This window comes from Gymnodraco acuticeps, unplaced genomic scaffold (genome assembly GCF_902827175.1).
Source record: "Gymnodraco acuticeps unplaced genomic scaffold, fGymAcu1.1, whole genome shotgun sequence".
NCBI classification, from domain to species: Eukaryota; Metazoa; Chordata; class Actinopteri; order Perciformes; family Bathydraconidae; genus Gymnodraco; species Gymnodraco acuticeps.
The window spans coordinates 640,318-710,945 of NW_022992152.1; the positions used below are offsets into that span (position 1 = coordinate 640,318).

General features: G+C 40.2%; 6 protein-coding genes and 1 long non-coding RNA gene across 12 annotated transcripts in view; 4 read left to right on the plus strand and 3 right to left on the minus strand.

Moving 5' to 3' along the window:
• Positions 1 to 1,773: 1,773 nt before the first annotated feature.
• Positions 1,774 to 8,165, plus strand: LOC117538570 (elongation of very long chain fatty acids protein 4-like). Its single transcript, XM_034204408.1, has 7 exons — positions 1,774 to 2,048; positions 3,717 to 3,808; positions 4,394 to 4,581; positions 5,190 to 5,270; positions 6,352 to 6,523; positions 6,640 to 6,767; positions 7,119 to 8,165. The coding sequence occupies exons 2-7, from the start codon at positions 3,742 to 3,744 to the stop codon at positions 7,395 to 7,397; spliced, it is 915 nt and encodes a 304-aa protein (XP_034060299.1). The 5' UTR covers positions 1,774 to 2,048; positions 3,717 to 3,741; the 3' UTR covers positions 7,398 to 8,165.
• Positions 8,166 to 16,215: 8,050 nt separating this feature from the next.
• LOC117538562 (protein SOGA3-like) lies at positions 16,216 to 28,405 on the plus strand. 2 transcript variants are annotated; one of them, XM_034204394.1, is made up of 10 exons: positions 16,216 to 17,165; positions 17,799 to 18,023; positions 18,246 to 18,404; positions 18,643 to 18,705; positions 19,164 to 19,433; positions 19,517 to 19,879; positions 21,790 to 22,449; positions 22,570 to 22,895; positions 26,113 to 26,151; positions 28,171 to 28,280. In XM_034204394.1, the coding sequence occupies exons 1-8, from the start codon at positions 16,401 to 16,403 to the stop codon at positions 22,678 to 22,680; spliced, it is 2,616 nt and encodes an 871-aa protein (XP_034060285.1). In that variant the 5' UTR covers positions 16,216 to 16,400; the 3' UTR covers positions 22,681 to 22,895; positions 26,113 to 26,151; positions 28,171 to 28,280. The 2 variants fall into 2 exon arrangements, with proteins under 2 accessions (XP_034060285.1, XP_034060287.1); XM_034204396.1 differs by having other exon boundaries at positions 16,401 to 17,165; positions 22,765 to 22,895; positions 28,171 to 28,405.
• Positions 28,406 to 37,369: 8,964 nt separating this feature from the next.
• Positions 37,370 to 39,761, plus strand: LOC117538569. The gene is made up of 3 exons (XR_004567876.1): positions 37,370 to 37,855; positions 38,757 to 38,903; positions 39,561 to 39,761. It is a non-coding gene; the product is annotated as an uncharacterized LOC117538569 (long non-coding RNA).
• A 7,060-nt stretch (positions 39,762 to 46,821) lies between these two features.
• Positions 46,822 to 53,036, minus strand: LOC117538548 (E3 ubiquitin-protein ligase rnf146-like). Of its 3 annotated transcripts, XM_034204356.1 has the most exons (6): positions 52,673 to 53,036; positions 52,145 to 52,336; positions 51,506 to 51,646; positions 51,272 to 51,424; positions 50,861 to 51,049; positions 49,223 to 49,543 (listed from the first exon to the last, which is right to left on the minus strand). In XM_034204356.1, the coding sequence occupies exons 1-6, from the start codon at positions 52,749 to 52,751 to the stop codon at positions 49,485 to 49,487; spliced, it is 813 nt and encodes a 270-aa protein (XP_034060247.1). In that variant the 5' UTR covers positions 52,752 to 53,036; the 3' UTR covers positions 49,223 to 49,484. The 3 variants fall into 3 exon arrangements, with proteins under 3 accessions (XP_034060246.1, XP_034060245.1, XP_034060247.1); XM_034204355.1 differs by lacking the exons at positions 51,272 to 51,424; positions 51,506 to 51,646; positions 52,145 to 52,336; positions 52,673 to 53,036 and having other exon boundaries at positions 46,822 to 49,543; positions 50,861 to 51,014; XM_034204354.1 differs by lacking the exons at positions 50,861 to 51,049; positions 51,272 to 51,424; positions 51,506 to 51,646; positions 52,145 to 52,336; positions 52,673 to 53,036 and adding an exon at positions 50,136 to 50,813 and having other exon boundaries at positions 46,822 to 49,543.
• A 2,216-nt stretch (positions 53,037 to 55,252) lies between these two features.
• Positions 55,253 to 57,880, minus strand: cenpw (centromere protein W). The gene is made up of 3 exons (XM_034204357.1): positions 57,665 to 57,880; positions 57,436 to 57,549; positions 55,253 to 56,128 (listed from the first exon to the last, which is right to left on the minus strand). Exons 1-3 carry the CDS (start codon positions 57,749 to 57,751, stop codon positions 56,102 to 56,104), a joined length of 228 nt encoding a protein of 75 aa, XP_034060248.1. The 5' UTR covers positions 57,752 to 57,880; the 3' UTR covers positions 55,253 to 56,101.
• Positions 57,881 to 58,084: 204 nt separating this feature from the next.
• hddc2 (HD domain containing 2) lies at positions 58,085 to 61,248 on the plus strand. Its single transcript, XM_034204345.1, has 6 exons — positions 58,085 to 58,211; positions 58,838 to 58,959; positions 59,118 to 59,220; positions 59,379 to 59,447; positions 59,559 to 59,697; positions 60,095 to 61,248. Exons 1-6 carry the CDS (start codon positions 58,137 to 58,139, stop codon positions 60,232 to 60,234), a joined length of 648 nt encoding a protein of 215 aa, XP_034060236.1. The 5' UTR covers positions 58,085 to 58,136; the 3' UTR covers positions 60,235 to 61,248.
• Positions 60,899 to 70,628, minus strand: part of tpd52l1 (tpd52 like 1) — an 18,276-nt gene continuing 8,546 nt past the window's right edge. Inside the window, exons 4-8 of one of the 3 annotated variants that reach the window (XM_034204346.1) lie at positions 70,520 to 70,621; positions 68,391 to 68,405; positions 64,293 to 64,331; positions 63,821 to 63,881; positions 60,899 to 62,797 (exon numbers count right to left, since the gene is read on the minus strand). In XM_034204346.1, coding sequence (XP_034060237.1) covers positions 62,678 to 62,797; positions 63,821 to 63,881; positions 64,293 to 64,331; positions 68,391 to 68,405; positions 70,520 to 70,621 — 337 coding nt within the window. In that variant the 3' untranslated portion in view covers positions 60,899 to 62,677. Of the gene's footprint in view, positions 62,798 to 63,820; positions 63,882 to 64,292; positions 64,332 to 68,390; positions 68,406 to 68,971; positions 69,005 to 70,519; positions 70,622 to 70,628 lie in introns of all 3 variants that reach the window. The other 2 variants (XM_034204347.1, XM_034204349.1) reach the window with 2 other exon arrangements.

The following is a 70,628-nucleotide window of genomic DNA, read 5'->3' on the forward strand; positions in this document are numbered from 1 at the left end:
AAAAGGAAACCACCAGTTAAAATCTGAGATATTGCACAAGGTGTTTGTAGAAGTTCCCATGTAATTGGTCTCCTCACACGTTGTACCCATACCAATAGTATGTTAATTTGTGAAAATGTATTGATTTTCATTAGGGATCCATACTTATCATGTAAGTAAGGTGCCAAAGTATATATAAAAGCATGAATAATAAAGCTTGTGTATCAAAAAAAAGTGCAAGAGGATCGCCTGGACCCCCCTGACAGAAGTCAGGGCTAATCCCTTAAATTATATGAAGTGGGCCTTGGCCTGCTGTTAATGCAAACGTGTCCTACGGGCAAAGCAAGTTGATTTTCTCCGCCCTTACTTTAAAAAAAAGAATCAATATCATAGTAGAAAATACATTGATGGGGATGCCCTTGAAGCTCACCTGGTGGAGCAGTTGCCCCATGGCTGGCAGCGGCCCAAGTTTGAAGCTGACCCAGGCCCTTCCCTATATATTCATCAAAAGGCCAACACCTATGTTCTAAATACAAAGATGACAGAGGAAATTACTTCCTGAGTGCACCTGATGCTCAAAGAGGGCATCGTCTACACACCATGCTGAAACATTTAGTGCCAAAAGCCCCTGCTGTTACTGGAGGCAATCCCTTTCCCGTCACAACTGAATTTCACTTAGACACTTGCTATTCACTTCCGACTGTGTCCGTTGACTGCAGTTTATGGCAACAAACTAAATAACCCCTGTCAGTGACAAAGGCTTATTACAATATGAATTACAATTTTTTTTTTAAAAGTGCATTAGCCTATACTTGCAGAATGTTTGGTGGAATGTTGTTGACTCATGTAGAGCTGGTGTGTTAAGAGGGCAGGTGAACTGAACATTCAATGACAGGTTGACAGCACCATCTAGTGGGAAAAATCAAATATAGACGAAAGGGCATTCTCAGCTACCTGCAGAGCCAAAGTACATGGATTTAGATAATTATTTTTAGCATGTCCAAACAGTTAGCTTTGTATAACCTACATAAAAACCTATTGTAGCCTATGGATTTATTTACATGTATTAAGTCATTTAATCAGCAAAGAAGTGTGTGATGTGTGTTGGTAAAGTTGGTACATTGGTATCATCAGGTTTGGGGAGTAACAGATTACATGTAACGGGATTACGGAATCAGGATACAAAAAAAGGCAACCTATTTTTGTAGGTAACTGTAAAAATAGGTTATAAGGTATTCCTTTACAGTTACATTAAAAAAGACTAAAATCGGATTACAGTAAAAAAAAAAAAGGGGGATTACTAGCAGGATTGCAATGTTACAAAAAACAAAAAAAGAGCATATTGTTTGTTGTGAAAGGAAAATATTGTATTTCTTCTTTGCAAGCTGCACTGTTCTGTAGGCTTATCATAAATGTGAATATACGCCAACTTCTTGATACTAAATGTCTTGGTTTCTTCTCTTTTCTGTTTTCTTTCTAAGGTCAAAAAAAAAACATCTTGTTGATATTTCCTTTTATGTGTGTGCATTGCATTTTGATATTGATGTAATCCTAAAGTAACGGAAGTAATCAGATTACATTACTTTTATAGTTTGATACTCAGATTAGGTTTCTGATTACATTTGTTCACAGGTACAGTAATCGTAACGTACATTTCTAAAGCAACTCTCCCAACCCTGATAGTGATACAGTACCAGTTAAAACCGAGGAAGAACAGTAAGTATCTCACACAGATCCATGAGCTCCCAAAAGGCTGCCGCACGCGCACACACACACACGAGCCTCGAGAGTGAATGCACGCATGCGCAATGCCATCTGGCTTCTCGGTGTCTGGGAGATTGCAAGAAGATGATGCGGCTGAGCGGCCGGCACGGACTGAATGCATAATTGGGCTTTCTTAGTCATATATTTTCACTTGCCTTGTCTAGTTTCTTGCCAAATTGCTGTTTCATGTCGAACTGTAACCGGAGCGGCGTAGAAACTGACTAGCAGTGACGGCAGAAGAAGAAGAAAGGAGTTGGGCATCACATTGCACCGGATGTCATTACACGCTCTTAAATATCGAGGACGTAAGTAGCGTTTTTAACCTTTTTTCTCTGTTCTGCGTTGTATTTATTAGGTTCCAGTCATGCCAAATGTTACTCCTGCATTCAAAGTATAAACCGGCTAACTCCCAGTTCTTAGCGTTATTTTTGGGCTTAATTAAGAAGCCTTGCTGGAAAAGAGCCCAGCCCTTTGTCCAAGTCAAATCAATTATTTCTACCTGGGTCGATACTTTTCACAGTTTTGTACTATGTTAGCTAAATTATTCTTGCATTTATTAGCTGTCAGCACCTTTCACCCAGACACCTGTTAAGCCTATGAAACGGATAATTACATTTGAATTAACCTACAAATAAAACACGTGTGAGTAGTTTAAATGGCTATGGGTGAGCCAGACTATTATTAACAAAGTGAAACAATTTATAATGGCAAAATTACAATACTTTTTTTTCAGTTTAAAGTTTAATTCACTATTTTTTTCACATTTGTTCAAGTGTTCTCATAGCACATGCAGGCAGATAACCATCAAACAGGCGTGTGGTTCGTTGGGCATTTGTATTTAGGGTTACATCTAAGCTCGTTGATCAATTGAATTTAAGCCTCTTGAGCGGCCCGAGCGAAACCTGCTGACACATGCGCCCCTGTCTTTTTGTGTGCGCACAAACCGGGTTAACCCTCTCTATCTGATTCCCTTCCGTGGCCCACTCCAACCAAACTAAACCCTGGCTATGGCTATGTTGTTATAAACCATAAAGTGTTGAACAAATAGTCCATTCTGCAGATTAACTGTTCCCACCCTTCCATGTGTAGCCTTACATACTCAGAACTCTCCTGTAAGTGAACACTCATTGGTGGGCAGTAGTCACACTGCAATTCATTATTAAAAGGTCACCTGATCTCACTCATTGGATTAATAATAGATTCATATGGAGAAGCCTGCTCTCAGCTCGAAGTGTTTGTTGCTTAATCACAGTCAATGGGTTCCACATGTCTCTTTTAATATAGAACATATATTGCTAACATGTATTGTGCTTGAATTGTATGTCAAACGTGTCCTGCTAGTGAGCAAGTTACATTAACTATTAGGTCCAACAGAGATGGAGAAACAGGTCAAAAACGAATTACTCGGTATCCTCCAGCCTATTTCCTACAATTATCTCAATATGTTGAGACTTTCCAGCAATCACAGGAATCAATGGAAAGCTCATTAGCATCTTGGGGACGTTAATATTGCCATCCTGTTTCTAATGAAGGCAAGATAATATGTCTATTCTCATCAGTATGTTTGCAACAATGCACAATGAATAAGTGTTGTAGCATATAATATACCACAGCATAATGTACCCCTATTAAAAACTCTTGTTTGTTCATGTTTTAGAGATATTATCGCAGAAGGACTCCACACGCTGAAAAGTCAGTTTGACAAGATGCTGAAAAGTGTGTCTACATATACTTGGCCTGATAAAGGTGCACATGAATAATTGCTAGCTGATCATTGCAGGGATATGTTGCAGCCATTTCCAAGAGTATTTGCAGAGAGTGACACATACTAAAATTGGATAGAGGAGCTCCTCATGCTACTAGTTACACTGATAGGAAACGTATGGCCTGTGATTTAATTTGGGTGGCTCTCACTGACGCTGGGTCTCTCCCCTCTGTCTCTCTCTCTCGCTCGCTTTCTCTTCCTGCCACAGTATAATCAGGACCAACGGCAGAGCCATGGAGGCTGTAACACATTTTGTGAATGACACTGTAGAATTTTACAAATGGGGCCTTACTATATCAGGTAAGATCTTTACAATCACTCAATTGTAATTCAATCAAGATCAGTGTGCCACTTTAGGTTATTCAGGAACGTCTAGCGTTATCATTGTAAGTCTTTAGGGGACGTTTTAGTCACCAGCGTACTTTACAGATAGGGGAATGTACAGGAAAGTACACAGAAGAAATGTGTCTTACTTAATATTACATGTATATAACTAAAAAGCAAACTTAGGCAGGTCAAAGTTGAACCAAGATGTAGCCACAGGTAGTTTGTGCAATATTTTGATGATATCTTATGCAATAAACCTAGTAGTATGCGTTAGTAGTATGCAGTGTGACTAGTGTCAAAAGAATGACAAAATGCTGATGAAGCATGTCATAAATGACCTGGATAGTAGTTAAACTTTTCATTTATCTATTCATCAGAATGCTAACGGTAATCCAAATAGATAGAAATAAAAAACTAAAGGTTGTGTGACATGGTGTAAATGTTAACTGTAGCACATTGGCTTGATACTAAACGCACTACCTATGTGTTAACAACAGCTGTTCTGTTGTTTAATCACCATACCTTACATTTCCCCATAATTCAATTTTTCTCCTGCAGACAAGAGGGTGGGGAGCTGGCCGATGATGTCATCTCCCCTCCCCACTCTGGCCATCAGCTGCCTGTACTTGCTCTTCCTGTGGGCGGGGCCTAGATACATGCAGGACCGCCAGCCCTATATACTCAGGAAGACCCTCATAGTCTACAACTTCAGCATGGTGGTTCTCAACTTCTACATCGCCAAAGAGGTGAAGACACGTAGATGTATTACTCTAGTACATGTGACATATAGCTGGTTTGTCATGATAAAGGGATGACGTGGAAAAAGCGTGATAAGATACTAAGGACTGTTCCCGAAAAGCATTCCCTCAGAAAGACTGTCAATCATGCCAGATATAATTGTTACTGCATATATAAACTCTAGGTCTTATTGGTTAAGAAAGTTAAGTTAGAAGTTCAAAAAGTAACTTGATACACTATACAAACATATTTGTTTATAGAGGGAAGATGTCTAAACTCCAAAATGGCACAGAATGCATGAAAAGGCAAGAAAATACACCAAGGGCGGAGGAGTTAAGTAGTGGGTTTATCCACTGTGATAAACCCACTACTTAACCTAAAGAAACAAGACAATTACTTGCAGTTGAACCGCCTTGAAGTGCCTTCAAATGGTCGAACAGTAAGTCTTATACGGGTGTTCTCTCACAGTAATATCTCAACCAGGCTGTTATGCATCTTGATTACTTGATCACTAGAAAAGTGTCAACAGGAAGTTCACTGCAGAAGTTGTTGCAAGGTTGATATCTTAGGAATTGTCAACCATTTTCTGAGTTTGTGGTTTGTTTCTTCCCACCAGCTCCTAATAGCATCTCGAAGGGCCGGCTATAGCTACCTCTGTCAGCCCGTCAGCTACTCCAATGATGAGAATGAAGTCAGGGTGAGCTTCCTCCAACACACACACACACTTCACCTAAGATAAAAAAGCACCAGACTTATCTCAGGAAAACGTTGACCTGAAGGAGATCAGTGCTTTTAGTTTTGTCTGGGGTTAAAGGAGTACAGAAATAGAGAGGAGTAAAAGTGAGTGTGTGAGTGACTTAGGGTGTGGCCTGCTCTCAGATAGGCAGGAGTAATTGGTCTCACCACCATGACATTCCACCCAAATCTCCACCCTCAGGCCTTTGCTCTTTCATGAGGGCACCACCGCAGCTTACAGATCAGCCATATGTACTATCTGCATGTCAGGCTGACAAAGAGTTAGATAGGAGAACACACTTTGATTTGAGTGACAAATAGTAGAAATATACTATATAAAACAGACTTACTCTTCATGTGATATCTGAAGTATTTGGATGTTCTTTCCCTGATGGCAAAAACAAAGATTTAGTTTCCCATTTAGTTTTTTTTATACCTTGTTCACAAATATACTCATACAAACGCTTGGTGCAGTAGTTATTTTTAGTAATACTTCACTCAACTGCCCTACGTAAGTGGATTCAGGTAAGTGTTTTAGAGGTCTGATTTACTAGGACCTCAAAGCCTCACATTCACCGCAGGGCTGTATTTACTTTGCTCCTTTTTTGTTTTCCATTAGAAAAGGTTGTGGATGGTACCTGGAACCTTTTTTGGTACCATCTAAGCTGTGTTCCACGAGGTCTGAGCCTATACTAGAAGGTGGGGTTAAAACACTTCAGACCACTGATTGGTCAAAAAGAAATGTGAAGGATTTCATAGGACATCCTGCACAAACCACTAATGTTGAAATAGCCAGGCTACTGTCAATAGCAAACACATTTTTTTAGTATTAATTAAACTCATTAATTTAGCTTTGAAGGGATTCAGTGGATGTCCCGTTAAAGAAAACACAGCATAAGAAGCCATATTGAATACTACGCCAATGTCTTCCCACTGTATTTCGCAGTCCATCAAAGATGCTATTGTGTGCAGCGGTGTTAGACTCAAGGATCCTCCTCATCAAGCCGCAATAATGACCTCGGTCCTGTTTTTAACGTCTTCAGATAGCGTCTGCTCTCTGGTGGTACTACATCTCCAAAGGAGTAGAATTCCTGGACACAGTGTTTTTCATCCTGAGGAAGAAGTTCACCCAGGTCAGCTTCCTCCACGTCTACCATCACTGCACCATGTTCATCCTCTGGTGGATCGGCATGAAATGGGTCCCAGGTGGACAATGTGAGTAAAGGGATCTTATGGAGTCTTCAGTTGCACTCGCATTCAGTTTGAACGCTATCACCTTTCAAATCCGCTGAACTCTGATACAAGTTGACGCCTATATATTTTTTTCACAGCATTTTTTGGTGCAACCATCAACTCTTCCATCCACGTCCTCATGTACGGGTACTACGGCCTGGCTGCTCTGGGACCTCATATGCAGAAGTACCTCTGGTGGAAGAAATACCTCACCATTATTCAGATCGTGAGTGTGACTTTAAAGATAACCTGTTTTGTGGGTTGGGGTTATTTCTTTGGTGGTTTTTCCTCCTTCAAAATATGATCTGACTGATTATACTTTTGTCAAAGCATTACAGCTAGATAACATAAAGAACTAGAAAAGACAAATTAGATACACTGAACAATACTGATTTCTGTCCATCAATGATAGTACTGAGAAAGATATGTTCAGTGCATAATAACTAATGTCTTACATTAATCCATGGTTATAGAAATCCTTGTTTTCCAATTACATTCTGCAGGTTTATTGTGTTTTTACCACGATGTGGGCTCTTTTGTGGCCTAATTTTGTTTATACAATTTGTCTGTTGAACAGATCCAGTTCCACGTGACCATCGGCCACGCCGGCTACTCCCTCTACACAGGCTGTCAATTCCCCGCCTGGATGCAGTGGGCTCTGATTGGCTACGCCGTAACCTTCATCATCCTCTTCGCCAACTTCTACTACCACGCGTACCGACGCAAACCCTCCTCGCAGAAGGGAGTCAAGTCCGCGGCGAACGGCACCTCCATGGTAACTAACGGTCATAGCAAAGTGGAGCAAGTGGAAGATAACGGGAAGAGGCAAAAGAAAGGAAGAGCGAAAAGGGAGTAAAGAAGGAAGAGGGCGTGCTCGGCGATTTAAAGAGAGAGGACAGTTGTTGGAAGGGCCAGAGAAGGAGGGAAGGGTTAGGTAAGGAATACACAGAAAGCTTCCTCCTCCCTGCAAATAATGTAGAAGGATGTGATTTGTGACCAACTTGGAAAGCTGAAAGCATAGAAGTGTGTTTGTGTCTATAAGGGGTTTCGAGAAGGAAGAGAGGGGTGATGGTTGTCTCCATAAAAGTTGTTTTTGTTAAAAAGCAAGATGCTGATCACGTATGTTCCGAGCTCTTCTGTCCAACTGTGTTCTGGACCGTCATAGGACCAACATATCAAAAAAGGACCTACAAACTCAGCATCGTTGATCTTATCAACCAAGATTCACCTCCAACTTTTGTACTCTGGATTCCAGTATTGTTTTAACTGAAAGCTTAAATAGTCTTTAATATGCTTATTTATTTTCTAGTGCTCTAAAAGAGTTTTAATTAATTTAATTATTACCAACAAGAGAACATGCATATGTTTATACCAAAGGGTTTTTTTCTGGGTTCGTGGGGAGATATTTGTTTACGAATACTTAGAGTTGAACAAAGTTAGGAAACAATCACAATGAGACATTCTCATAACTGCCATCTATTGTATTTAACTTTACAATTATCTACACCATCCACCAATCATATATGTCATGGACTTTCTCTGCTGTCTCAAGCTGATACAACTGTACGACATGATATTTACATTTTATTTCATGTTCATTGTGATTAAAACCTGGTTTAAAACACTTTGGGACAGTGGCATTGTTAGTTTCTTTGAGTATTTATGCAAATGTATGGGTATCTTTGTTATAATATTTGTATGTGGGTCCTCATCATTTATTTCTGTTTGCTGTGCGATGTAGCCGAGGTGCAAGAATAAGACATTTGAAATTCAGCTCAAAATCGTCTCACTGCCATGTTGGACTGAAGGGAAACTCCTCCTGAAAAGAGCTTTTTTTTTTTTTTTTTTTTTTTTAAAGAAAACAAATGGTAATTTCATTGTCTTATTAAGAATGAAGGCAACACAGCTTCTGGCTGCACATATAACTGAAATAAAGACAATGTCAGCACCCAATAGTTTACGTTTGTGTTTCTTTGAGTTAGTTTAAGTATGTTGTAAATCAGTTACTTTTAGGAAGTCAACGTATAGGATCAAGTTGTCACCCATTAAGGAACCTAATCTGGAGCCGAAGCCCTCCCATCCCCCGTCTTACCATCTCACCTCATTCCTCTACTTCCTTCCTCCCAGGAACTCTTCTAGATGTGTGTGAGAGGCAGAGGTAGGTGGCCTGTCCAGACAGATCCACCCTAATCTTTGGGGGTAAATTGGCTTTAGCTCCAAAAGAGCTTATTTCCACGTCACATGAGTTACCCTTTAAATCAGGTCACTGGAAGGGAAGCCTTTGCTAATCTGCCACCAGGTTGCTCCTGCGACTCTCAAACTGTATGGATTAGTTAACATTTAGCTTTGATACCAAGTCGATATCAGGGGCAGAGCAAAAAGAGGTGCATAATTGAACTAAGTGTGTTTTTTCCTACAAACAACCAAGTGCTTTGCTGTGAGTTTAATATCAGGGTTAATTTAAGGAATTCCAGCAGATTCTTCAAACACACTGTATCCATTTCTTGACTACCCTGTGACAAACACACTCTATCCTTTGCTCTTTCACCGCATTCTGGATCCAGTAATGGCATCTATTAAATGATTCTTCCACTATTTTTTTCCTATACTCCAACATTTTTTTAAATCACAACCATTCTGTTATTCCTGATACCACTGAGGTTTTTTTTTGTAAGCCACTTTTCCCACATCCTTCAAACTACTCTACAGAAGGCTACATGCACTACTTAGCAGCCTTCCTTCTTATCCTAGTACACCACCACCTGTCTCTTTGAACCCATCGCATCAGGGTGGAGGCAGAAAACCCAAGGTGCAAGGGTGTAGATGTGAATGATAAACTGGATGAGGAGTACATGTCCTCCACGGGGACACAGAGGGATCTAAGCCAGGGACTAAGAGGATTGCAGAAGAGCCAAGGCTTTAGTACAGGTCACTATAACCAGCATTTCTTCTGCTAAAGGGGCACACACACACACACACACACACACACACACACACACACACACACACACACACACACACACACACACACACACACACACACACACACACACACACACACACACACACACACACACACACACACACACACACACACACACACCACCACACACACACACACACACACACACACACACACACACACACACACAAAGGTGAATTACAAAGCTTTGGCAACTCTCTTAAGAAGCCTTTTTTTACTTTGTCCATGCCTTGGAAAATGTGCAGCAAATAGACATCTCGTCTGAAGAGTACTGACCAGTGGCGGTTCTAGAACATTTTACATGGGGGGGCAAAGGGGAGGCAAGAGGTCATGCCAGGGTGGCATAGGAGAGCGGACAGTACGTGGTATGTTATACTGTATATAACCTATTTATTGTTAATTCATGCCCTAACACAAGTGTTCTTAATGCACAAGAGAAACAAGGTGTTCAGACAAACAATCGGGTGCCCTTTGAGTCCCCCAAGCTTACCTCAACCATTTTAAATGAAAGGAAACTACAAAATGTATTTTAAAGCAATGAATTAATGGAACAGGTTGTTTTGCATTACAATGTAAAATTAAATATATATTTTGTTTTAAAAAAAATTGGTTGTCTTAGACAGACATATTTGCATGTCCTCACTAAGCATTATTACATATTAATTTAATATTAAACAAATCAAAATGGCCAATTATCCCAAAATGTTGCTGCTAATATAATCACATGCTTGTCAACTTTAACTGATCAAAAATCAATTCTGAAAAAATACTTGAATTATCTATGAAATTGCAATATTGTCCCTCAGTTTGTTTCAACCCCGTCACGCCATACCATTTACCCTCCTATTAAAATAATGGATCAGTCCATGTGTGATCTGCATTGAGGGAATTACATCACAAAAGTGTCAGTTTCTTCTCTTATCTATATTTCAGATTAAGATTGACAAGCTCAACATTTCAACTATGTTGTATGAATTAATAATAGTAAATAATTGTTTATTACAAAAATAAACAATAGTTTTGCAAAATATTACAATTTTGTAATGTCCTTGACTTCCATGTGGTGCCATATCTTAGCTAAACAAGGTCTCATGCCTACTTTTTGTCAAAAACTTCAACCCTGTTACATTTTTTCAAGGAAATTCCTAGTAATTATTTATATTTTGTGCCTGAGGTGGGAAAATGTAAGTAGTCCACTACCAGATGTTATGACCAAACATTTTGGTTTCATTTTTCAAAGATATAAAGACCCAAAAGGCACCCGATTCAGAGAATACCCAGAATTCTGCATACTGTACTTAATTATAATTAAGTACACAAATGACATCACCCATCTCTTCAGAGAGCTACAGGTGACCTGTGCAGCAACACATTTCAACCAATATTAGTCAATACTAAGAGCTGCTAGATGGTGCTGCTGTAATGGAATATGTAAGGAGAATAAGAACATACCATGTGGTCCAGCTGGAGTTTCATCTGCCTCCTGATCCCTGCCTCTGGCCCTCTTTCTGATACTTCATCTTTATTCCTCACATATATTTCTTCTTCTTCACTAATGTCTTCATCTCCTCCTCTTCCTCCTGCTCTGAGCCTCCTGGTCTCTTCATCTCCTCCTCTTCCACCTGCTCTGACCCTCCTGGTCTCTTCAGCTCTCTTTTCCTTTTCCTCTTTCTGTTCGTCCTGATCACTTCTCAGATATGTCTTTTTGTTGTTGTTGAATCACTCCTATACTCTGGCCTGCAAGAGTCTACTTGTGAAAAGCACTGGTACAAATGCTTGTATAACTTTACACGTTAGGGCCATGTAACCTAGCTAATATGTAGCATATCATAAATATAACATCAGAAAGTATTCATCAAGCGCACACATGCAGCTGTGTTTGGATCCAGTTTTTACGGTAAAGGATGTATCCTGGTTTCATTGATCTGGCCTCATGGCTGTGATGTGTAGTTTACGTGGATTTAATAGTAGGCTACCGCGTAGTTTAGCAAAGTGATCGATCTCCCAGCTAACGCTGTCTGCGTAATATTTTGTAACGTAACGCCCCAAACAGCGCCCGTCTGTTAAACGCTATTGATTCAAACGGCAGCGTTTTATTAATATTTAGTTTCAAGCTCTCGTCCTTAGTAAAAAACAAAACTAGTGGAAAGGGAAATGCTCCCAGGGGAAGCTGATCCATCAACACACTCTCACTCCCTAAGCGTCCAATAACGACGTTTGGTCAGTGTCCGTGGCGTCCAGTTGTGACGCTCCTAGGCTCCTTCAGCGTCATAAAGGGACGCAAATAGCTTTCAACTGATTGCAATGTATTCCCATCTGCGGCGGGATTTGACGCTCATGGAAGCACGGCATTCGTTTGTGTCGGCTGCCCTTAAAGGCAATGTGAGCGTCCATTCCCATTGGATAACGGAGAATTGTACACCCGGAAGTAAGTATTCCCCTTACTGTCGATTGATTTTACAGTGATATCTGCACTACTCATCGACTAAAAAACACCAGATTATCCTTGTTAATTACACAACATTGATTGGTTTAAATTGTGTGCAATGCTTTTGTATTTTTCCCCTTCGATTCGGAGAAACAAATATTTTTTCGGAGTAAAGGATGGCAGAAGACACTACACTACCCAGAATCCCCAGCTATCGTTTGGACTACACCATGTGCTCTGTTTGACAAACCCGTTTTTTTCACCATTCATTCCAATGGCTGGCGTCTATGTCATGTGATCTTCAAATTTCTCCCTGCAGAAAAATAAAACATGGCCGAACTTCGTTTTATTCTCGGTGGAAAATGCCTATTTTAAAGTTAGTTTGGCCATTAAAATGCGTTTTGATGTCATTTGATGCGAGAAATATGAGTTGTTATTTCAGATTATGTGTGCAGTGGATGTACATGATCTTTAGTTTGCTAATTATTACGAAGATTACTTCAGGAAATCGCGACGTTTTCATTGTTACCAAGGTGGTTGCTAGGGACGCTGCTATCGATATTATTTCTGTTATGTTGTGTAACTGTTTAATGGTGTTATCTTTATTGCTACCCCCTTCCCCGTCAATGTATAGTGTTGATCCACAGCGCAAACATATTAGTTTAACAAAATCCGCATCTAAAGATACGTTATTTTCCCCTGTGCAATTCCAGTCTCACATCTCACAGCACATCGTCATTAACAAATACCGGAAACAGACCAAAAACATTTTAAAAAAATAAAATAATACTTTATTCCGAGTGTGCTTGATTTTCTCTTTGAAAGTCATCACATAACGGCATTGTAATACACGGTTCGGCTGCATTAAATATTACATATCTGACATATTCTCTATTTATAGAGCCCTGATGAGAAGACTTCTAGACAAACATGAGGAACTGAAAACGTGACGTGGGTCATAAATATATCAGCAATTAAACAACATCTTACATTTATTTTCACACAATACGTCTCCTTGCAGTATCAACACTAATTCGGCTGACTTTTATATTTGATCCAATTGGTAGATAGGCTGTATTTACACCATAAAGGTGCACAGCTGATATAAAGGGACACCTAGTGGTTAAAGCATGTTATTGAATTTCATTATTTTTATTATTAGATATTAATAGGATCCCTATAAAGTATATTCATTACTCGTTATTATTTACTAATAGTTCACTAAAGACTGTATATAATTACTATTTTGCACATCCCTTTCAAGATTTTCTAAGGTTTATTGACATATCATATAGGCCTACACAACTATGGTGTAGTTCTGCATTGAATGAAAAACTTGGGTCGCAGGTTCCTCAATAGCGCATTACAAGACATCTATCAATATTTGTGCATACCTCCAGCAATGTTAACTATGTTGAAGCACTTATTTTAACTGATATTATACATCATGTATTATACTCTTATAAGATGTATGTAGATATTTCATCTCCGGCCTTGTCAGGTATTGAACAATCAATACATAAAGAACACAGAATTGTTAAATATAAAACACAGAATTTGTGTGATTATACTAAATGATTTACAAATAAACACCACTGCATAATGTACAACTGTAACACATGCTGATGTAACGCAAATGTTTCCAACCTGGGATCAATAAATTATATCTTATCTTAAGCTGATCAATGGCTACTGCCATATTTGCAAAATGTGCCTCTGAACCTTGACAAGTGCATGTTTCAGGCTTATCAATTAATGTAATGTAATGTAATGTTATCTATTAACAACAGGAGGGGTCAAAAACATAAGACCAGCTGTTAAATAAAGCTCTTCTGACCTTAGCTGGCATGTGTGTATATATATATTAATGCTGCCCATTATGGGCACAAGCAATTTTCACCCATTTATTAATTATATGTTTTACATTTGAGTGTTTCCTATCCTCTAAACCTCCAGGGATGTACACAGTTTAATACTGGCAACTTCTTATTATGGGAAATACGAAAACGTCTTTTAAAACTACAACTCCCAGTAGAGACGTGCCATAGATAGAGAGCATGTTGCGAAACAGAATAGCCAGCATGTGTAGTTCTGGGGACGGGGTGGGGGAGGGGGGGACGCGGTGGACCCGTTCAAATCCAGTTTTGGACAGTCTGACGTGGTTCCATCCCATTTCAAGTGTTGTTCGAGAATCGGCGTAACCCTCGGAGCACACTCACCAATCACAGAGCTTGAGGACTATCACGGGGTTTGTCAAACAGAGCACATGGTGTAGTCCAAACGATAGCTGGGGATTCTGGGTAGTGTAGTGTTTTCTGCCATCCTTTACTCAGAAAAAATATTTGTTTCTCCGAATCGAAGGGGAAAAATACAAAAGCATTGCACACAATTTAAACCAATCAATGTTGTGTAATTGACAAGGATAATCTGGTGTTTTTTAGTCGATGAGTAGTGCAGATATCACTGTAAAATCAATCGACAGTAAGAGGAATACTTACTTCCGGGTGTACAATTCTCCGTTATCCAATGGGAATGGACGCTCACATTGCCTTTAAGGGCAGCCGACACAAACGAATGCCGTGCTTCCCTGAGCGTCAAATACCGCCGCAGATGGGAATACATTGCAATCAGTTGAACGCTATTTGCGTCCCTTTATGACGCTGAAGGAGCCTAGGAGCGTCACAACTGGACGCCACGGACACTGACCAAACGTCGTTATTGGACGCTTAGGGAGTGAGAGTGTGTTGGATCCATAGGTGCTGGGACAGCTCGCTCCCTCTCTGCAGCGGTGTGAGCCGCGGTCTGTGTGAACGCCGCTCCGCAGTTTAATGCAGGGCCGTAGCTGCGTTTTTAACGGGCCTAAAATGATATTTAAAATGATTCAATTTTAACTAATGTAATGCTTGTTTTGTTGCTTGAGAAGCTTGTGGAAATAGTGTAGGTTTGTTTTAGTACAGTTTTAGGTTAACAAAAGTTAGGGGGGCAGCTGGGGGGGCAAGGCTCTACAGGGGGGGGCTACTGCCCCCCCCTTGCCCCCCCCGTAGATCCGCCCCTGGTACTGACCCATTCTGAGAGAGCGAGTCTGTTAGGGTGAAGGGTCAGATTGTCAGGGGTTAAATCTCTGCAAACCTGGCCCGTCACTTACTCATCTCATTAGCAATTATATGACTAAGGCGCTCATTCTATCCGAGCAGAGTGGAAACAGTCAGCGTTTTACTGGGACAGATTGTCTTTAGTGATGGAGCCGACTCTGTTTTGTCTGTGGAGAGCACCCTCTGCTGGGACTGGATTTAGTTAAAGTACCTTTTGTGATTAATGACCAGAGTGGGTGAGGCATAATTTATGTACATGCTGGGAATCTTTAATACATTAAACTCAGTATTGTCAAGCAAGAAACAAATGTATTGTAAAACATGAAATGAATATGTGACATTTCTGCATTAAAATGTCTCAAAACGACTGTTTTGTATATTTTTGTTTAGTTATGTCAATATTAAACTAGCCAAATGGTTCAAATAATTTTAAACCTGTGACTTTTTCTCAGACATAAGAATGGCACCTTTAAAACTAGGATATTACAACTTTTTTTTACAGGGATCAAATAGGTGGACCCTTTAGATGTTATAATGCAGGAGAACATATACATATGCAACGCACCTAGACTGATTCCTATTGATCTGTTTAAAGTTGCATTAACCTCATTTTGGAGTATTGTGATTTGGGTTTGTGCCTTATTCACATTATCTTACACTTTTTTTTTTTGCTCTCTTCCCATTTTGATCTTATCAAGTTACACATTAGTTAATAATTGATTTGTTGCACTCCAGCCCTGCCTTCATTTCAAAGTATTAACTTATGTTATAATACATTTAAGTGAATATTCCTCTCTTGTAAATGTTTGTTGTAAAAGGATATAACCTCTACTTATTTAATGTGTATCCTTACGCTGTAAAGCATTTGCCTCCTGCTTTAGAAATACTGTTCTTATTTAGCAATGGAAATTGAACTTTTTAGAGAGAGATAAAGATGTGGGGGTGGCTGTTTACTTCCTGGTTTGACGTGCATCCTCACGTCAGTTGTCCGGTGCCCTGTGTCAGCGACTCGGCTTAATACTCTGCGGTAAGAATGCACCCATTGGAGCTCTGTGAGATGCATAAGAGACTTTTAAAAAGTATATATTTTTTAAGTGTCGTTGAATGGATGTTGTTGCAAAATATAAAGTCCATAAGTTCTGGAGTAAACAAGTAGACCCTAAAGTTATGGCCGGGTCATGATAAGTGAAGTGTGCGCAATCGCAGAAAAGCTCTGGTGGCATTCTCCTTAATTTCTAAATATTACAATTGGGTTACCTTATGTAATTGAGCAATTTTTGAGCTGCTGTGCTATTTAACTTCATGATAAACAACTACAAACCATCGCCCATGTTTGGAGTTTGAGTGCAGCAGAAAATGAAGTCTGCCGCCGGCGGCGCTGCAGCTGCTCCATCACCGTCATCATCAGACAATAGCGCAGGCAGGAGGAGGGGGCGGAGGCAGCACCGGGATCCCTCGCCGGCTACAGCCCAGGAAGGGGCAACCAAGCGAGCTCCGAGACACCCAGCTAGGCCCGGATCTCCTCTTCCCGCTGGAAGTAGCAGAAACACCGGGGCGAGGGAGAGTTTGAGGTCCGCTGACGGAAGGGAGAGGGAGCCAGAGAGGCGCCGCGGAGCAGCTGTTCACCCGGATGGTGCTGAAGCTGATGTAGTCAGAGCAAACAGGGCGGATGCTGTCGGGGAAGCTCCGACAGATTCATCAGCATCGGCCCGTCGCTCTGTTTTACCCCTGCCCTGCCTCAAAGGCGATTCCTCCCGGCGTTTGTTGCCCAGCAGAGGCTCGTTTTCCTTCCCCGCGGTGGTGAGAGAGGGGACACCCGGAGAGGAAGGCGGCAGGAGCCGGGAGAGAAGCGGCGCGTCTGCGGGCTGCGGCCTCGCCTCGTTGGGTCTGTGGAGAGGAGGATGCTTGCAGGCTGAACTCATCCAGTTCCATCTGCAGAAGAGACTAAGAAGAAGCGGGGCAAAGATGCAAAACAAGACCGAGAACATGGGGCCAGAGGAGGCCGCAGAGGGAGAGCCGGGGCCGGCTGCAGAGGAGACAGAGGCGGGGTCCGTGACACAGCAGGACCAGGCCTTGGAGGACGAGGTGGAGAGGCTGCTTGACGAAAATGATGATCTTAAGGTTGGTAACATGCTATTTTTATGCAGACTGATGTCTTGTCATCATCTAGGGATGATTTAGACAAACAATACAATGTATCACCTCCCCAGAATCCATTGCAACACAGTCAACATTTGTTTTTTTCATATTAGGGTGACAGATAAACCATGTTTAGGCCTATTTGCAGTCTGTGGCCCTGTTAACCCTGGGGCCAACCACTCTGGACTAAATATTGTGTTTGCAGTGGTCTAGATGAGTAAACATCAATTGATTTGTCTGTTCAACGTCCTATATGTCTTCACAGAACATAAAGCTAAGACCTAAGTTGGAAAAACACAGACTACTAATGAGTAATTGGTTATTGATCACATCTGTATCGATCAGATAGGATCAATGATATGTTGTGTCAAAATGAGCGACAAAGGGAGTGAAAGGCCATGATTTGCATGCCATGTTGGCATAGGAAACCCAAATGAAGCAAAATCCCGCCTAGTCTTTTTGCACAAAGTAAATTCAAACTATATTTTGATGAAGTCCAAACAAATCCAATACAAACTCAGGGAAGTCAAAAGTCAACAGAAAACAGCAGAGTTTAGTCTTCATTTAAAATAATGGAATAACTATGATACGTTATCTTTATAATGCACCTGCCAGTGTGAAATTGAGGAAATGAGGGCCGAGATGGACGAGATGCGAGACACATTCTACGAGGAGGACACGTGTCAGCTGCAGGAGATGAGACGTGAGCTGGAGAGGGCCAATAAAAACTGCCGGATCCTGCAGTACCGTCTGAGGAAGGCGGAAAGGAAGAAGCTGCGCTACGCACAGACGGGAGAGATCGACGAGGAGCTGCTCAGGAGTCTGGAGCAGGACCTGAAGGTGCGAGAGGGGAGGGGAAGGTGCTAGACCCCCTGTGTGTCTGTCTGGGAGCAGGATATGTTTGCAAGCTGTTAATGTAGTCACAAGCACAGGTGAAAACACCCCAATGTGGGTCAACTTAAATGTAAACATAATCAAAAGTGAAGATCAAACATGAATATCACTGGAAATGAGTGTGAACATTTATATTATTGATGTCCTCACATTCATTTAACCATAAAGGTAGCGAAGGATGTGTCTGTGAGGCTGCACCATGAGCTGGAAAAGGTGGAGGAGAAACGCACAAAGACCGAGGATGAGAATGAGAAACTGAGACAGAAACTCATAGAGGTGGAAGTGACCAAACAAGCCCTGCAGAATGAACTGGACAAAACCAAAGAGGCAAGTAAACCCTGGCAGACACTAAACCACGTCACGTGACATTAATGAGCACAAAATAACTTAATTTTGTGCTCTGCTTAAGCTATCATCACAAATGCTGTGGACCTTTTGGAATAGTGCACTTTAGGATGTAAATGCTTTGTTTTATATTACAAGTAGAGTGTCAAGTGTAAATGATATAAATACACACAAATAAAACAAAACCAAATATTTCTGTATTCTGTCTCAACATTCTCAGAAGAGAAGAGGAAGCAAGGACATCCAGAAGACTGACAGGAAATCAGCACAAACTCCTACCGAGGTGAGGTTTTCACAATAATCCATATTCTTGCCTCATGTTTCCCTAAGGAGCATCTGCTATCCTCTTTGCATAATCTTTTTTCCTTTGGCCCCCTTGTTGCATATTTATGAGAGGGTTACATAAAGGCTTTAATCACATCCTCACATTATGTTCTCACTGTTTTGCTTTTCAAGCTCTGTGGCCACAACAGGCCAAAGCAAATGCTCCCATCATTTGAAATTAATGTATATTTAAATGAAAGCTGAGAGTTTGCAGAGATCCAGAAATTACTTTAGGCTTAAAAATGTCCAACAGCTTCCAGGTCCAATGCAGACTCTGCTACAAAACCTTTAATTTGTTGTCCTTTCGTCTTTATGTCTTATTGCGGGTACTAACTTTGTGAACTTCAAAATTAGTTTGTATCTGTTTCTGCTTAAACACACTTTAGTATTTACAGTCTGTGCTACCTCCATCTCCAGGAGGTCAATGAGGACCTTAAGTGCCAGCTAGCTTTTATCAAAGAAGAAGCAGTGCTTATGAGGAAGAAAACCGCCAAGATTGACAAAGAGAAGGACCGTCTAGAGCAAGAGCTGCAGAAGTACCGCTCCTTCTATGGCGAACTGGACAGCACCCATCATAAAGGAGAGGCTGGGGGTCCGCCCACCACCCGTGAGTCAGAGCTCAAGTTACGGCTACGCCTGGTGGAGGAGGAGGCAAACATTCTGGGGAGGAAAATAGTGGAGTTGGAGGTAAGAGCAGACAATGCTACATGGGTCTATAAAAGGGAGTGGTGAATGGGAATCATGTGAGATTGTATCCATCTACCCCACAGGTTGAAAACCGTGGGCTGAGGGCCGAGCTCGATGACATCCGTGGGGAAGGAGAGGGCGCAGGAAGCTCTGAGGGCGGAGCGATGGGTGGGTCTGGCTCAGGGCGAGGCCTTGGAGATGACCTGACGGAGCTCCGACAGCAGCTGCAGCTGGTGGAGGACGAGGCAGAGCTGCTGAGGAGGAACCTGGCCGATGTTGAAGATCAAAACAAGAGAGTGACCACTGAGCTGAACAAGTTACGGTTCAAAGCCGGAACCCATGAGGGAGGCGGCAGGCACGGGGGAGGCCTCGATGGAGCAAAAACGGAAGCCCTGCAGGAGGAGTTAAAGGCAGCAAGGCTACAGATTAATGACCTAAGTGGCAAGGTATTGCAAGTTGATGGATAATATTGACAAATATTAAGTTGATATTTATTTTTCTTATTTTGTAGGAATTTTGTCAAAGCTAGTTTACAGTCATGCTAGCAGATAAATTCAGCTAAATACTAATGGTAGCATGGAGCATGGTAACACTGACAATTAGGGATGGGTATCGTTAGGATTTTATCGATACCGATACTGCTTATCGATACCGGTATTTTTCGATAATCTTATCGATACTTTTCAATAATTTGGTGCTCAAAATTATAGACATGATTACAAGATGTGAAGATTAAACAGTCATTTTATTGTAATTTATTTGTATTTATTATTTAATGTAACTTTTTCAATGTCATACAAAGCAGGTATGAGTGTGTTTGACAGTGTATCTCTGGAAGGGGGGGCGGTAATTAGGGGCAGTTCATAAATCCATGTAAACAACGAGACGCTGCGTGCGCACCTCCTAAACCGGTTGCTCCGGTCGGCTAACATTATAATCCATTTATAGAGAACCACAGTGACGCATCCTAAAACCCGGATGTAAACTCCTTCCGGTTCCTTCGTCAAAAAACCAATGCAATTTCTCCATAGGATTTTGGAAAATAGCTGGAAATAAGGTCTGTGGTTGACACACATTTAAGAAACGGATCATGTTTTGTTCAGCCGGATAATATCCACATGTCTACACTACTTTTATAATTTTCGAATCATAAATCTAGTCGCCAGAAGCAAAATGCTAACGTTATGCTATAAACGAACTACAACAGGGTCGCTGCTTCAATGTCACGCCGACTTAAGATCCATATTAAAAACTACAGATTCTAAATTGTACAAGTTGAAGCATTTGTTTTAACAGTTTTCAAGAGCGCAGGTACTTGCTTTCAAGCAGAACAGGGCAAACAAACTTAGCGGGAGTGTTTACGTTTTTGGTGTAATGACGTACAACGGCCTGGACAACTTCTGTAGTCCTATTCAGCCACATGTTAACAATCATCGTTTTTTAGACACGTAAACTCTTCAAAAATCACCAGTGGGGTCACTGCTGATGTATTTAATGTCGTAGAACAAAACGTGATCTATTTCTTCAATTTGTGTCAAACACAGACCTTATTTCGAGTTATTTTCCAAAATCCTATGGAGAAAATGCATTGCTTTTTGTCGAAGGAACCGGAAGTGGTAAAAATGCTAACTTACTTCCGGGTTTTAGGATGCGTCACAGCGGTTCTCTATTGCGTTTATTATTTATAATTGTTATGATGGATTATCAGTAATAATTTTAAAGTTACAGAGACATTGGACTAACCGTTGTTAGGCCCTTGACATAAAATGACGTAGAAAAGATCGCATTTGCCAGTTATGTGCTAAAGTAGCCATTAGCCCGGTTAGCCCGTTTTGCTAAGTGTTGATTTAGACTCTTGGTGTTGGACTTCTGTTCCGTGTAGGTCAAATGGTTAATATCGTCTGTTAGCTGAGTTTTTCTCGTTAAGTGGGTATGCATCATTAATAGGTTGTTAAATGTTAAGAAGCCTTGAGACGCTGTTTCTAGCTAGATGTTGCGTCTGCCCCTATGGTCTGCCCCCGGGAGTCTCACAATAATAAGAGCGCTGTTAGGAGAGATGACGAGTGGCATTCACAGTGGCCAATCAGAGTGGTACTCAAACCGGATACGTCACACGGGAGGGTTCCCAACCAACCACAATTGTTTAAACTAAGGAAGTAGCGTAATTCATATACCGGTTCTCGATATCCATCCCTACTGAAAAATGATGCTTTATATATTGTATTTTATACTTATTACGTTTTGATATTTTAGTAAATTGCCATGACTATGCTGGCATCTCCGCTGTAGCCTAATAGGCACATCCGTGTTTTGAGTACAAAATCTCATTCTCATCACCTCTCTTTTGTTTTTTCAGGTGATGCAGTTGCAGTACGAGAACCGTGTGCTCCTATCTAACATGCAACGCTATGACTTGGCCTCCCACCTCTCCCTGCGGCCCAGCCCGCGGGACAGTGACGCAGAGAGCGATGCGGGCGGAACCACAAGTGGTCGCCGTGAGAGCGATGAGGACTCCTCCTCACGCCTCGTCCCACCCCACCGCAAACGCGAGGGCCCTGTAGGTGGGGAGAGTGACCCAGACGAGGTCAGAAACACTAACGGAAGCAGCCGTTGCCTGACGCCCACAAGGGGCCTCTACACCCCCACCGGGCCTGAGGGTGCCGCCTCCTCCCCCTTGGCCCGCTTCCTGCCTGTTGGCCGGTGCAGCCTCCTCGAAAGGCAACACATGACTGATATCCGCATGGAGGCTGAGAGGCTTGTTCGGACCATTGACCGGCTCATCGCTGATACGGCCACGATCATCTCAGAGGCGAGGGTATTTGTGACAAACGGTGACCTGATGTTCAGGAGAGGAGGGGAGGAGGGCGGAGAAGAAGATGGCAGCCGGATCAGGGAACACGAGCTTCTGTATCGTATTAATGCCCAGATGAAAGCCTTCCGGAAAGAACTGCAGACGTTTATAGACAGACTTGAAGTGCCTCGACCCGAGGGCAGGGACACAGAGGAACCACTGTCGGTGAGACAAATGTTAAGAAAATGTCTTAAGGTGCATATAAAATATCTCAAAGAGTTTAATGCTGATTCTATTTCTTCCCTTCTCCACTTAATCCGACCTCCTGGTTTGTCCTCCGCCCAGATGTTCCAGCCTATAATTTTGCTCATCCTCATACTTGTGTTATTCTCGTCCCTCTCTTACGCCACCATCTTTAAACTAGTCTTTCTTTTTACTCTTTTCTTTGTTCTGTGATGTACGCCTCCCTTAATTCACATCATTCCTTGTTTGTTTTTGCTCTGTTGTTTTCCATTCCTCCCCGCATTCTTTGTTGCCAAGGTAACCAAAAGCACAGAAAAAGCTCAGCACTTGCCGAGGCTGCAACCACATTCAAGAAAGTGCGGCTAGATTCAACACCGCAGTCGATATTATTCATTACACATCACTGTCCACGTCTATCCCTAAAGAAGGTGAGTTACAATGTGTCACTGTTTCTGTTTTCCCCCCCAGTCCCACAGCATTTCGTGTTATAGTCACAACATTTAATCTATTGATTTGTGTTCACCAACACGATTTTCCCCTTTTTTTCGTGTCACACAGAACGATTTTAAAAGCAATGTATTTCTATTGGTAGTGTGTTTCGTGCCTGCAACATGTATTTTTGTCCGGTCGGGTCTTGGAGGACCGGAAGCTGTGTGGTTCATAAAAACATGTTCTTACTCAATATAAAGCCATGATTATTGTTTTTAAATCGTATAATGTATTAATGTTGATACTGCAAGGACTATGAAGAGAAATTGAAGATGTTGTTTAATTGCTGATATATTTATGATCCACGTCACGTATTCAGTTTCGGCCGAACCGAGTATTAAAATGCCGTTATGTGATGACTTCCAAAGAGAAAAGCAAGCACACTCGGATTAAAGTTTTTTGTTTTTTTAAAAAATGTTTTTCGGATACCATATCCCAACGTGCATTGCGGCTAAACAATCCAATCACCAAGCTTAAACCATAGCTGAGGATCTTGGGTAATCAGTTCGGTGGGTGTGTATCTGTTTCCGGTTATTTTATTTTTAAATTCAGTTACATCAGTTATTGTTGAGTAAATAACAGTGTGTTATTTAGAAAATAATAATAAATTAGAAGGAAAAAAAGATTTAAAAAATACAGATTTCAGTTTTCTGAGGCTCTGAGCCCCATTTATTTTCCTCGCGGACGGCAACAAAAGTCTGACATTATACTATTGAAAATAAAAACAATAATCGTGGCTTGATATTGAGTAAGAAAATGTTTTTATGAACCACACAGCTTCCGGTCTTCCAAGACCCGACCGGACAGAAAGACGTGGTGCAGGCACGAAACATACTACCAATAGAAATACATTGCTTTTAAAATCGTTCTGTGTGACACAAAAAAAAGGGGGAAATCGTGTTGGTGAACACGAATCATTAGATTAAATGTCGTGACTATAACACGAAATGCCGTGAGACGGGGTTGCACTGAAAGACTAACCATGTTGCTGATCCTATTTCAGTTTTATAAAAAAGTACAATTTCAACATCATTGTGTCTTGATCTGATGTTTGTAATGCAGCGGAGTAAACAACAACAACATATATGTAGATAATAAGCTTAAAAACTGATCAAATGGAATCTAATATTTGTATTTTGTACGTTTGCATGATAGCAATCCTATGTGTTTAGACATTGTCATGTCAGTTTTAAGATGCATGTCTGTTGGACCTGATGATAGGTACAGTAGCCTTTAAAAAGTGAGTTATTCACCCTATGAATATTAAGTGACGGATTAATTTAAATGATGACTGATTCTACTCTTATATCTGCATACTAAACATGAGGGGAGAGCCAGCAGCTGTATGTTTGCAAAAACACTTGAAACAGGGGAAATCAGATAAACTAGTCTGGATTACAATTTTACATTTCTACGTATTAAAATCATGTTAATGAGTAAGCTTTAAGGTGCTGCTATGTGCATTATTTTATTGTGGAGAGGGCCAGGCTAGCTGTTGCAGCAGTCTTTATGCTAAGCTAGCTAGCCAACTTCTGTTGGCTCTAGCTTCATTTTGAACATCAACAGAGCAGTAACACACTTTATCCCCATCAAAATTACAACTTTTTCTCAAAATATTACAACTTATTCACAAAGTCTTAGAGAACTCAGATATGTGCGATATATTTTGAATCTGCAGAATGTTTAACAAGCAATAATTCTGCTGTAACACATAAGAGCTATACAATTCTAGGTGGTTTATAAATTAATTTAAATAAATATCATCATTGACAGTCTCGCATAGCCAGACCTATCTCGCGCTTTGTCTGGCTCCATAATACCATTTTAGAAAATACATCATGGCTTGTTTGTATTTCTTTAAACTAATCACAAGCACCTAGGAAAAGCATGCAGGGACAGTCACAGATAGATAACACAGATAGTGGAAGTGCTGCCTGAGAGACGCAGCCATTTGCAGCCTTAAAGCCACTATTAAGTTTCAGTGAGTCAGACTATTATCTAAAGAGAACAGGTGACACATGCACATTTAAAAAGGTTACTTCTCAAAATAAACACAAAAAAAAAAGAAGGAACTCAGTTGGGGGAATAAGGAAAAAACTGATGGGGTTGTGTTACAAAAACTTCTTAACTAAAGGTGCAATTGACAACAATAAAAACCTTCAGCCACTAGATGGCACACTACCCCTCCCCCCTTTTATCGAGTCACAAGAAAGTGATGCCAGTTTGATGCACAACCTGCATTTTTCATTGATAGTTTTTATGTACGGCCAAACACATTTTTAAAACCCTGTTTTTCTTCACCAACTAGCAAATACTATGACTCTTGATCACTGACGACATAGAGGTACCACATGATACAAACGTCGTTATACTATTGTCTCACAAGCCCGGTTAGCAAAAATCTTTTCAGATATCTTTCACAGAAATATAAATCATTAAACCTTACAAAAATTACAACATTAGAACAATGAGCACTTAACTTCAAGAGAGACGAGTTAGAGGTGTTGGTAAAAAAAAAATTGATTCTGTCAGCAATGCTAACTCGAGAGATAAAACAAAGAAGGCGCACTTGTGGCTGTTGACATTTAGTTTGTCTTGTAAAATCCATAAAAGAGCAGCCTTATAGATTAAATAATGATCTAACACTACCTGGTGGAGAGGTTAAGACAGTTTAAGAATGTTCCTAAAGCTCAGAGTGTTGTTTAAAATGTTGTTTGGATGCTTATGTAATAACCTTTTCTATCTTAAGTTGGGATAGGAACATTAACATAGCAATCGTACATATTCATTGTACTTATCCTGATTACCATGGTAACCAGACAGTTAAAATAGGGTTGGCAAGTTGAGAGCAATAATGACATCTCAACCATAATTTGGAGCATAAGAATTCACAAAAAAGCAGGAAAAGAAAAACTGGATGAGGACCCCCACCGTCCCCCCCCTTGATATTAACCCCACCCAAAATGTTGTGACAAACCTTTGCCTTACATATTTGGTATAACATTGCTTACATCGAGGTTTAAAGGTTGCAAGGCTCTAAGGGAGGAAGCATTAATCAACTTTCCATGCCACTATATGTCTGGTTTAACCTTGTTTCTAAATATATTTGATCTTGTTCCACGTTATGACAGCAGTCACCTCTTCCTTGTTTTTCAGAATGACACTTGATGCACCACCCCCTGTTGTTGCCTCAAGGTAAAGTAAGGATACAGTTTTTACCCCCTCTCCTAACTCCTGGGGGATGTGTCTAGGGAACACAACAGGTGGAGGAATAATGGCAATGATCCCGTAGCTTTAAACTGGAAGGAATTCTGATGATAACGTCAAGTGCCAAATGTTAGATCTTGTCCAAGGGGGACAAGTCAAAGATCCCAGTGGGACCCCCAATTAGAGGCAGGCATTAGTAATTGATGGTGTGTCAGCAGCAACTGTTTTGGACGAGTCAAAAACAAGGTCTCAGCTACAGGTTACTCCAGGACATGTTTACACATTTTGCGCTTTTGAAAGATAGATCCGTAAGAAAAATATTTCATCACATTAAAATTCCGTGGCCTCCTGAAGTTTAGTTCTTAAAAAGGAATGAAATGTTGCCTAACATGCCAGGAACGCACCTTGCCGTTTCCTCTTCGTGACTAACTTCAATAAAGATATTATTGACAGTGTGACACATTATTACTAACCTTGTCACACACACTCAATTGGCATCTCTTTGAAAATGATTTGCAGTGGTGCATGGTCACAAGGCAAAATCTGCCCTAGCATCCTAAAGGAGAGTAGCAACAGAGAAGCCCATTAGCCGAGAGATCGCAGCAGCTGAAATAGCTATGTAAACACTTTCCCTCTCTCCGTGAGCCCCAGTAATTATAGCCAGGATGCTGGTGACGACAGTTGTCCCGTCGAGACTTCAAATGGGGGAATACATTTGACATTATGATATTTGATACCGGCTCCAATGGCGCGCCCACGTAAACAGTAAGGCGCGGTATAAAGGCTGGGGACCCCGGCTGGAACAGAATTGTATACCCTTTAGCTCAGCGATCAGGACATAACGCCGAGGCGTGACTAGGAGAATCAGGGCCCTTTAAATCCAGTCGAAGGGGTTATACGTAATACAGAGGTGGAAACAAGCAAGGGGGAAGCACCGGAGAGAGGAGACTTCACGTTTAGGCGCAGAGGGGAGTGCATGTGTTGGAGAGTCCGGAGCGAAAAGCGCGCGGGAGGTAGAGCAGACTGAGGATTTATACTGGAGCATTGAACACGCTTATGTTGAGCAAGGTAAGAACAGCTGTTTATAATGAGGCGGAATTGTAGCTTTAATGAAAATTCATCGGATTTATGGGGATCATTTCGAATTAATGGTACATAAACTGAAAGTATACAAATTGAGACTGCCTGCATGGCAAAGCCTGGTGTTGAGTCTACTGTTACATTTTTATTTTTTTCAACATCTATTCCATATACCATGTTGAATTTTCTGATCGCACGAGTAGCCTACTTGTATCTGTCCCCTCCCATGCGCACAGGCCACGCCGTAGGTTTACTATGCATAGTTACACGATTATGAATATCTCTACTGTTACATAACAAGTGGGAGGGAAGTGGCTGGTACATTCGGGCACCTTCATTAGGATACTTGTCATACTTTAATGATGGCAACAACATCAACAAAGCCAGGGGCTGCACAATAATAGTTAGTCCTCGCTTTGGAATCATGATGGCATCAATATATTTTGACCAGACCACATTGACAGTATTTAAAAGTGCATCTGAGGGGCAATTTTAGAGATTAAGTTATATTTTTCTCTCCAGGTTGGGAGATATACAGAGTCAGGCTGGAGGTCAAAGTGAACAAAAGCTGTCATGACATACTTACACGACTATGCATTTTTTTAAGAATGTGAAAGAAGAGGTTGGTGATGTCTGACCTTTGTTAGGCCAGAAATTGACCAAAAATACAAGCCCTTTAACTACAGGCAATTTAAAAAAAATGGGGCAATTATGTTTCACTTGATTAATTGGAGCCTCAATCAGGTGTCATTGGCACTAGTCCAGTATGTTTTATGCTGCCTTGTGTTGAAGACATTGAAAAAAACAGCATTGTGAATGGTTGTCGAAATGTTCACTTGTCTAAAGCAAAATAATTTGCACCAAAAATGTGTATTTCATAACATATACTAACAGTCTTTTCCCCCCACCATGTGTTTTTCTCTACAGTGTTTCCTGGCCATTGATCCTTGAAAACCTAGGGTAACATCTGACAGTAAAGTGAAACAGGAGAAAGGGGAAATTGGCATTTAAAGGGGCCTCTGGGTATTGACCGGCCTGCGTCATGGCAGCCATTGATCTGGAGCGTGGGCTGGAGCACAGTGGCAGGGGCTGGGGGCAGGAGAGGCCGGAAATGATGGACAACTTCGATTCAGAGATGCAAGAGTGGGAGGACCAGCTTCAAGACATCCAGCAACAAATCGAAGAGGTAAGATTTTGTTAAAGAAAATGAAGTCTCAATTAAGTCTCATTCTTCAACTGGACAAGTTGCATTTAAGAAAATTGATTATTCCATGCTGTTCTAAAAAAACACATTGTATCTAAACATGACACATACAGCGGGTCTATGCAGTGTGAATCTAATGTGAATTATAGGACAGTTGGGGTCAGTGATTCTGCATAATACTATACCTAGGAATGTAAATATATAGAGGTAAAATTCACCAGCTTCACTAGTGTTCAAGGTATTTCTGTTTTCTGGCGTTAACTGCAGAATTTACTTATGCAAATATTTTCATGAAAAATAAAGAAATGCATAAAAGGCATAGTCTTCTTTCGCTTAACAGTGCAACAGTTTTCACCGTGTGCAAACATGCTTATGGTTCTGTGTCCAGGTTATGTATGCTTCCCTAGAGTGTGTGTTAATTTAAGTAATATGTGTGTGTTGCTTGCGTGCGCACACACACGATACTAAACGAGTATTAGAAGTCGTGATGGGAAACAGATGGTTGTGCAAAGTGGAATAACATGTGCCGGTTATAAATATAGGTTAGGTTTTCTGATAATTATAAAACTTGCTTGTTGTGTAAACACAGTTCCTGTCATTCAGCCGTGTTTTGCATGTAGTTGGGTACAACATGTGGAAGTAGGAAGTTGTTTATGTGTCTTTCTGTTTCAATCTTTGCAGTTGTACAATGGAGTCCAGGCTCGAAGAGGAGCAAACGATATCCCTACTGACAACCAGAAAAATGGCAGCGAGTTGGAGTGCGGCCTGGGGCACCATGGCAATGGTCTCTTTGCGCCCGGACATCACAACAAGAATCACCCCGGAGCTATAACTGTGCCACATCACTATAGTAACAGCCGTAACTATAGCCCCAGTGGGTACAGCTACCCCAGTAGTCATCAGAATGGCTATGGTTATTGCAATGCCAACTCAGAGATCGGAGACTTGTTGCAGGATTATTTGGAGCAAGGGAAGCAAATAAGCCAGAAGAATAACGGAGCTCGCCATGTGGTAAGTGGAGGCATTTTAAGCATTTCCCTGCCCGAATGCATCATTGTGTTGGCGTCTGCACATATGATGAAACCAAACACGTGATAAGAGTCAAAGCTGGGGTTCAGTTGGGAACATATGGATTACAGTTAGTTGGTTCCTTCCAGTTTGCTTACAGTCAGGTTACCACATTGGCGTTAGTTTCACATACTTTCACCAACTCCTGACAAATTAGACAAGAAGGAAGCCAAGACATTAAACTGTTTCCTGTTACACATTATAACGTTCAAGTATAGTAGATGACAGTTAGGAGTTCTTTATCGTGTGAGGATCAAGGCTCAGCCGAGGTTCTGTTTTAGTAAGTTACAGTAAACAGAACATTGCCATTGGGGGATCTTGAAGTATCACTCTTGTTAAAAGCTATAAATATAGTAGGTAGAGGTTAATATGATGATGGATATGGTGATTTAAAAATATTTTACCATTTCTTTCAGCGCTTCAGCGACACAATCAAGGTGAGCCCGGTGACAGAGATCAGAAAAAGTTCTGGAAATGAAAGGTAAGTGCCACATTCAAGAACCTTTTGTAGAATTACATGATGGGTTTGGGAAATGCCTGTTAATTCAATTGTTGTCTTCTTTGGTTTGGTACAGGCTTGGTCAAGAGCAGTTTGTGGGCAGTTTTGAGGAAACTGAAAACAGAAGGAACCATGTTTCTCACCTGAAGAGCTCCTCTCGCAGAGAGAGTTCCCCCAACAAAGAAAACACAGGCTCGAAACCTCCTCTTGGACAAAGAGATGCCCCTGCTGGTCAACCACGCTCACAGCTCCCAACCACAAAAGCTGAATCTCCGGCCCTGGACAGGAAGTCCTACAGTCCTGGCGTCATGGGAGACAGGAAGTGCGGCAGCCCTTCTGTCCTCAGGAAGTTTGGAGCCATGCTTCAGGAAAACGAGGGCAAAACACTGACTGAATCAGGGGTGGTGACCAATCAGGGGCCGGCTCCGGAGCCAAAGTGCCCAACCCCTAGCTGTCAGCGCAGAGCTCAGGGAGCCACTGCAGTCGCCAGCAGGGCGCCCATGCGCGTGCCTACCCAGAAATGCCGAGCAGATTCCGATGTGCTGACAGCAGAGATAGAGCCCGGCCAAGAATGGGGGCTCATATCAGACTCTGGTAGACAGAACCACAAGGATCACAGAGGAGCCTACAAAGGGTCCCAGCGGGGTCCTCAGCTGTCCCCGAGGAGATCACCGGTGACGGGAAGCCCAAAGCTTAGACCCAGGGCTAACAGTGGGGGAGACAGAGACGGAGGACTGGCTCAAGGGGAGAGAGGAAGGAAGCCTGCTCCCCAACATGCAGAGCCCAAAATGGACTACAGGGCCTCAAGTGCTTCCTCTGGAGCTCAGAAGATCCAGAAGGGTGGGTTAGCGGGACAAGAGTTGGCAGGTTGTGGCAAAGTGAGGGATGAAGGACTTATTGAACTGCTGGACATGTTGGATATCCAACACGAGTACAGCTCCAGTCCCAAAGCGAGACAAACAGCTTACAGACAGGATCCACAGCAGGTAGGTTTTTTTTAGCTATAGTACAATTGTTAAAAAGCTACCAGTGATGATGTACAAGCTAACATGTTTGCCATTACGTCTTTGTTCAGGTAAACCCAGACCAGTCGTCCCCTGACAATCTTAGTAAAAGCTTCTCTCGTCCTGCACGGCCAGCCAACCAACGACCTCCTTCCAGGTGGGCCGGCCGCACCCCTACCGCCATCATCACCACCCCATCAGGCCCAATGTACCGTCCCCCAAGCCCCCTGGCTCACACATCTAGCCCCATGACCAGAACCCCAAGTCCCGCGCTGAAGCGTCGGCCCCATGTTTCCTATTCTCTTCAGACTGAGACGGTCATTATGTGATACCTGTCCATTTCAGATTAAGCTTGATCCCTTCCTCCTCTCTCTGTGTAAATAGTAAGGACTTTTTCTGTGAAACAAAGTGCTTTGAGAGTTAAAGATACGCTTAATTTCATCTTGATGCCATGTTCAAGAAAAAAAAACATTCTCCAGGGTTGCTGTGGCTTTTTGCTTCTTCTGTGCTGAAACACATTAACAGGTTGCTTAGTTGCAGCCCTCCCCTTATCCTCTTTTTGTATTAAATTTCAGGTGTTTTCTGTATAATGAGATTTTGCATGCAGCCCTAGTTTAAGGGTGCATGCTCATGTGTTTAATCCTCATGGCGGCCATGTCCAGTAGGAGTAGATGAAGTTGCAACTGTGCTCCCAGCAGCAATCTGCTTACTATCAACATCAGTGTGTTTTACTGTATCATATTGTTAAAGTAATATATTTAAGATGTTCGAATAACAGCTGTGACACATTGCTATGATATACCTTTAATGTATTTTTTTCCTTGGTAATAAATATGACAGTGCTTTGACGTAAAGATTCTTGTCTTTGTCTATGGCGGCACTGCATTGTTCCATTAACGATTGCTCATATTTCATGATTTACTGCATGTCAAGCCTATGGTTATCTGATACAGGCAGCCCTCTGCATGCCAGTGCAATGGCAGCTCAAGCAGTGTCAGTTGCAGTTGCAAATGAGCTAACTATCCACCAACTTCAACACATCAACTGGGTCAAACATACCTGAGGAACTGCATGATCAGGTATGGGACAATTTACAGATTGTCTAATAAAAGGAGGGTTTTTGAGGTCCATAAATTACACAGCACTTGGATTACTTAGATTTAATTATATATTTTTAAGCATTAATCGTGCATAGTGTTGGTTCAAAAGCAATTACGTAATCGGTCGTTAGCACGATGCCCAGCACACACAGACATTTTGTAGCAATAGGGATCACTTTTCATGCTCAGTGTTTCTCGCCTCTTAACAACCTATGGCTTCCCTGACACCTCCTTCACTGAGGAAGGTGACAAAACACACCCTCTCAGCTTCTCCCGTAAACACGCAAAATATATCTTGCCGTTTTGTCAACGTAAAAAAAAAACGTTTGTACACAAAAGCACATATATGCTCAGCCACACATTCATACAAACACACTCTGCTCTGAAAGAGGTGGCCACAGTGTGAAATGCCACATAAAGGCTGTGAGGGTGTACGGAAGTACATTGGCCCGGTGATGCCTCATCCCTGTCACCCTACCTCTCGGTGCTATGTGGCACCTGATACGGAAATAGCAAGCGTGACGTGTGTTTTGGTGCCAGAAATCTTACCCTGCTGTCTTTGGGGGTATAAATAAAGAGCGGGAGGGGGACGTTGGTTCCTCTCTCTGCCCCCCGATCTCTCTTTCATCTTACCCGTACCCTTTTCTGCATGTTATACCAAATCATTTTGACAGATTGGCAATATAGTAGTTTGCTCTGTCCTCTAATATCGCCTCTATCTAGGCCTATTTGTAAATAATGATCATTTTTGTGTCCTATTCTCACTGGTTTTAAAGGCAGTATCTTCCCCTTATCCCTCCTCTGTCCTCATCAGGTCCCCTGGTGACTCTTGGCAGGTTGCTGTTTTTTTTACCCTTCTTCCCTGAATGAGGACATTCTTTGCATACAGCATGCAGAGCTTGGCACATGTCCTCCACTGGACAGGCTATATTCATGAGAGCATAGACAGAGGGAGAAAGAAAGAGAACATGAGAGCAGACAGCTGAACTGTAGCCATGGCTCCCCTGACGTCAGAGGACCATGTTGTCACACCCACTCTGACGCCGGAAAAAAATAGTTTGGATCACAGCACAAAAGACTTCTAGGACTACCTCTACAGTTACACAGCTTTTATAATTGGCTTTTGTAATCCTGCAGATACAATCAAACACATTTATGAAGGTAAAACACCATCTGTACATAGATAAGGCCTTCTCTATGACATCTGGGTTTGAGTTGCACTTGTTCTCATGGCTTTGATCATAGTAAAGGATGTTGTTCTGCCATCTTGAAAGGTTAATTAGACTAAGTTTGTGGGTGTCATCATGTGTGCGTGTGTCTACAAGGCATCCATTGATGTCACTAAAGGCAAAGTGCATGATGTTCCGCATATAAATCTAACCTGTTAGACAATAATAGCTAGTAACCCTTAGTTTTACGGTCTTCAGGACTGAGGTTATCCTATGGTAACACTTAAGGTCTTGTTTAGACTGCCAGAACAAATAGTTTATTGGCATATCCAAATCGATTAAAAAAAGTCTGAGCAGAATCCATTGTGCTGCTAGAATAACGCTATGGAAGAGACGATCAAGGAGTTCAACAGTCCATGAGAACACCAGGCGGCTAAAAATGTAATTATGGATTTGGATTCATTTGTAGGAATGTATGTTCATATGCAAGTCATTTATTCCAGCTGCATTCTGCTAAGGCCTTGGTTGTAGATATATATTAATACTCTTTAATTAAGACTTACTTTAGCTTGAGTTAGCAAGACATGTTGGCAACACTTGCTTTGCACAATGTTGGTAAAACACAATTAATGAGGACATTAATGGCTGTTAGATTGTATTGTCAGCAATATGCTGACTTGGAGGATGCCATCAACTTTTTTATCAATTGGAAGAATCTGAAAAACGTTACCTGTGGATGTATTAACTTGAAACAGGAGCACTGCACTTTATAATTTGGGGAGAAAGACTTGTGTGTGCTGCTAGCTGTCTAGACTCCTCCTGTGTGCACAAATAAACCAAAATGTTAGAATAGGTTGTTGAAATTAACAACCCAAATATCTTGTGTGATCAAATAAAAAAAAGTTTTTCTCTCTTGAAGATGACTCGGGCTCCGTCTTGCTGGTTTACCCACTGACGGCTTCAGATCAGAGCTTCGGGCCTTGTAACTCAGCACTTTAGTGAACAGTTTGCACTTTATTAGCGTGATTGCTAAGTACACTTTGGCATTGCATATTTGCACATTTTATATAATTTATACTAATTATTGAGGTAGTATTTATTAACTGATTAAACCGTATTGATTGGAATGTCGTCTGGCAGGTGCTGGTCGGGTCCTCGGCTCCGCCTGAAAAGATAGGGGAGTTAGCCGAAAGTATTTATGCTGGTGTAAGAATGACAGCGGTTGACAATAATCAGGGTGAAAATAATATGTTGAGGGTGTGAAAATCATGACGTTAAGTTGCATTAATTGTACAAGATACCACTGTGTAAAGTTGACATATCACTCACCCATGTCTGTTGCTGCTGATTGTGTGCAACTGGTGCCCTGTGTTGTCTCCTCCCCCCTCACCTGTGTCTTGTTGATTGATTAGTCTGTGGGTATTTAGGCTCTGTGTTTCCTGTTTGTAATGTGGTATGAGATCCTTGTGGCTGCAGGATGTGTTCAGGGAGAACAGCAGGATTGAGGCTGTGAACTATGTGCACATGATTTTAATAAATGCCCACACCGGGTTGTATTTGGGACGTTTTGACTCTGCCTCCTTGCTTGGTCGGGCCGCTCAACGGTCAGCTTCACACCCAAGATAACAAAAAATAACCCATTACCAAGAGAAAAAGTTATTCAGAGAAAGATAGTCAACAATAGAAAATAAATTATTGTAACAATAGATACGTTTTGTAATAACATGGCAAGGAAAGGGCATGATGTTTTATGTTAACCCTGGAAATTCAAAGTTCACCCGTAGCGACAGGATGTCTACAGTATAGTTGCTAGGCAGACTTCAAAGTTCTATATATCTCGATAAGCTCGATATATGTATGACCTAAACATTCGTGTTTATGAGCGTTACATCTGTGTGAATAAGCCCCTGGTGGCTGACATAATGTCTTCATGGTTGTCTGAGGCATGTGTGAATCTTGTGCTCCTTCCTGCCTCCTCTCACCCACATCCACCTGTCCCCTGTCCTTTGCCCTCTTCCCCTGTCCTGCATCCCTGTCTTTACAAGCCTCTCATTCATTGGAGCTGGGTTCGGGGGGGTCTACACTGAAATCCTCAGCATGCGTCGGTTGCCACTGCAACGGACTCAAAATAGATTGTTAACTGCCACTTGTATGTGAGTGTGTCTCACAAAAATGTGGACAGATGAGTGACAGGACCACCCTGTTCCAGAGGACGACCCGAAACTGAGCTGTTTTACAGGCTTCTTCAATCCCTCTCTTTGCATTATACAGAATGTTTTCTCTTGTTAAAGTTAACAGTCCGGAGACGTTTACATGTCTCTGACTGCATGCATGTTAGTGTACTTTTAAGTTCTACAGTGTTAGCATTTTTCTCCTAATGTAAAAAGGAAGTTCCCTCAATGGCATCCACCTGCACCTGACATCATGGATGTATAATAAGAACTGGATACAGCGTCAGAGGTGGGGTCTCGTTCTTTCCTATGAGAGCTGCTCATTGGCACATGAAGGCAAAATGGCCCAACTTTTGAGAGAGCGAAACGTCACAGATTACCTGGCATGCCTGGCTGTCAGAGCAGAAGTACCTGTATGTGCCATCTCAAAGAGCTTATGTGGTTCCTTCAGAAGCCGAAGTAAAAAACGTTGATGCACACCTGACATCAAGAAAAATTGACTGCCCTCTATTTGTATATCACAAATATGTATATAATAATACCAAAGATTCCGCTGATTAAGATCAATGAAAGCTAGACTTGGGGTCACATGAGGTTGTTGCTGGACCTATTCATCTTGAAAACCTGTATCAATAACAAGCCCAACAAGCTATTGTTCATCTACTGGTAGTGTTGAAGGCTTAAATTACAAATGTAGGGGTCAACACTGTTAGACCAAAAGTGTACTTTTAATCCCACCACTCTACACTTCAATTTTTCACCCACTTTATCAACAATGTACAAAACCTCCCATCTGTCGGACAGTAGTTCGTGTCACAATCCTGCTCGCTCCATCTTCCTTGACATGTCCGAACTGTCAGTGTGTCTGGGTCCGTCCATTGAAATCGGGATCTCAAATGCCACATGATGAGTGTGGCAGTACAAGAGTTGGAACCATCAAGGACAGCCAAGAGGACCCTAAAGGCGTTCTTAAGAATTTCAGACCTCTCCATTAAAATAGAATGGGGCCCAAATATCTCCTCTTTGAAAGACAACCCTTGAAGCTCCCCTTTCAAAATAAGAGCGGCAGAGGTGACTATAGTGGTCTATTTATCGTGTGACGAATTACCAATTTTAATTTGGTTTCAGTGGAGCGGTCCGCTGGGACACCACGCGGCACGCTGTCTGGCCTGTGGCCTACGCAAACATGTTCACCTCACACACATACAAACGCACGCACTCTTTTAGCCTGGAGGAATTAAGTCTGTCAGTAATGTTAAGAGCTGGTTGAGTTTGAAAGAAAAACGCTTCAATGTTGCCTTTCTTATCTTGTTTAGAGTAGGGTACACTGTAAAAAAAGATCGTAATTTTACAGGAAATAACTGTAAATTTGTATAGTAATTATCATGTTTTTTTAAATAACTTGCAAAATCCTGTAAAATGACAGATATTAACTATAAATTAACAACCCAAAACATTATTTGAAGTATTTTGACAATAACAACAAATAACGTTTATTTCCTTTTTTTTTTACTGTAAATTTACTATATAATATTTACAGTATTTTTGCACTTTCAGAAAATACATGCAGATGTACGTAAAATAAAATGTTTTTATCTGTAATTAAATATGTAACTCGTAATATAAAAGTGTATTACTATTATAAGACTTTAAGATGTTCTTTGTAATTTTAAGGTAAACATAAAACTGTAAGAAAAGCGTAAAATAAAAAAACGTAAAATGTAAGTAAAACATTTTTACATAAATCATTTTCTCAATATTCGATTGAATCCAACAAAAACACAAAATATCCAATGTTGAAACAAAAGTAAATAAATATGTTTTCATGAAATTCCTAACTTACTATATTGTAAACATCTACAGTTGACAATATCATTAAAAAAAAAAAATCATAGAAAGTGGAGAAATCTCTGCAGGGAGGACCAAGGTTTAAAACACACACTGTTATTTACTCAACAATAAGTCACAGTTATCCTTGTTTTATTTATGTGTTCTGTTGCTGTGTTTTTTTTCCATTGGTCAATTTACAGTAATAAACCTTAGTTTTACAGTATAATGTATGGTTTTCGGATTCTGGCCGACAGCCAGAGCTACGGCACTTGAAATAGAATTCAGCCAAAACACGGCAGACAAGTCAGGCATGTTTGGAATGAGTCCACAACACTCCTGATTGGTTAATATAAACATCATCGAAGAAACCTGCCAATGAGAACTGTCCGCGCCTGTCGTTCACATTTGAAACATCCAAGTCAGTTTGAGCGGGTCTCCTCCTGCTGGAGCTACAGCTGTCTGTGTGTCTGCTACAGGAGTTTATGGATTCATATCGGGATCGTTTTACATCTACACGTTAAATATGAGCATCGGGACGTCAACAAAGAACAGAAGACTTGAGATCTGGTGAGTCCTGCAACTGTAATGGAGTTAAACATGTATTTAGATAATCCTTACTTAGTTTGTGAATGTTTTATTTTTTATTTAAGGTTACGTTTCTTCTTCTAGTTAGCTGAGTTTCTTCCGGTTAAGTTGGTATGCATAATTAATAAGTTGTTAAATGTTAAGAAGCCCTGAGATGCTGTTTCTTGCAAGATGTTGCGCCCGGGAAACCCGGCTTAACATGCGGCTGCTAACGTTAGTTTACAGTTTATTGCAGTGCCGCCCCCCCACCCTCTCGTCTCCAACACGGGAGAATTACACATAAACATGCAGTGGGGTATCACAGTGTTGTCGCCAAGTTTAATGTAAAGTTTCACAGCTTTCTTACAGCGGAATCTAGTTTGTTAATGTTCAGTAGCCAACAGCTAGCATAGTATAAACAGCTAACCGCTAACGTTCGGCTAATTTGCTAGTTAGCTCTGCTCTATATATTACACGCTAACATGACTAGCTAATGTCACACTGAACTAAAATACTTTTTGTATTACTACATCATACATGCTTGGTCCAAATCACTGCTAAAATTAATTATTTTTGAAAATGTATAGTAAAGAAACACTCAGCCATGCATGAAATAACATGGCAAAATAATACGGGTAATGTTTGACCCATGTTGTGCCTTAGAAGTGTAGTGATACAAACATGATTTGTATTCAAAAAGTAAGAAAGGGACAAATAAAAATTAGACTTGGTGTTGATCCAAAACATGTTAATTGAGGAATACCTGGGATCCTGAATGGTTAAAGTAATTTATTGCAAAGATATTTACAATTAAAACTAATTCGGGTCACTTTTGACACATGTTGGTTGTATGTTGTGTAACAAAGGATTAACATGACAGCTGTGATGTTCACTCTTTTGACAGAGCACCAGTGGACAGCGAAGACTATGGAAGAGAAGATGTGATGGCTTTGTGTGGAAAGCTGCTGAAGCCAGCCTGTGTCCCTCTCATCAGTCTCTCCAGGCAGCACCCAGCTATTCTTCCATCTTGCAGATGAAAAGACTTTGATATGTGAGTAATAACTAACTTGTGTCTAACATAATATTGAATGTGGTTTAGTAAAGTATTTAAAAATACCCCACATTGTACATGTACAGGACAATCAGACCTTGTTCAACAAAGATCATCAGACAATTGTTTTGTCTTTAAGGTACAGCTGCAGCAGAGAGTCTTGAGTTTGAAGAAAACACTAACATTTTATTTAGTGTTGTTTAATCAATCAATATTTACTGGTCTTGAATTTCCTCACTGTATTACAAAATGCTCGAATCTTATTGTACAGGAACATTATGCAGATTTCATCACCTGAAGATAAAAATATAGATTCAGCGATATGTACCATTTTAAGGAAATGGACTGTTAGCGGTATTTACTAAAGCTCCGCAGCTGTAGCTAGGCGCTGCTAATGAAAACTCAAGTGCTCAATTTGTTGGTTTTTCTTTTTTATTAAGAATTGACCAAGCATATCTTCCTCTTCGAAATCCCAGTTGTACTTCGCTAACACGCAGTGCCTGGGAGGGTGCGTTTGATTGTTCCCACAATAGTGCGTGCGTGCGCTTGTGCTTCAAAGGTCCATCATACAAGATGTAGGGGATCTATTGGCAGCTGCTGATAATAACATCCATCATTATGGTTTACTAATAGTTATCACTTCACTTCCTCCTCCAGCATCTGGACACAGCAGGAACCTACGCCAGGATCCTGTTTGTGGACTTCAGCTCTGCCTTCAACACAACACTCTGGCTGGAGGCTGCGCTCCATCAGGACCAACACCTCTCTCCCTCAGGACCAGAACCTCTCTCCATCAGGACCAACACCTCTCTCCATCAGGACCAACACCTCTCTCCATCAGGACCAGAACCTCTCTCCATCAGGACCAGAACCTCTCTCCATCAGGACCAAAACCTCTCTCCATCAGGACCAAAACCTCTCTCCATCAGGACCAAAACCTCTCTCCATCAGGACCAGAACCTCTCTCCATCAGGACCAAAACCTCTCTCCATCAGGACCAACACCTCTCTCCATCAGGACCAGAACCTCTCTCCATCAGGACCAAAACCTCTCTCCATCAGGACCAACACCTCTCTCCATCAGGACCAGAACCTCTCTCCATCAGGACCAAAACCTCTCTCCATCAGGACCAACACCTCTCTCCATCAGGACCAGAACCTCTCTCCATCAGGACCAACACCTCTCTCCATCAGGACCAACACCTCTCTCCATCAGGACCAACACCTCTCTCCATCAGGACCAGAACCTCTCTCCATCAGGACCAAAACCTCTCTCCATCAGGACCAACACCTCTCTCCATCAGGACCAGAACCTCTCTCCATCAGGACCAACACCTCTCTCCATCAGGACCAACACCTCTCTCCATCAGGACCAGAACCTCTCTCCATCAGGACCAGAACCTCTCTCCATCAGGACCAACACCTCTCTCCATCAGGACCAAAACCTCTCGCCACCTCAACAAGGCCCCCCCCCCCCCCCCCACTGGTGGCACGTATGGGGCGGGCCATTCTGCACATGCGTTAAATGCGTTAAATGTTAAATATTTTAACGCAATTAATTCAAAAAATTGATTACCGCCGTTAACGCGATAATTTTGACAGCACTCATTTTAAGTTTTCAGAGTAATTGTTTCCTACAGAACATTTTGTGATGTCATTTTGTTGAACCTGTTTGATTGGAAAATGTTAGAAAAAAGCTGTAAGATAACAGTATTCTAGCTGTAGAACTTTAGGTTCTGTATTTATTTTAGTGTTTGATCATACAAATCTAATAATGTAAACTGTTTTTCTCATCAGAACTTTATTTAAGGTATTTTAATGTAACATTTTAAGACAATGGATTTTGAAAAGAGAGGAAAGTTTCCTCTAAAATCTTTAAGGACAATTTCTGTATACTAATTGCTTTTGCACTTTATTTCAGTTAATGTATTTTTACTTTAATTTAATGTTTTTTGTTTGGCAGCCGCTGCTGCCAGTCATTTGACCGGGTTTTTTGCCCGTAGAAGTTTTAGTGCTGTACTTTTATTAAATGTTATTGACTGTAATAAGAGAGGATAAATCTGTAAAATTACAGTGTTTGCACGTTAAAATATTAGTGCTGTACTTTTATTAAATGTTATTGACTGTAAAAAGAGAGGATACATCTGTAAAATTACAGTGTTTTCCTGTAAAATCTTTAAGGACAATTCCCGTAAATTAATGGCTTATTCACTTTATTTCAGTTAAAGTATTTTACTTTAATTTAAGGGTTTTTGTTTGGCAGCCGCTGCTGCCAGTACTTTGACCGTTTTTTTACGAGTTTTTTTTTTTACAGTGTACACTGTACCATCCTTTACAAAAGGAAGAGAGATAATGCCATCCCACAATTATTGCTGCAGCAATATTTAAAGTGATGGCAGACCCAAGTTAGCATTGTCCTTCGTGCATAACTGTATGTGAAAGTCTTAAGGAAAATATATCAAATATAATTTCTTAGAGCTTTCAACCACAGTCTGAGTGCAAATTGTGTCAACTATTTCCCACAATACATAGAACTCCAATGGAGCACATGTAGGTAGTTGATAAATGCTCTGAAATGTTAAGTGCTAATGTGCCTGACTATGGGCCTTGTTGGGTTATTTTTAGTGTCGAGATTCAAGGTGACAATGAGCATGTTGATTACAGCGATAAGCCCACTCATCATTACACATCCACGCTCAGTTGCCAGCTCATGGTACAATAGCTTAAACGAATGCAGTCCAATTCAACAGCCCTGCAATAAATTCTACCTTAATGAAGTCAATGACAACAAAATAACTTGATCGCTTTTCACTAAAGATGTACAAATTCATTGTCTTCAGTTATGTCTGTATGCCATTAAGCAAGCTAGTGCCAGCAGCTGATTAGCTTAGAATAGCATAACGACTGAAAACGGGAGAGTATCAGAGGCAACCAGCAGACTCCAGGAAGTCACTTCACCCCACCAAGACAGTTACAGCATGAGACTCGACTCCCCTGTTAAATTAAAACTTTATGTGTTACACTAGAAGACAGATGAGGTGTATGTTTGACAATTACATGTGTTGGTAGGCAGATGTATTTGTATTTTACTTTGGATAGACAGGCTTGCACAGCATATATAGTATAGAGGCCAAAGTGTACACCATGTGTTCCATTTTTATATCTCACCTGTCATCTTTTGATTGCAAATACGGCTCTGCAGTCATATGATACTGTATTTAGAATACCAATAATATAAACTTTACGATTACAGAAGTCATCATAGTAATGTTGTGACGCATCGCTGATATACATGGTCCAGTAGCTAGCACCAGGCTCAGCGGGGCACGTCACTTGATCTGCTCTAATGGTGTTAGCTCGATGATGGTTATAGTAGAAGTGAAGTCATTCCTGGCTCCTGCAGGACTGAGATACCCTGTCTGTGAATCTCAGCATTATGGTGAGAAATAATGACGACATACTTGTACACACACAACACGCACAGCCACTAAATGCTAAAATGCACCAGTATACTAAGATAGATACCGAATATGTTACACTAAGGGAGACCGGCTATCAATATCCAAGCCCATTTTTTCATTTTCTCACACAACAAACAACACATACACGTAATGCTTGAAGGCCTTTCAACCTTGTACAATAAAAACAAGGTCATAAATAATCAACAATTCTCCACTGTGGGGCTCGGGATGGCGAAAGATGTGGGGATGACGGGACTATTTGTGAAGGGATTGGAGACAGCACGTGTATTTTCTGTAGTGTGAAGCGGGAGGCTACAGAAGGTATTTGACCAGGATATGATAGCACATATGAGGGAGTTAAAGGCCAAACATGTGTCTGAAAACATGTAGTAGTGTTGTCTGCCTGTCTGGCTGTGTAACTATGACTGGCGTCTGGCGCTATCATGTAAAAGACACATACACAAATTCTGTCTTCATTTAACTCTGGTGCAACATAATTGTCCTTCGCATTGAAAGACACTATCCTATACATTTTGAATCTAAACACAGTCTGTTTCCATGTCATATAAACCTGTCAGTGTCTCATATAGCATGCCAGTTAATGTTATGCCCTACATAACATATGCTATATTCTTAATGTACCTAAATACAGTACAGCGGGGAATGGATACTCATCTTGCTCTGCTTGGGGGCCACTTGTGGAAAAAGAGAGGCAGCCAGGGGCCAGTTTATATCCACAAAACAGACATTTGGGTCTTAATGAGTGTCACCTGCCATTTTAATCACATAGACGTGCTCTATAAGTCTATTTAAATGTTTGTACTGTTTTGTCTAAGTAATTGAATATTATCAGCATACTCATTGCCTTGAATAGCAGTCAGAAACGTCACCAACAAATATGTTAGAGCAGGGGAATCCAAACTACGGCCCGGGGGCCAAATGCGGCACGCAGACCATTTTGAATCGGCCCTCAGCAAATTAAAAAAGTATAATGTATAATAAACTTGCCCTTGTCTTTTATTATGCTTCTTAAATATATATGTTCAAATATATAACACAGTATTCATCTGTTAATAAGCCCAATTTTCAAATAAATGCAGTCAATTAAAGTTGGAAACATTTTCTAACATATCTTAGTTGATAAGAAAAAAGCCCAATGACTTATTTACATAACAAGCTTGAAAAATACCCTTCATATTGCCCCTTATTATAATCAATCTGAGGCTTCTGTTTTAAGGGATGAGCTGCAAACACACACAAGCATAATGTATCTACATTTGATTGATTTTGCTAACTTATAACTGAACTTATAAGGCAATATAACTCTAGTGAGTGGCTCAGTCCTTTGTACATTTTTCTGTATGTGGACCTCAGTGAAAAAGGTTTGGACACCCCTGTGTTAGAGCAATTTTCCACCACCTACATGTGCTCCGTTGGAGTTTTTACGCACAAGGGGGCAAAACTGTAACAGTAACAGCTCCTCCATAAGCTATGGGTCTCATACCAGACTGTCAGTGTGTCCTGCGAGAAAAAAAGAGTTAGTGTCTTTGTCTCTTTGACCATAGAAATGGTGTATATGCGCTCCACATGAGTTGTCATGGTCAGTTACTACTCTGAAGTGAAAGTCTAGCAGCGTGGTTCAATGGATGGCAACGTTTGTGGTTCTCTAATAGTTGCTAATGATCCCGAGGCGGATGGTTGTTGGATACCGTTTGGGTTAAATAAGTGTTCTCTAATAGTTACTAATGATCCAGAGGCGGATGGTTGTTGGATACCGCTTGGGTTAAATAAGTGTGTGATTTATGATTTGAATTTGCCATACAAATTCAAATCATAAATCACATGTAGGTATTGTTTTTTTCTTTAACCTGTTAAACCCCATCCGCCCGCCAGCGGGGGGAAAACGCATAAGCTGCAGGAAACAGCGTCTGAGGGCTTTTTAATATTTAATAAACTATGAATGTTTCATATCCATTTAACGGGAAGAAACTCAGCTAACTGATGATATGAACTATTTTTAGCAAAAAAAACAGCCTCTGAATTAGCCCTGAGCGAAAAAATGCTAACGCCATTAGCACAGAACTCAAGGTATAAAACCCTTATTACTTATCGTAAATGCAAATCCAACCCAGCGATTAGCATCGTGAGATTACACGGATTCGATAGGTATCTGTATCATCACTCCATGATCAGTACTCGCGAAATGAGAAACAAAAACAGCCATCACAACATGTGGCATTAGGTAGCCAACACTGCAATATGTCTTACCTTTGTTGTTGTCTGATCAAAAGTTGTCTTCAATGGCATTAAAACGATAAAAACGCTGCTGAAGGTTAATCCATAGGTTAATCCAATGTGCCTGTGTCACTTTGAAATGATTTCTGATAATCCATCAGCAATAAACCTAGGTTTAAGTTTTTAGATTTCAGAGCGTAAGATAGGTTTCGCTTTTGGAAAACTGCATGCGCATAGCCCTCATTTCTCAATGGTAACGTTGGTGTGTATGTGGAAATCCCCCTTTGATTCTATTGGCTCTAACGTTTCAAAAGAGATGTCAATCATCAAAATCGACCAATGGGTTCCAGAGAAACGGCAACAACGCCCATTTCCACCCAAATGACCCCAGAGGTGGAGGTTTCTTTTTGCTAAACCTCTCTAAAAAGGTCAAATGTCACTTATTTTTGCATCAATCTTGATACAGGGTACTTATATGTTGTACTTTGGATTCCTAAAGCTTTTAGTCTACTAACCCATCATTCTAGGGTGTTTTTTTTCACTATAAGTAAAAAAGAATTTTTGGACGGACACTATAATTTACATTTTCATGTTCAATCTGAATTTTCTTTAAAATAAAAAACATCTATATTGATTCTGACTCTTCTGCATTCAACTCACAGGTTTATCATTACTTTGAGAAAAAAGATTATTAATTTTTCCCATTTAGAAGTGTAGTTATGGTCATTTGTTCTGGAAATGTCATTTTCGAGCCTGAGACATGAAAAACAGGCTTGGGGCTTAACAGGTTAACCTATCCCATTCAATTGTCATTTGAGTTACAGGGTAGCCTACATTTTGAAGCTCTGAAAAAGCACAGGCCGTCTGGCTCATTAAGCAGTGTTTCTAATTCAAGTCACAGTCCATCTGCACAAACTGAGCCTTTAGTTTATTCGGATGGAAAATGCAGAATTGTAGTTACATTGGTGGCAATAGTCCTAGGGTTGCCAACTCTCACGCATCTGGCGTGTGACACACGCTTTCACTCTCAATCCCACACTGCCCAAACTATTCTCACGCCAAAAACAAGATGAACCGGCGATCGTTTTTGGTTGGTTATTTACAATGTTGAGTTGACAGCTGCTCAAGCTGTCGATCCCCGCAGGCCGCGGCCACCACTCTTAACAATTAACAGAAAGCAGAGCAGTGGGAGCCGGTTGGCCAATCCGAGACCCGTATTGCGCATGCGCAGATCTAAGATCCAGTAGAAATTATAAAAAGTAAAAGTCTGCTGCTTATTGTTCTACTATGCCAAAATATAGTCAAAGAGTATATGAGAGTGAGTGTGTTAATTAATATATTTGGCAGTTTGGAGTAAGTCTGTAGATTTGTGTGTGTGTTTCATAGGCCTCTCACGATAATTAATTTTGTTGGATACATTTTCCCGGAAATGATTGCGATAAACGATAATATTGTCGGCACCGTTGTATGACCATTTTAGACCACTGACATAATGATAATATATTATATAATTCAAGTACATCCTTTCAAACTGCTATCACATCCTCATGTAAATGGCAATTTATCGAGGTAAGAAAAGTTATCGAGTTCATTTTTATTTATCGTACGATAAGTCAATTAATTGCTTATCGCGACAGGCCTATGCACACAATAAAACAGTGGAAACAAACATGTATTTGACGTTCATTAGTGAATGAAACTTTGTGCCCTTTATAGTGTGTCCCCAATATTGTGTATTTGTATATATATATATCCTATATATGCTAAGGTCCCGCTACTGACACGATAGCAGTCATTTAGTGCGCATATGTGTAATTAAACCCATGATATCACAAACCTGTATTTTTGGAAGGCCATAATTGAGTCAGCACAAGTAACCGTGTAGGAAGTTATCACCGGCCCACAGCCACAATTGGTAGTGTTTGACAAGACCAGAAAAAAAACAGATATATGAAGGGAAAGCATTGAGGTAAAATGTCATCTAATTAGCAGGTTTTCAACCACACCATCATTCTGTAGCTTGAAAGTGTCCGTAACACGTGGGTAAAACACTACTTCATTTATGCAACAGCTCCACACTGTGGACGTTTAAGGTACTACATGTAGACTAAGCTAAGCACACATTGCAACAGGCCTATGTATGGATCAGTGCCATTTTGTTTCCAGGCTTCCCATAACTGTTGTATGTATCCTTAAATATATAAAAATAAATCATACAACATATGATTTTAAATGATATATATTTAATAACTTCACAAAACAGCACAAGGATGGAAGTTTCTATTGGGTCATTCAGACAGTGAGACACAAACAGTGAAAAGTTGACAGTTAAAATAATAGCAGCTGAGGCAGAAAGGGAAGAATCAGAGGGAGTGAGGACAGCTAAAGACCATCCAAGAACATGTCAGTGCCAGCGCTCTGATAGTGGCCCTATCCAGAGTACTATGACGAGAAATAGAAATCCAAACGTGTCTCTCTACATATATAGCTGAAGACTTTCCAGTGGTTTTGCCAGTAGCTTTTCAGCACCCAACCCCTCTCACAACAACACAGATGTCATAACTCAAACAAGACTTTCACACTAAAATAGGGGGAATACGGTCTTTAACATATACACACAGCAAACTCCAGTTTAAATATGAATCTGTTTATACTAATAAAATAAGGAAAAGGCAGTTTTAAGCCTCTGTAACTGTAAGCGGCTACATTTAAGATGTTCACATCATCACAAAGAGAAAGAAAAATAACATGAAACAAATATCAATCAACCATGAAATCAAATGATCAGAGAAAAAAAAGACACATGTGTTACATTTCACAAACTGATGTAAAGGCAGTGACAGATGGTAGTTTTTGGACAACATTGATCAAAAAGTTGCCAAAGTTAATCACCCCTTTTTATCCCTAAAACAAGTCTGTCATGCTTCATTATAACATGTTGAGGAGAGTGTAACTGCCAGTATACAGTATATTGCTGTCTGAAACTAGCGTTGGAAGTCCTTTGACAAGAGGCTTTTAGTCATGTGTGAAAGGTCTCTTGAAATGGCTATAAGCTGTCATAAGGGTTAAGCTTGCACAGTAAAAACTAATACAAATATTTTAACAGTGAACTTATTTGGGTCGAAACCATGGGGGAAACGCACATAGAAAGAGGTATGCTTATTTCATTGAATTGTAATGAAATTTCACGGCATTCAGCCGCACTCCCGCCCTTCACAAATACAGATCGTTTGACAGCATCCCATTAAAAAGGAATTCAATAAATGTACAACATTCTGCATGTAGCACATTCTCAAATCACATGTCCAGCCCAGAATATTGCCAGATCGCTGAGTCTAAAGGACTCCATTTTGATGATTCTGATGTTTTTAAATAAATGACTGAAGTAGATGTAGTGTTCATATTCCGGTAAACCAGCAGTTAATCGGCATAGGCAAAGTACACAGTTTATAACTAATAACTTCTGTTTGGCTAGCTGTCTATTTGAATACAAAATGTTAAACAATAAAAAGGTGGGCATGGGTTTATCCCAGATGTTAGGTAATGAAGAGAGCTGTTAAGGTTGTTTTTTTATCTAAGAACACTGCTGTGAACTATGTTATTGCTGCTACTGCTAGTTACCTCTATAGACCTGCAGGGAAAACTAATATTACAATCAATTGGATGAAGTAATTTTCAATAACCAAATAATGTTTTGTTATAAAGTAAAATACATTTCATATTTTATTTGGCACGCGATTGATGGGGCAAAATACACCCAATAACACAAATCACAACACAATAAAGTGTCTTCATTCTTGGGACCCTTAATGATGCATATTAGTTTTGAGATTTGTTTTGCCAACCTGATAAAAGTTTCAGAGAGAAGTTTACAGAAACCAGTCACACCTCTGTGACAGTGCACTGTCCATCAGGACTACGTGATCGCAGACTGATTGCAGAGCTCGAAGGCCCCCCCCTCGGAGGCATCCTGGCTGGCTGGTTCTCTCTTAGCGGTCTTTGCCTATGTCTAGGTATAGATTCTGCTCTCTCGCACTCCCTTTCTTCCTCACTGTCACTATTGCCGGATGCATACTCATATACCTGTAGCTCATCATCTCCTTCCACGTCTTCACCCTCTGGCTGGCTGATAAGGAGCTGGGATAAAGACTCTTCCACGCTTGGTAATGAGGCAAGAAGGGGACTGGTAAGATGGCACCCCAGGTGTGTTGGAGGTCTAACAGGAGGAATAGATGCCATAATCCCAAAGGAAGAAGACTGTGATGGGCCATCAGTGTCCGATCCATCAGCTGAGCTGATGCGTTCTGTTGCAGCTGGGGGGACAACTGGTACAGTAGCAATGGGGGCAGGTTCGGGGTCTAACCTTAGTCCTGCAACTCCCTTCTTGGGGATATCTACAATGTCCCGCTTTATCTTGCGTCTGCGGCCATGCTCATTCCGGCGATATTGCACCATGTTCTCCAGGTCTGCCACATAAAGAAACCCCGCAATTAGCATCTCTGTGCTCTTCCTGTCCTTAGCGAAAGCCTCCTCCAACTCACGACTGGTCCTCTCATCATACTGCCACCAGCCGTTGCGTCCCTCATAGTACCACGCATAGTCTCCACAGGAGCCGCCCCCAGCCTGGCTCACCCCTGAAACTGCTGCTTTCAGTTCTTCAGGTGAGAGCAGAACTGGCCGCTCCAGAAAGTCTTCTGGGACTTCCTGTCGGCAGAGAGCACAGCGTTTACTCTGCCAGGAGGCACCTTTGACACACAGGTAGCAGAAGACATGGAAGCATGGGAGACGTACAGGGTGGACGCAGCTCTGCAGGCAGATGGAACACTCCGGGTTGACGATGGAGGAGCTGGAAGGGTCTGCAGCACAACTATCTCCCACTTCCTCCATCAGCTTGGAAGGAGCCAAAGCATCCATTGAACAGTCCACTCCTCCACAGCCTGCCATACTACAGAGAGAAACACACCAGTGTCACAACAGATCTGCATGGCAAGACTTGCACTGTTATACATAACTGTAATGTGTATACTTGAATTTAAATTAAAACATGTAATTTGGGGCTGGTCCCACTGGACATATTCTGTTCCGTTTATAGTTTTGTGAACGCCTCAATACAAAAACATAAATGTATGGTTTCTATTGTGAAACAAAGTGTTCAAATCATAATAGTTTAAGAAATGTGAATATTACATGCTGGGAAAGCGGGCAGCCATGATTGTAGCCCGATTGTATTACAAACTTACTCAAAGGCCTATTTTCTGCAGTCTGACAGAGCTAGCCACCTGACTACTGCTATGCTAGCTAACTAGGTCATTTGCTACTTGTTACATCGCAATGTGTTTTATACCAAGCAGTGACGCTAAAGGCTCGTATCTTTAATATGCACTAACACTTTGACGAAGAAACACTAAAGTCAATGTGAGAAATAACATTCACCTAGCTAACGTTAACTTAACAGCTGCTTTAGCATACGCAGTTAGCATGCTAGCTGTCAGTGTGCTTCCAGGCTATTTAACTTCTATATTTACAGATACACTCACCTGAACACTGGGATACTTCTTGAAACGTCCTCAGCAGATGCTCAGGTGGGAAAAATTTATAAAGCTGCCTTCATATTTGACTATAAAGTTATGAACGCCAAGTATTGACTTATTGTCGGTAGGTGAAGTATTCCAGCCAAGCCCATCTGATTTCAGTGCTGCTGGGTCGGCCTCACTGCGTCCAAAATTGCAACTCCACATGATCTGTAGATCTACTACAGCTGCGCACAGTACGTACCGTGCGTCAGGGTCTACGCATTTATGAATCATGATACAGTATATGATCTTTTAACAGATTCATGACATGGTGCTCATCAAAGGCTTTATAAAAGTTTGGTTTATAGTAATTCATTATTTCATTAAAAAAATTAAAAAAGAGTCCCCAACAAGCTGCATTAAGGCTGATCAGTCTAGTAAAGCAGTATCAGTAATAATAATTTTACAATCATCTATGGTTACCGACAAGTTGCATCAAAAGCACTACTATATATGAAATGTCTCTGATTCAGCTTACTCCAACAGTGTTAAATGTAACCCTGGAACACAAACATTTTACAAGATAACACAATCATCCATCAATTTTTTTTTCCCATTTCTGTTGGTTTGCATAGAAAAATCTGTTTTATTTTAGATGAATACATCTCTGCATTTAGAAAAGTTGAATACCTCTGCCATATCAACACATAGTCTGTAAGGAGGCTCTTTTACAACCTTATACAACCCACTTGGACTCTTTGGTCTCTTTCTGTTGACACACTTCCTGATCTGTGACACGGGGGGGCAGGGGTCACCGGAGACACTCGGAGACTTCAGAACTTGTCGGTCACGCGTCTCCTGTCCCCTCCTGTAGGGCCGCGCGCTGCTTCTCCAAATACATGGACCCCAATTTGTCCATCCTCCAACCTCGCAGTGGACTATAAAGATAGAGGACGATCGTGAGAAAGATAAGGTATCGGAGTAGAAGCAATAAGTAGCATAACATTGAAATAAGTAAACTACAAGTTTCTTAAAATTGTACTTAAGTACAGTACATTTACTTAGCTACTTTACACCACTGCTTACAGGTAACGAGACATGAAAAAGACAGTGTATTTGACATCTCAGCTGTGTGAAAACAGTTTTTTATTTTCTCTCACCTTGGGGGGTGCATTGCATAAGCTGCACATCCGGCTCGAATCCTTTGGGGCAGGTGAGATGACATTGGCCGTGGAGAAAGTATAGGTCTGCTCTACACCTCACACACATGTTCCTCCTTACACACATCTCACAGCCTGTACAGCACTCTGACACTGAGGGACACAAACACATCACATTGTACTGTAGACCCCCAGTATCATGGAAGACTTGTATGAGAACACACAGTGCCTTACCTGTGCATTCACGGAGCACCGTGTTCGCAGTGAACCCGATTGGACAGCTGTCTCCACATTTCCCCCCGAACAGGAAGTGACCCGGGTGACAATGAGTGCAGAAATGTTCACTGAAACAGGAAGCGCACTCGTCCTTGCACCCTGCAGATCAAGGGAAATTAACTGGTCAGCAAAGACTGTATCAATAAAAGGGTAGTGACCACACTGTCGTTAGTTTGATATTCTTAACACTGACTTTAATCAGTTTGCACTAAAAAAAGTGGTACAGCTGCTGTAACGATATAATACAGAAATAAGCATTTATTTTTTTATTTCATTTGGCTAAAAATGAAGAGCAACATATTCAGTTGATAAGCGGTGTCTTGTGTACAATAACTTGAAATGACTCCTCCCACACCTATTATAAATGTGAAATATATACATTTTGCTGTATGTTTATATTTGACCTGTTGTACCTTTTTGCTCCTGCTGTGTTTTTTCTTTTTTTTCGTAATCCATTTTCTGGTTTCTAACACACCTTTACACTCTTATAATATCATTCATGTGAGGTGTATTTCATATTTGTAATCGTGAAATTAACAAACAATTAAACTTTTACTTTAACGTTTTTCCGTCACTCGAAGATGTGTATGGACTTACTTGTGCAGGTGCCGATGTGTGGAAAGCGCCTGCCATAGTGACCCCGGGGACAGGAGGACAGGCAGGAGCCCCTCTGCCGCATCCCGTCCAGCTCCAAGTGGAAGAAGAGGCGAGGTTTGCAGGACAGACAGCCGTTCAGGGCAGAGCATGACACGCAACCTGCAGGACAGACCCTGCTCACAGAGGAGCTTCCTGCGGATGAACAGATATGAAATTAGTGCGTCCGTCTAAAAAAAAACACAGCTGGAATTTTAGATTTTTCCTAAACCTGTAAAAAGACAATAGATTAAAAATACTCAGGAACGCTGTGCTTTATGAGAGCACAGAGCGATGCTTTCAAATTCAGTGTGCAAGTAGGTAAAACCAATAGAAATCATTGAGTACATTATTCCCTGAAAGCACTCATATTATGTTCATATGTAGGGTTGGTCTACTGTTGACTATGTTACACTAGATAAATCATTTTACAGAAGCTTTGCAGAACATAAGCATTAGAGAGGTGAGGCTGACAAGTTAATTAATACTTACGTCTTGTGTTATCTTGGCCTTCTGTAAGAATCATGAGGTGCAGCATCCAGATCAACAAAGGTATCCACATCTTTCCCATTCAGTACGGCATCAATCCAGTCACCTTGCATCACATCCCAAATCCCATGATGTACAGTTCATGGAAAAAGGTTGGATTTCTCCATAAAATTCATTCAAATGGACCCACGTTGAACTCTGGTCTGCGTAAAAGAGCGGTCGAGTGCAAAATGTTTTCTTGCAGAGAAATCCCATGTGCATTCCACGAGATCACTGAAGAAGCCGGCAGAATGCCACGAAGAATGCAAACAGAAGACAAACCATTGTATGATAGTCGCAACCCAGATGTAATGCAAGTTTGGATAAGCTGCTGTGGGCTCGTCTATGTTATCCCCCCGAACACAGACACACTCCCCCCTCTTCTGTGTTACCCGTCCTCCGTGACACTCCCCCTGAGCCTTAAAAATATCAAAATATGCATATTTTCAGAATTGGAATAATAATACCACCATGATATTACATTATATTATTACTTCAACTTTTTCTGTCACAAAGTCTACATTAATTATCCAACTGAAGCTTAACATTCTGGGTATTGTAAGGTCCCCCCTCTTCCCAAACGTGTTTTGTTTTTCACTTGGATATTTGACCTTCACACCAAAACTCTGTTCTCACATTCTGCAGCTGAAGGAGGGAAGTTTTTCCATGCTCACGTTGAATCAGTTTAAAATGTATACGTACGTCTTTGTGACCGCACAATTGGAAGCCAATGGTGGTAATGCAAGTGTGAAAAAAACCATTCTCTTAAAATGACTTTGAAGTGAAAAGGACAATGTGTGTCCAGGATTCCAACTTTTCCAAAAACTAAACCGTTTTTGTATGTTTAGTGAGGGTTTGAAATGCATGTTTGATGGGTACAAAAAAATTGCATATTTCTAGTGAGATCATTGAAATATTTCGGACAAAATGTTATCGACTGTCGCTTAGATTCATATGTTGACCAACATATAATCATTTGAGCAGATGAAAGGCATGATTGCTATTCATCTTGCCTCACAGCATGTTGAAATGAGAGCTTGTTTAGAGGCGAATGCAACACATTAGGTACAACTCTTTCACTCTCATCTTTCGGTTTAACCATAATGTCAAACGGGCGGATGTGTGACCATAACACCACAAATATCTCCTCATTTAAACATTAAAACATGTTTTTTTAAGCATGTCATCAGAAGATCAACACCAGCTCATCAAAGTCTTCACATGGGCTGGATGAAGTCACAATGACGAAGACAAAACAATACCCAGCACAAAATAACTGACATAACCAAGTCTCCATGCTTTTTAGATGTATTTAAACTTAAGGCATGATTGGGCACTTCGTGTTCTCCATGAAGACTGGCTTCAGGAATCCTGAACCATAACCATAACCAGACCATAAATAAATACATACTGAGTGATTTGACTACCTCCCAATGAGAAAAAAAAAGAAGAGGGCTGGAGGTGTCAGAGAGAATCTGCGGTTCCCACAAAAACTCTGGAAGGCGATAAAAGCAGTAGGCTGCAGACGATTTGTTGTTTGGCATCCCACTGAGTACTATCGCCTGTTTTGGGAACTCTGTGGTTCTCAAAACAGATTTGAACTCTCTAGTGCTCGCCTTCCTGGAATCAAGCTTCCCTCTGCAATTCATGCTTCTTTGCTTTGGTCTATAATCCTTTCAGAACCTGTCAACTCTGATAGAATCAAATTGTGGGGGTTTGTTGCTTTTGCTTGATTCTAAACGTTTTGTTGTATTGTTGTTAAAATAACTGTATTCCTCTTCAAGACAGAAAAAGTTACACAATTGAAACCATGTGATTCTTATTAAGAAAGGCACTGCAAGTTATCATAATATGATGTCTGCCAAAATGGACGGCCGTGCTTTCTTCGGCCTGTCTGGAAAAATGTCAGAAAAAGAATGAGTGGAAGCTTATCAGTGAGATTTTACATTGAAGCTGATGTATCATCCTTGAGACGCAGCTCAAAGTTACACAGGGCCAGACAGGGCTACGCTGGCTGCCTTAAATTGTCACCAGGTGCTCAGACACAGACAGGCAAGGCAGATTTTTTTTGTTTTGAGAGAGGAAGAAGAGTGTGTTTCTCAAATCCCACAGGAACAAGCACAAACTCACGATAGAATAACACCTCAGAGGATCCTCTGGACGTGCAGCCAGCTGCTGCGGAGAAACACCATCCATCAATCTGCGTGCAGTAGATACTCAAAGACTAGCCTACCTGCCAGATGGAAACTCAACAGGGATTAGAAAATATATGCAAATGCTAGAGGGCTCTGTCATGACAATGTAAAAGTAAAGGAGAGAACAAGCAGGGCAGGTACAAGGGGTTCAAATGTCAGAAGGGTGGAGCTCCACAAACCCAGTAACAACTCCACAACCTGACTGGGAACATAAACATGACTACGCTCACTGGGGTGCCAGATCAGATTCTTGAAGAAAATAACCGCCGGAGGCCAAGGAATGTCTTAGCTGCCGCAAAGAGAAACGGGGAATGAAAGAAAATGATAATAAAAAAGAAGGAGAGCCACGAAGAGTTTGAGAGCCATGTTTATTGACACATGTAATCATGTTTGCATGGTCTAAAGTACAATGAATGAACCAACGTTGTAATTCAAATGTTTGTATCAAATCACTTGATCTACTGTTAAATAAAGACTCTACAAGATCTTAAAACAGTCCACTATAACACAAACCAGAAACAGCTTTTAGGGCATCGTCTGCCATGAGCTTTTACTAAAGCACAAAATGCATATAACATCTGTTTCAAATAAAAATCAAACAGATAATGTCGGATCAGGACATTTTACAAGACATCTTCACTGCTAACAGATGCCTAAGAAGGCAAAAAGCCCCTCGCCGTGATGAAGGTGTGAGCAGGATAGCATCGCAGATAGTCTATGTAGCGTGAAAAGGAGAGGAATTTGGGAGGAGGCCGAGCCCCGCGCCCAGTGAAGACGCTGTGAGGCATGCAGCTTTAAAACGCTGACCATGACCGGTGATAGGAGAGCGAGGGGAGGGGGAAGAGATCTGGAAGTACTAACTTACTCCGAGCTGTCCACAACCTCCAGATCAAAGCTCAACACAGTCATGTGACATGTCATGTCTCCAATGCTTTCTAATGCGAAGGTGAATGTTATTGCAGCAGCATTCATGGCATGATTACATGTGATATGATGTGTGTGAATTGAAGTGTCTACAATGGGAGGGATTGTAAGGTTTACAAGAATTTAATTAAGAACAGAAAACTCTTGTGAAAGGAAAACATTTACACAATAGTAAAAACACATTTTCAAAAGAAAAATATGATGCATAATGAAAAAGGAAGAATATTGTCGCCGTCCTAGAAAATGTTCATAAAAATGTCGAACTTCCCCGTCTTCATCCCTTCGCTTTTTTCAGCATTTTCTATAAAAAAATGTTTTAAAAAATGATTTGTACGTTTATCCCACATTCAAAATGGAGAAATTAGAATGTGTACATAGAAATGTAAAATCATTATTAGTAAGTTGCTTGAGTAAGTAAGTTAGACTACATATGATTAACTGTCAACTCCAATTATAGATAGAAGAACCAAGACAACCCACTTTAGTTGGAATACTAGGATTGTAATGCAGGAGTGCTAATGTCCTGCAATGTGTGGTTACATGTTATTAAATGCACTCAATGTAAAACTTTTTTTTTTTATTGTATATGTAACTTAAGCACCTCTTCAAAGCATACCATGAATTAATTTGATTGATGTCAACAGTTATTATGTATTGTATTAGTTTACATGCTTGATTAGTTGCCCTTTGTAATGCAATTGCCTTAATACAATCCAAGATGGGTGCAATAATAAAAACCTTGATAAACCTCCTGCAAATTAACTAAATTCAATAAATCCACTTACATGTTATTTCACACATGCAAATACAGGACCCAAAGTCATGCGGTTGTTGTGGAGGGTTCTTTAGATAGATTGGTGCCTTGCTTAAGGGCACCTCTTCAGCTCGCAGGAGGTGAAAATATATCATATTCCAATCACTTGTATATAGACTCGTATTGCACTATTTTTCTTTTTGTATTTACTTGCACTATTTTTTCTGTTCTTCCACACTATTGGTGGAGCCTGGGACCTAAGATGTTCATCGTCATAACTACACTGTAGCTATGTAGTATGACTAATAAAAGCCTTGAACTGGCACCTCTACGTTTAACGTTACCAGGTAACACTACGTACTGACTGTCTGAGCTGACCTTTCCACCATCAGGATCCCAAGCCACCTCAAATACAGCCTAGATATAATTTATAAATTATAAGATGTGGGCCACCTCCGGAAAATTAGACATTTCACAGCAGTCTTAAATACAATCAATGACAATAAAACAACTGTATTTAAAAACGTGCGAGTGCCTTTGGAGTATTCACTGCATTTCAGAGAACAACAAAAGGACCATAAGAAAATCTGTTGGACTCAAACAACCACTATAAAATAGTTGTTTCTTATTGTACATTGACTATCTAATAATAACATGAGATTATTTAATTAAAAATAACAATAATTGCAGTTTGAATCAGGAGATTGCAATAACGTTTGAAATCTTTGTCTAGTAGTATACGGTTTGGCAAGGCCCTTGACATTTGAGGCACGTGTTTAGCCGTAAAATATAAATAAAGTGGGAAACAACAGTAGCTTGTACAACTTGTGATTTGAGCTTCCTTTTTAACTAACCTTGGACACTGCTTTGAGGTGATGAGCTCTGATCGTTGCAGATTTCTCCTGAAACGCGTTAGCCTTCGCCTCTTCCGCCAGGTTGCTCAAAAACATCAACATCAGGAGTTCAATCTGAGGAAAAGTAACACCATAATTGTTTATTGATTAGCTGTTAGCCATGATAGCAGCGTTAGCCACAAATAGAGCACTCAGAAACATTAGCAACATTAGCGCGTTAGCTCTTCACCATTGCTTCTGACGTCGGCTTCACGATTATGTTAGTCTTCGCTTTTGTTTTGATTATAGATTTCAATTTGGGCGCCTTCTTCAGCATGTTGGCTAATGTTCAGGGTGATACAAAAGTGTGTTTACTTTTTTTCAATCTCCCGCTTCTCTTACTTCCGGTGAACTGATTCTTCTTCGTGACATTTGCATCGTCACTTGTTGCCATTACTCCCCACTACAGTTTAAAATGTCTGGTTTATATTTCTGTTTTTACAGTAAGGATAAAATAAAATACAACATTTATTCAATTTGCAAACTATTAAATATCTGGAATAAATAGATACCATAAACAGGCACAGATGTAAGTACTGTGTGTGGTGGCTCTTTTTAGTTTCAACTAAGGTTTGTTGTGTTGTAACGATGCCACCTAGTGGATGAAATGTGCAACTACATCAGCAGAACACCATCCTTTGTATCCGGGTCAGCGGGCAGTAATGGCGACCACGATGGAGACAACAACCGGCATGATCAATATGCTGCAATTCATGAAATTTATCGGACAACTAAAAGTAAGACCTTTCCCCAAAGTGACTTGTATGGTGATTTGGCCCCTTGTCAAAAATGAACGACACATTATTTTAAGCCTGGGTTCCAAAAATATTGTATTGGTGCTACTGGAGCTAATACAGTGAGGCAGTGCTTTTTTGTAGTCCTTACCAAAGTGCAACTTATCCTTATTCATCTACCCACACAAACAAACATGTTGTGACATGAGAAGAAAATTAAACCATTGCCTTGTTATTGCCCTGAAGGAATAACATTAATAATTGTAGGTTAACTTATGTGTCCTGTATGTGTCAATGTATGGTCAAATAAATACAATCGTTATCAAAACATCAGTACAAAACCTTAACAGATTAGGTTTACAACCATACAAAAACATATTCACTCTCCCTTGGCTACAGCAAGTGTTTTTTTGTGGTTAAATGTATGTTTTATTCGAATATGTGCAGTCATACAAAACATGTTTGTATGTATTTTGGAATGTTTTATTTTCTTTCAGTGAAGACAATATCTCCAAACAGAAGCTGTCTTACTTAGTTGATGAAAAAAATATCACTAGGCATATATTTTAGTTGTTGTTCTCCCTTGTCTTTGCAACTCATTATTAACTCTGTGTTGTTGTTCCCTGCAGAGGGTCCCACGGACCGGCTGGGTGTACAGGGAGGTGCAGAAACCTGAGAGTGTGTCAGACCACATGTACCGCATGGCCATCATGTCTATGACCATCACAGACCCCACAGTGGATAAAAACAGGTGATTCATTCACACTGCTCACACCCAGACCTGGAAGCAACTTTAAAAATATTTTAAAAAAGTTGACATGAATTATACTAGGTAGAATATAGCAGCTCATCAACTGTATATATTTAAATAACCTACATATTGTTGTATTTTTCCCTTACTGTCTTTAGATGTATAAAGCTGGCTCTGGTTCATGACATGGCAGAGTGCATTGTGGGAGATATCGCTCCATCAGACAACATCAGTAAAGCTGAGAAACACAGGCGAGAAGAGGCAAGTGACCAGTATCCCATATCTTAACACCTCTGTTTTACTAAACAAAGAGTCTGTTCAGGCTTCCATGGCATTTTTAAGTAAACATTGATGGCTTATATTAAATTAGTAATGTCTGTGTTTGACTCTCTAATTTCTCCATCTCACTTCTCTCTCAGGAGGCGATGAAACATATTTCAGCTCTTCTGCCGGAGGGACTCAAACAGGAGATGTATGGACTCTGGGAGGTAAGCTTCTGCTTTGGTTGAATATCAAGTAACCTCATACCTAATAGGAAGTCATGTCCCTTTATAATGATAATTATACCAGTGGGATATTGCACTTGTGTTTTTCTGCAGGAATATGAAAACCAGAGCAGTGCGGAGGCCAGGTTGGTGAAAGAGTTTGACCTCCTGGAGATGATCCTGCAGGCTCACGAGTACGAGGAGCTGGAGGGAACACCAGGAAGACTGCAGGAGTTCTTCGACTCCACCGAAGGTTAGTTTGGAAATCTGTGTCTCTATTCTTCCCTGGATCTCATCAATTCAGTTGCTCACATTTTTGCACCTGTGAAGGTTTATTTTTTCTTTGATATTTAGCTTATAAATATGCAACTAAGCAATTTTCTTATTATATTTGAAACAGTTTTCTCAACAGTCAACAATGCAAAGTTGTGATTACACTTTAAAACGGAAAGCTGTTTGACCATAAATGACCTTCTCCAGACAATTTCATGTTATTTTAGTCATTCAAACTAAATGTGAAATGTTTACCATACTTTTTTTGAATTTTCTGGGGGTAGCCAGAATGAATAGGCAAAATTCAGATAAGATATTACAGATTTTGAAGCTGCCTTTACTTGCATTGTTTATATTTAGATTTGTTATTCTCTCAGGTCGTTTCCAACACCCAGATGTGCTCCAGCTCCTCAGCTCTTTGAATAAAGAGAGAGATTGTCACATGAGTAAAAAGGATGAAGCAAAGGACTCTGGGAACTCGCAGACGACTGGTGGTGCATCTTCACACTCATCCTGACTCTGACACATACAAACATTTCCTTAGTGAAGGTACTGTAACACAAAATATGTGTATAAAGACGCACAAAGGATGAAGATATTTGAATATATACTTTGTGCATACGGCTATATTTTTGCAAACTGTCCTGGAAAAGCATCACCATATATAATTAATACCAAATGAAAAATACAAATGCAAAAGCTGCCAGATAATATTAAAAAGCAAAAACGTATCAATATGTAATGAAATGTCCAAACAAATGTGTTGGGAAATTATTAAAGAGCTATATAAACTCCCAGATAGTGTTGTAACATTATCACGTTTTATCATCTCAGGCTTTATTCTATTTTTCCAATCCATTTGATTACATTTTGACATATACCATACATTTATCCGGCATACAGTATATAACATCATTGGTTATCATTTAAAATATCTAACAATGATGCTTAACCATCAGAAGAAAACATTTGCTGATACAGTCTAACTTTTTACAGAATAATAGTAATCAGTTATTTACTGTTTCTTGTGGAGGAGAAAAAAAGCGGTCCGACGTGGAAGTCATTTCAAGTCAATTTGTATATTTAATAGAACTTTAGCTGCACATAAATACTTTGTTTTATCTTGGTTTTCTCGGTCACATTTCTGTCTTTAGTGTAAAAACAGTCAGAGTGGTATTTAGTTTGGGTAAACAATCTTTAATATCATTCCATCAGCCATAAAACCAGTTGTTTATAGTAGTTTGTGATTATTTGTATGCAGATGTCAAACACAATGTTTTTTGAATGCCACAGATCAGTAGTTTATTTTCCAATAACAGAACATGCATTACCTCAGTATTTCAATATATGAACGTTAACATGAATATTATTGAACACATTTAATTAAACATGAAAAGATCCCGGAGATCTTCTCAAACCACGGCAAAAAAGAACAAAATTAAACATGAAACGGAGTATATATTGAAACTTGATGGCAAAGTTATGCAGGTACTTGAAAAGTTACAAATAAAACAATGTTTTTACACACAAATTAATAAACATGTTTCACGTTTTGTGGCACCAACCTTTTCCTAACATACTCAGTAAAACTGTATGTTATCTCGCAGCATTTAACAGTTTGTCCTGGACCAGGAAGTTAAAAGAAATCGGTATATTAATGTTATTTTGTCATCAGTAACATAGGCAAAAGGCCACAGAAACCATTTCAGGGTTAAATGTCATGTGTATGCATGTATGAATCCAGCACTAATGTACAGCAGTTCAACACAATGTTTAAAAATGTCAATTTTCAACTGCTAGAGTGAAGAAGGGAGGTGTGTGGTGCAGTGGGTTGTGAGTTGGTATTCGGATCAGGTTCAAACCCCACTGCAGTCAGCATGTCGTTGTGTCCCTGCAAGACACTTCACCCCAAATTGCTCCTGTGGGGATTGCCCACAGTATTGAGTATGTAAGTCACTTTGGATAAAAGCGTCTAACAAGTGACATGTAATGTAATGTAAAAGAAGATAATTCTCAGCATAAGTGATTTATATAATTTTGCGCAACCTCCATATTCTAGCAAGCCTCTCTGTCAGTATTTTTGCATTCAGCTATGCGTAGAACAGTAGGCTGTTATTTTCAAAAAGCATTATAACTGGCTGCACTTGCAAAGTTATCCCATCAAATATATTTTTAGTTGCCATAACAACATTTCAGATCTTTAGTTGTATTGAATAGTCATTTGTACAAGTTTACAAATAATTAGTTTCACCCAGGACTTCAGGATTCCATCAATGTATGTTATACTGTATGTACATTTTAAAACATTTAGTATAAAGTACAAGGTACTTGGAAATGTAACAAAGACTATTATCAACTACTTATTTCTATTAATACCCTAAAAATGTAGTTTTTGGTACGACAGGTGTAGTGAAGTAAAGTTGTGATACTGTACTGGCTGTTTTCACAAGCTTAGCTGCGTCTCGCCTCATTGGATCAACGTCTATGGTATGGAGCTGGCAATACACTCCTATTGGTTGAGTGCACCACACTATGGAAAGAGTAATTCAACAAAGACATTCGCCTCTTGGTAAAAAGTATTTTAGATTGTTACAAAGGATGTTTCCTTTAAACCGAGTTGAGTTATGTGTGGAACTATCTGAGGGTCTCACTGGGTTTATTATTAGCCCTCCATTACAGTAGGTTTGCTGTTGTGATCTTTTAAAAAATAATAGGCAGACAACTGCCTATTTGGAATATTTAGGGTCAATTTGGTCCAAACAAGAAACATTTTTAAACTTCCTTTCAAGCATTCAGGGTTGCATCTAGTGTTAGGAGGCTTCATCTCAAACATGGTTGTAAGCATCCTAACACGAGGGATCTAATACAGGTGTTCTGTAACATTTCAGTCAAGAGTATTTAGAAGATAAGTTCTGCACTACAGCAGTTCCTGGTCTTTGAGTCCAGCCTTACACGCTCTATCACGGCCTCTCGGAGCCGTCCGTCAAGTTGTTAGTGGGCGTGTCCTGAGAGCTGGCGTTCGCTGCGGAGGAGAGGACTTCCTCGAAGCTGCCCCCTGTCTCTGCACCGCCCACCTTTGTCTGTGGAAAAAGCAGGAAAAGATGGATACACAATATTAAAGCTGAAATGTTAAAGACTTCTACTATCACCCTCTGCCAGTGAGTACATTAAAGGGATAAGGGGTCTTTTTCTTTTTTGAAAGATAATCTACGCTCAAATGTCCCTTTTGTTTTTAAATTGTCTAAATATGTTTAAATTGTGTTTTAGAGAAGTGTTTGATTTGCTAAAGAGGACGACATTATCCTTATTATAACTGAAAGTCCCAAAATAGAAAAAACTCTTGAGTAATTTAGAATTAAAAATGTTCCAAATGTTTTATATTTATTTATTATTTAGCATTATTAATTATTAAATTAGTTATCAACAATAACAACACATAGTAGTGCCATGCTCATCTTTCATATAAGCAAAGAAAACATTTAAAGACATGAAAAAACCCATACATACATAAAACATAAAGTAAACAATAACATATATAATAAATAAATAAAATTAATCATACTAGATTTAATAATCAAAAATATGTAGTTTGTATAATCATAACAATAATAATAATATAGTCAATAAAAAGAGAAAAATACTATAAAATAAATCTCATATCTGACCGTGGTCCTTTCTGTGGCTATTGTAGTCTAAAGGAGAGAGGGTGCTGCTGCTAAGACTGTCTCAGGATCAGTGTGATCAGAAATAACCAGCAGGCTTACTGTGAGAGTCAGGAGTTTAATCTGGCCTCCACACAGATTACAGTGTGTACCTCTCTCTGCTTCACTAACACTTTACAACACTAACAGGCAACAACATGACCTGTGTCCCTGCGTGGCGTTCACAGTGCACTACTACAGATCAGCAGCTGGTTTAAATGCTGTTAGTTAGTGTGACTGTGACCAGGAACAGCCACTGCTCAGCTCGATTAGATGCAGTTACAATATAATAAATAGGCTTGTTTCTTTTATACTTGCTTAGAAATGTGGAATCAATACACATATTGTTTTTTATCGCTTAATGCACATTCTTGCTCACACACAAACACCATTTGTGTTCACCTTTAGAGTAGAAACTGTAGTCTCGACTTTCTCCTCAAAAGACTTGAAGCTGGGAGAGTTTCTGTGAAGAAAATGAAATCATTATTGTATTTATTTTAAACTGCACAACACGATTAGCTACAGTACACATTTTGCTTAAATGTAAAGATTGTATGACAATGATGGCTTATAGGCTGCTCTCACATGTACACTTGGGATACATTGAATATGTAATGTAATAGCATACATGTGCTAATATGCAGGAAAAAGGTCATAGGTGTAAACAAATATATAATGCAAAAAACATCTCTGATATTCAAATGTTTTCCCCCGGGTTTCTTCTGATTAATATTATTAAATAAATGTAAAGGAAGGACACATTAAACAGTTTACTGGGAGTGCACTAAGCAGTGCTGTAGAGGAACATAACGATTAGCGGAAAAACAAACACAGATTGATTCTCGATCAAACACACAAAGCCAGCAGTGGTTACCTCATGGTGGGCATGCTCATTGAGTGTCTGAAAGAGTAGCTGTCCCCAGAGAGCGTGGTGAGAGAGGAGTTAATAATTAGCACAGGATACACACGCACAGGATACACACACACACACACACACACACACACACACACACAAAACCAGAGATAGATAGAGATATCACTGTCGTTAAGCACTTTCTTCTGACATTGTGCTCATTAGTCAGTCCCAGAGCCTCTTGGAGGATGGAATGGAGAGAGGAGAGGACATCTGAACACTAGTGTCACTGGCGAGAGTTACAGTAGGTAATAGGAAATGGAGAAATATGATTTAAGCACCGATCATGATGAAAAAATGCTCACAAGTAGTGGGGAATTTTCAATATCGACACAATAGTTCATATCCTCACATGAGAAAGCTATTATTGTAAAAGAAGAAAATGAATCTGATCATTCCTGATTTAAAAAATACAGGAATGATCATGTAATAAATTACAGATTTACACATTGTTGCTTTTTATTTTTTAACTTTATTTTATTCATACATGGGTACGATTATGATTGTATGTAGGTTTGATTTATTATTACCTTATTTAGGATTGTTGGATTTCAATTTCTCAAATATCTTTGTCCGTGAGCCTACACAAATATTTTTTCCTTTACAAAAAAGAACTTTAAATAATTACAGTATAGTTTGATTCCAAGAGTTTCAAGCATATCCTGATGATTTTCGGGATAAAACTTAAATAAGTTTGGCTAGAATAATCATCACATTCAATGTTATTGTTTTTCTTTGCCTGTAAAACATAATTGAGAATGTTGAAACCTGCTAGGCAAATGTCCAACCCAGTCTCATGGCATTTCGTGTTCACCAACACGATTTTTAATCTATTGATTCGTGTTCACCAACACGATTTCCCCCTTTTTTTCGTGTTGCACAGCACGATTTTAAAAGCAATGTATTTCTACTGGTAATGACGCTCATGGAAGCACGGCATTCGTTTGTGTCGGCTGCCCTTAAAAGGCAATGTGATCCATTCTCATTGGATAACGGAGAATTGTACAACCGGAAGTAAGTATTCCCCTTACTGTCGATTGATTTTACAGTGATATCTGCACTACTCATCGACTAAAAAACACCAGATTATCCTTGTTAATTACACAACATTGATTGGTTTGAATTGTGTGCAATGCTTTTGTATTTTTCCCCTTCGATTCGGAGAAACAAATATTTTTTCGGAGTAAAGGATGGCAGAAGACACTACACTACCCAGAATCCCCAGCTATCGTTTGGACTACACCATGTGCTCTGCTGGCGTCTATGTCACGTGATCTTCAAATTTCTCCCTGCAGAAAAAAAAACATGGCCGAACTACGTTTTATTCTCGGTGAAAAATGCCTATTTTAAAGTTAGTTTGGCCATTAAAATGCGTTTTGATGTCATTTGATGCGATAAATATGAGTTGTTATTTCAGATTATGTGTGCAGTGGATGTACATGATCTTTAGTTTGCTAGTTATTACGAAGATTACTTCAGGAAGTTTTCATTGTTACCAAGGTGGTTGCTAGGGACGCTGCGATCGATATTATTTCTGTTATGTTGTGTAACTGTTTAATGGTGTTATCTTTATTGCTACCCCCTTCCCCGTCAATGTATAGTGTTGGTCCACAGCACAAACATATTAGTTTAACAAAATCCGCATCTAAAGATAGCCTACGTTATTTCCCCCTGTGCAATTCCAGTCTCACATCTCAGAGCACATCGTCATTAACAAATACCGGAAACAGAACGAAAACATTAAAAAAAAAACTTTATTCCGAGTGTGCTTGCTTTTCTCTTTGAAAGTCATCACATAACGGCATTGTAATACACGGTTCGGCTGCATTACATATTACATATCTGCCGTAGTTCTGTATTTATAGAGCCCTGATGAGAAGACTTCTAGACAAACATGAGGAACTGAAAACGTGACGTGGATCATAAATATATCAGCCATTAAACAACATCTTACATTTCTTTTCACACAATACGTCTCCTTGCAGTATCAACACTAATTCGGCTGACTTTTATATTGATCCAATTGGTAGATAGGCTGTATTTACACCATAAAGGTGCACAGCTGATATAAAGGGACACCTAGTGGTTAAAGCATGTTATTGAATTTCATTATTTTTATTATTAGATATGAATAGGATCCCTATAAAGTATATTCATTACTCGTTATTCTCTACTAATAGTTCATTAAATACTGTATATAATGACTATTTTGCACATCCCTTTCAAGATTTCAAGATTTTCTAAGGTTTATTGACATATCATATAGGCCCACACAACTATGGTGTAGTTATGCATTGAATGAAAAACTTGGGTCGCAGGTTCCTCAATAGCGCATTACAAGACATCTATCAATATTTGTGCATACCTCCAGCAATGTTAACTATGTTGAAGCACTTATTTTAACTGATATTATACATAATGTATTATACTCTTATAAGATGTATGAAGATATTTCATCTCCGGCCTTGTCAGGTATTGAACAATCAATAAATAAAGAACACAGAATTGTTAAATATAAAACAAAGAATTTGTGTGATTATACTAAATGATTTACAAATAAACACCACTGCATACAACTGTTACACATGCTGATGTAACGCAAATGTTCCAACTTGGGATCAATAAAGTATATCTTATCTTAAGCTGATCGATGGCTACTGCCATATTTGCAAAATTTGCCTCTGAACCTTAACAAGTGCATGTTTCAGGCTTATCAATTAATGTAATGTAATGTTATCAATTAACAACAGGGGTCACAAACATAAGACCAGCTGTTAAATAAAGCTCTTCTGACCTTAGCTGGCATGTGTGTATATATATTAATGCTGCCCATTATGGGCACAAGCAATTTTCACCCATTTATTAAATTATATGTTTAAAAGAGTGTTTCCTATCCCCTAAACCTCCAGGGATGTACACAGTTTAATACTGGCAACTTCTTATTATGGGAAATACGAAAAGGTCTTTTAAAACTACAACTCCCAGTAGAGACGTGCCATAGATAGAGAACATGTTGCGAAACAGAATAGCCAGCATGTGTAGTTCTGGGGACGGGGAGGGGGGGACGCGGTGGACCCGTTCAAATCCAGTTTTGGACAGTCTGCCGTGGTTCGAGGCTTGGCGTAACCCTCGGAGCACACTCTCCAATCACAGAGCTTGAGGACTATCACGAGGTTTGTCAAACAGAGCACATGGTGTAGTCCTAAACGATAGCTGGGGATTCTGGGTAGTGTAGTGTCTTCTGCTATCCTTTACTCCGAAAAAATATTTGTTTCTCCGAATCGAAGGGGAAAAATACAAAAGCATTGCACACAATTTAAACCAATCAATGTTGTGTAATTAACAAGGATAATCTGGTGTTTTTTTAGTCGATGAGTAGTGCAGATATCACTGTAAAATCAATCGACAGTAAGGGGAATACTTACTTCCGGGTGTACAATTCTCCGTTATCCAATGAGAATGGACGCTCACATTGCCTTTAAGGGCAGCCGACACAAACGAATGCCGTGCTTCCATGAGCGTCATTATCAGTAGAAATACATTGCTTTTAAAATCGTGCTGTGCAACACGAAAAAAAGGGGAAAATCGTGTTGGTGAACACGAAATGCCATGAGACTGGGTTGGAATGTCATGTATTGTTTTTATTATTATGAAACCGTCCTGTGTCTAGTAGGTAACAGCTGGAACCTCGGAGCACACACAAATATATGACATCTATGGTGTATTATCGCAAAGGGCTGCAGCTCACTCATCATTTGAAATAGCTCACAAAGGGAAAAGCCTGCATGGTCAGTCTCATGTTTTGACCTAGTTTTGGCACGGTCCTGTAACTTGGGAAAGTGTGTGAGAGCTAGTTCACATTGAGGCTGTTTGTTTGGGCTTATCAGAGAAACTCAAATCAATTAGCGATGATTCTGCACGGCAGCAGCCTTTACTGCAGCAGACTCAGCTGACCGGCCCACCTGTTAGCGCCGTCAGCTGATCGCACTGAGATCTATTGAGTTAAGACTCCTGAGCGAGGAGCAACTAATGTGACATAATCAGCTGTGTGATGCTTACCCTATAGAGTTGGACCTTGGGAAGCATGGAGGGAGAAGGAAAAGACATTTAACGATACTTGACAAGGCCTTCAGTCACACTCTTTCACTTTAGTAGAACATTTATACCAAACAGAGGGAAGTAAACAACATAATGGGGAACTTGATTGGACTTCACTATAATTGATCTCACATGCACAGAGATGTGCTTACAAGATTAAAATGTTCTACGTAAACACACACAAAGAAACTATATCAGATAGATTTTTTACTCAATCCAAAAACGAGATCACACACACACACACACACACACACACACACGAAGAAATAAGAATAAGACTCAGAATTAGTTGTTAAAGGCAAAAAGTGACAGAAACGATATCTAAAGAGTGGGAAATCTGACTTTTGACTGCACAAAAATTTAGAAAGATACAGTATATTCGCAGTTTCTGATATGCTGTATCCATTGTGAAGTTTGAAAATCAGTTGGAAGACAGTTGAACATTTGATGAGACAAAAGGACTTGCAAGAGGACACTTCCCACAGCAAATACTAACATGCAGAAACTATGCACACCATGATCTATTAACCTCAGGGACGTACCTCCGAGGAAACAGTAACTCTAGACCAACCATGCTGCAATAACCAAAGATAATGCATTGGTTCCTTTCTGCACTTTATACTCCAACAACACACGGTGTTCACAGATCTTACCCATCTGTCTTTGCAGCGTGAACACTGTCAACATGGCACAGTCAACACAGACAATATGATATATTTAAAAGCTTGCTTCTGTTGCAATGAATGAGCAGATGCTGTGAAAGTAATGGTATCAAACGCTTTTACTCTTCAGTTTCTCCAGACTCCCAAAATAAAAAGATAAATCAAAACGTTTGCTCCTACAATACCTAATGTTTTTTTGTTTGACTTAGTTCAAGGGGGCCTTTACTCACACTTTAGTACAGCACATTTACCCCGTTTAATCAGAGAAAATGCACGTATTTACCTCATAGGGCAAACATGAGAAAAGTGCAGTAAAATCTACATTTCTGAAGGAATCTAAATGGCCTTAAAGCCTGACAGTAGAAGTCGTGCTTTTACGCTGTAATCAAAATGTGTGGATGTAATGGCTTTACACTTGTGCCCTTAAACGTCTGAGTGTCTGCATTTGATTGCAAAGTGTTGTATTAATGACTTAAACTTGAAAAATACAACGGGATAAATAAATAAAACTCACATCCGTAAAACATTTATGCCTCATGCCTGGAAAGCCAAATGATGAAACACAATGAAAAGCTACAAATGTCCCGAGTGATGCACGAGGAACCGACATCTGAATGTTTTTGCTCTGACAGGAAGTCACACAGAAGCACAAGCTTTCTCTCTTCATCATACACACATGCTCCATTTATTTCACACAGAACAATGCAGGCTGGCTCACACACTCGTGTTGACTCTCAGTGTCTCTGACAGAAGAGACAGAGGAAGAGAGGGAGGAGGAGGAGACTCTGCCTCCGGCCCTTCAGCTCTACAGAAAGCAGCTTACAGTGGGTTTACATAATCTCAATTCTCCCTGAGCTGGTTCGAGCAAAGAGTCAAACATCTCAGAGGGAAAGGGATGGATGGCACAAATACAAAGTTAAGCAGGTCTCCCTTGAAAAAGAGAGCAATGATCTCAATGGGATTTATCTGTATAAATAAAGGTTTGAAATGAAATGAAATGAAAGTGTCTGTGATTGGATAAAAGTAGAAATGAGTCATTGTTGAACTGAGGCTGGGTTATGATGCGTTTGGACACAAAGAAGTTTGTGATGAGTAAAATGTGTTTTTTGCTGCAAAAGACACATTTTCTGACTGAGTGAGACGATGAGCACAGCTAAGTGCAACCGTCAAAGAATTTACTAAATTCAGAGAAAAACGGAATCATCAATCAGAATACTTCATTTATCCCAGAGGAGAGTGGGTTTTGTGAAAGTTGCTCCTTTTTGGAATTACATTTAAAATATCTAATATTTATCTACATAAATGTACAATATTTATATATATAATATAAAAAAATGGTAAGGTAAAGTAACATTTAAAGAAACTTGTGTCATCAGTATTTGAGGGATGATTTTCTGTAAGTAATAAAGTTATGACATCACTGTGTACCTCATGTCCCCGAACTTCCTGGTGATGGCGCTGCCCAGCGTGGTGAAGGCGACGGAGGTTTTCTGTCCGGCTGTGGAGATCGTGTCTGAGGTCTTCTTATAGCTAAGAA

Bases quoted from the DNA above. Each gene is read 5' to 3' on its own strand.
- LOC117538570 (XM_034204408.1), top strand. From the start codon at position 3,742: ATGGAGGCTGTAACACATTTTGTGAATGACACTGTAGAATTTTACAAA. The intron at 4,582-5,189 runs GTGAAGACACGT...TCTTCCCACCAG, and splicing joins ACTTCTACATCGCCAAAGAG to CTCCTAATAGCATCTCGAAG. The intron at 6,768-7,118 runs GTGAGTGTGACT...TCTGTTGAACAG, and splicing joins ACCTCACCATTATTCAGATC to ATCCAGTTCCACGTGACCAT.
- LOC117538562 (XM_034204394.1), top strand. From the start codon at position 16,401: ATGAAGTCTGCCGCCGGCGGCGCTGCAGCTGCTCCATCACCGTCATCA. The intron at 17,166-17,798 runs GTTGGTAACATG...TGCACCTGCCAG, and splicing joins ACGAAAATGATGATCTTAAG to TGTGAAATTGAGGAAATGAG. The intron at 19,880-21,789 runs GTATTGCAAGTT...TTGTTTTTTCAG, and splicing joins TTAATGACCTAAGTGGCAAG to GTGATGCAGTTGCAGTACGA.
- LOC117538548 (XM_034204355.1), bottom strand. From the start codon at position 49,542: ATGGCAGGCTGTGGAGGAGTGGACTGTTCAATGGATGCTTTGGCTCCT.
- cenpw (XM_034204357.1), bottom strand. From the start codon at position 57,751: ATGCTGAAGAAGGCGCCCAAATTGAAATCTATAATCAAAACAAAAGCG. The intron at 57,550-57,664 runs GTGAAGAGCTAA...ACTTTTCCTCAG, and splicing joins AGCCGACGTCAGAAGCAATG to ATTGAACTCCTGATGTTGAT. The intron at 56,129-57,435 runs GTTAGTTAAAAA...ATTTTTTTATAG, and splicing joins ACCTCAAAGCAGTGTCCAAG to AAAATGCTGAAAAAAGCGAA.
- hddc2 (XM_034204345.1), top strand. From the start codon at position 58,137: ATGGCGACCACGATGGAGACAACAACCGGCATGATCAATATGCTGCAA. The intron at 58,212-58,837 runs GTAAGACCTTTC...TGTTCCCTGCAG, and splicing joins AATTTATCGGACAACTAAAA to AGGGTCCCACGGACCGGCTG. The intron at 59,221-59,378 runs GCAAGTGACCAG...CTTCTCTCTCAG, and splicing joins AGAAACACAGGCGAGAAGAG to GAGGCGATGAAACATATTTC.